This window comes from Zea mays, chromosome 6 (genome assembly GCF_902167145.1).
Source record: "Zea mays cultivar B73 chromosome 6, Zm-B73-REFERENCE-NAM-5.0, whole genome shotgun sequence".
Classification (NCBI taxonomy): domain Eukaryota; kingdom Viridiplantae; phylum Streptophyta; class Magnoliopsida; order Poales; family Poaceae; genus Zea; species Zea mays.
In genome coordinates, this window is record NC_050101.1 from 104,258,911 (window position 1) to 104,330,267 (window position 71,357).

A 71,357-nucleotide genomic window follows, 5' to 3' on the forward strand; every position below is an offset into this window, starting at 1 on the left:
CGAGGGCTAGGTCGCCGGGGAAGAGAAGAGATTGAGCCGTACGCGGAGGGCCGGGAAAGTGGAAAAGGCGCAGTCGGGCGCGGGGAAGTGAAAAGGCGCAATAGTGGAGGGAGGCAGTCGTCGGTTCCGCTGCGTCGGTTCGGCTGTGTGGATCGGTTGGCTCGGACCATGTGCACCTGGGCGCGTAGGTTGGGCCTGGGTGCATTCTCTATATTGAATGCACCCAGGTGTAATATATAAAAACAGTATATATATATATATATACCTTATTTTGTTAATTTTTTTCCTGGGGAGTTTTTTTAGAATCTGACTGTGTTGAGAATTTAGCTGTAGAAATAATCTAAATATCGTGAATATTACGTGTGAGAGAAGATAAAAGTATCCATAGGTCTTAGGATGTAGAAAATGATGGTTTCCTACAATCTCAACGATTCGACCGATTCAGTGTTCACGTTGATTTTGAATAATTTTTTACTAAAGTGATTCTCGTAAAAGCTGCTTGAAAAACTGGGTGTTTGGTAGTTTACAACAGTTTCTGGTGGCCAGAAGCTGAAAAAAGATAAAACAAATGGGGCTATAGTACTGGCGCTAGGCACTTCATGGCAGTACACACTAGGTCTGCGAGACGGGCCTGACGCATATGAAACTTCAGGACTGTTGCGACATGGGAAAAACAATAGGACTCAGGGTACTATATTTAGGTCCCCAGTATTCATGCCCTAAACTAGTTTGATTAAATTTGATGAAATAGAACCTCTGTTGGAGAATGTTTTTCTTTTCTAAGCCCTATAATTTAAAATAGGATCTCTTTTGAGACCTTTTGTTGGAAGGCAACGTATCCATTGCAAACCCAGAAAGCATGCAAACTATGGAAACTACCAATGAGGACTGTCGGACCTTGATCCTGTGGCTGCGGTCACTGCCCCAAGCAAATTTGTGAAAAGACGCCTGCAACCTGAAACTTAGTTTCGATTCGCGTCCTCCGACTCAGGCCATGCGCCCTCCGCCCACCGTCCGACCCTAGCTGATTTGCGCCTCGCCGCCCTTCGTCACCAGTCGACCTACTCGCCGCTCTGCCACCCTCCGTCCATACGAGTCGTCGTCAACCCGCAACGCCCCTCTGTCCGCTGTCCTTGAGCGTGTGCCGACCTCGCAACACAAGCAAGCGAAACAAGTGCTGGATGCTAGTCCTCGCAACTAGTGCTAGATGCTAGTCCTCGCAACACAAGCAAGTGTTGGGTGCTGTTTCAAGTGCTTCTTCGATCCCCGAAGAAGCGAAACGGTGCTGGATGCTGGAGAAGATGTGTTTGGTTGGAGAGTCAATTAAAATAGAGCGGTTTCATTCTAGTTTTTTAGAATGGAGCCGTCCTATTCTCCGTTTGGCAAGCAGAACAGAATCACTCTATTTTTTTATTTGGTTGAAGAGTAAAATAGAGCGGAGCCGCTCCGTTCTTTGTTTGGTTGGAGAGTCGTATACGTGTAGAGGGGAGAAGATGAAGGAGAGCGCTCGCATCCGGCCATTTTGGTGGAGAGGAATCACTTCAACTATTTATGCTAAATTTTGATATGGAGACTCGAGGAGCCGCTCCGCTCCTCTTTTGTTAGAAACCGAACATCCAAAAATTTTGAATGGAGCCGCTCCATTCTCCTCCACTCCTCAACTAAATATAAGTTGTTTCAAATATGGCTGTAATGCAGTACAACTCTATCACATGGGCCACTGAGATCCACACCACTTGAAACCAACACACCCGTGACGACGCCATCTCCCTCCACGGCTATTGCTGACGCTTGGGCGACCACGAATTGGCTAGCCTCTTCCACCATTTTACCCACTTATAAAACAACTAGCTATATGCCCGTGCGTTGCCACGAGGCGAGAGAGCGTGAGAAGCGATGCTTAGGCTACAAATATATATTTTGTTTATTTATAAACACTAAGGTATATGTGTTCTGGTGGTTAACTCTAAATTTCTGGAGCAGAAAGGTGTGGATTAGAGTGCTTGTTTTGCATTATTTTTTACGGACGTTATACATGGAGAGGGTGAAACTGTGGTGCCTATATTAGGTTTTTAATAGAGTAGTATAGATTAAACCTGACACATGAACCTTCTTCTTCAACCTCAGACCAGAACCACCGATAGGGTGGCTCGGTGGACTCGGAGGCGCGGGTCAGTCGAGCCGAGGACGGAGGGCGTCACGTCGCGGATCTGGCGGGTCTGGCGTGCGTCGGCATCGGTCGACCCATGCTAGGGCGTCACGCCTCAGCTGAGCACGGAGGGCGTCGTGGGTCACTGGAGGTCGGAGCGCGGCACGGGTTGGCCCGTGCTGGTGCGCAGCGGCGCAGGTCGGCCGATGATGGAGACGCGACGCGGATCGGCCGGCCTAGCGCAAGGGATGGCGTACACGGCAAGCGACAGGGAGGCGCGGGAGCCCTGAAGCTTTCGAAGGAAGGAACGTCCGACAGGAGGACGTGAATCGAAACTAAGTTTTAGCTGCGGGCGTCTTTTGGCAAATTTGCTTCGGGAAGTGACCACAGCCACAGGATCAAGGTCTGACGGTCCTCGTTTGTAGTTTCCATGGTTTGCACATTTTCTGGGTTTGCAACGAATACGTTGGCTTGTTGCAAATAGATAAAGGTACTATCTAAGTTATTAAAACTTCACCCGTTTTCGGCGCCTCTCCGCGCTCGGCGGGCTGCGTGGCCTACTTCGCGCGACACGTGCACACACTGTGTTGACGTGCGGTGATTCTTTTCTCTGCGTCCGCTCGCATTGCTCGTGATGTCGTAACAGGCATGGGTGCAGTCATGCTCGAGTGATGGCAGAGCCATGACACGGACCCCGCCTCTGCTCCATCGCGGTCACCTCATCCCTCTTCCTTTTTGTGGCCACAACCTTCACGGACACGACGGAAACGCATCAGATGCTCTCTCCCTCCTTGCTCCTGTCGTCCCTTAGATCGAGTCCAGCAAGGGGCCCGACGCGGATGCGGGAAAAAGGGTGGAACCGCGGTGGGGCCCACCAAATGGGGAGAAGTATCCGCGAGCTGGTTCCAGGGGCACCCTGAGCTGCGCTCCGACCGCGGCCCCCCGGGTGGCGCGACAATCTCCCGCGCTCGGGCGGAAGGTTCCACGGCGCGGCGATGAGGGAGGGCGGCGAGGGAGGGTGTGTGCTCTGTCGGCGGCGAAACTCGGCCGGAGAGGTGGGCATTGCAAGCGAAACGGGTTGAGATCGGTTTGGAGGTGGGCGGCATCACAGCCGCCGGCGCGCGGCATGGAGGAAGGACGTCAGAGAAGAGGACCGCCGCGGCACCGCACACCATCGTCGATTGGAGGCAACCTTATGCAGCAACGTCGACAAGATTGGTGGCTTCCCCCAACGGTACCATGTCGCCGTGAGCCCGCATCACCGAGCGCCGCCGTCGAATAGCAATAGAAGGTTGAACCGTTGGCGTCGGGGGTGGGTCCTCGCGCTCGGTCGTTGGCCAGAATGGATGGGGGAGAGCTCCGAGCCTCGCGGATATGTGGGGTGACGGGGGTGGCCGCGGGATTTCGGCGGCCGTATGGGGGGTCTGCTGGACGACGCTACAGTGGCCCCTTGCTGGATAGAAGGTCTGCCGTGAGTTCTTGTAAAACTGCTTGTCAATCTGTGCAGTGAGTTCATCTGTTCCTGAATCTTTGTCTATTACATGTACATGCTTCTTTTTCCTTTCATACATGTACTGATGTACATGGTCTCCGTCGAACTAGCAGCATTGGGGTTACAGCCCAGCCATCGTCTTTTGTTGTCCTGATGGTAGGGACAAGAAACCGGAAGTAGTTTTGTTTTCTTCCCTTTATGACATTTATATATGTATTAACAGAAAGCTATTGTCCTGCAGCACTACCATTCATGAGTATGGCCACTGATAGTCGCCTAGAGGGGGGTGAATAGGGCGAAACTGAAATTTACAAATATAAACACAACTACAAGTCGGGTTAGCGTTAGAAATAAAATCGAGTCCGCGAGAGAGGGTGCAAAACAAATCTCAAGCAAATAAGGAGTGTGACACAAGGATTTGTTTTACCGAGGTTCGGTTCTCGCAAACCTACTCCCCGTTGAGGTGGTCACAAAGACCGGGTCTCTTTCAACCCTTTCCCTCTCTCAAACGGTCCTTCCGACCGAGTGAGCTTCTCTTCTCAAATCAAAGCCGGGAACAAAACTTCCCCGCAAGGGTCACCACACAATTGGTGCCTCTTGCCTTGATTACAATGGAGTTTTGATCACAAGAACAAGTGAGAAAGAAAAGAAGCAATCCAAGCGCAAGAGCTCAAAAGAACACGGCAAATCTCTCTCGCTAATCACTAAAGCCTTGTGTGGAATTGGAGAGGATTTGATCTCTTTGGTGTGTCTAGAATTGAATGCCTAGCTCTTGTAAGTGGTTGAGAAGTGGAAAACTTGGATGCAATGAATGGTGGGTGGTTGGGGTTATTTATAGCCCCAACCACCAAACTAGTCGTTTGGTGGGGCTGACTGTCGTATGGTGCACCGGACAGTCCGGTGTACACCGAACATGTCCGGTGCGCCAGCCACGTCACCAAAGCCATTGGGATTCGACCGTTGGAGCTCTGTCTTCTGGGCCCGCCTGGAAGTCCGGTGGTGCACCGGACATGTACTGTAGAGTGTCCGGTGCGCCACTACACGCGTGCCTGACTTATGCGCGCTCTGGCGCGCATTAATTGCTGTTGCAGGTGACCGTTGGCGCGAAGTAGTCGTTGCTCCGGAGTTACACCGGACAGTCCGGTGTACACCGGACATGTCCGGTGAATTATAGCGGAGCAGCCCACGCGGATTCCCGAAGCTGGCGAGTTCCTGAGGCGCCGTTCCTTGGAACACCGGACACTGTCCGGTGTACACCGGACAGTCCGGTGAATTATAGCGAAGTGTCTCTGGAAATTCCCGAAGGCGACGAGTTTGAGTTGGAGTCCTCTGGTGCACCGGACACTGTCCGGTGGCGCACCGGACACTGTCCGGTGTACACCGGACAGTCCGGTGCCCCAGACCAGAGGTGCCTTCGGTTGTCCCTTTGCTCCTTTGTTGATCCCAATACTTGAACTTTTTATTGGCTAAGAGTGAACCTTTGGCACCTGTATAACTTATACACTAGAGCAAACTAGTTAGTCCAATTATTTGTGTTGGGCAATTCAACCACCAAAATTATTTAGGAACTAGGTGTAAGCCTAATTCCCTTTCAATCTCCCCCTTTTTGGTGATTGATGCCAACACAAACCAAAGCAAGTATGGAAGTACATAATTGAACTAGCTTGCATAATGTAAGTGCAAAGGTTGCTTGGAATTGGGCCAATATAAATACTTACAAGATATGCATGGATTGTTTCTTTATTTTTAACATTTTGGACCACGCTTGCGCCACATGTTTTGTTTTTGCAAATTCTTTTGTAAATCCTTTTCAAAGTTCTTTTGCAAATAGTCAAAGGTAAATGAATGAGATTTTATGAAGCATTTTCAAGATTTGAAATTTTCTCCCCCTGTTTCAAATGTTTTTCCTTTGACTAAACAAAACTCCCCCTAAATGAGATCCTCCTCTTAGTGTTCAAGAGGGTTTTGATATATCATTTTTGAAATGCTATTTTCTCCTCCTTTTGAACACAATAAGATACCAATTTGAAAATACTCTTTGAAAAACTAATTTTTTGAAATTGGTGGTGGTGCGGTCCTTTTGTCCTTTTGCTTTGGGCTTATACTCTCTCCCCCTTTGGCATGAATCGCCAAAAACGGAATCATTAGAGCCCTTTGAATTACTTTCTCCCTCTTTGGTCAAAAAATAAATGAGTCAAGATTATACCAAAGACGAAGTCCTTTTGCTTGGTGCTCATGCTTTCTCCCCCAAGAATGGAGAGTTGCTTGGAGTGACGGCGAATGATGAGTTACGGAGTGGAAGCCTTTGTCTTCGCCGAAGACTTCTAATTCCCTTTCAATACACCTATGACTTGGTTTGAAATGGACTTGAAAACACATTAGTCATAGCATATGAAAAGAGACATGATCAAAGGTATACAAATGAGCTATGTGTGCAAATCAACAAAAGAAGTTCCTAGAATCAAGAATATTTAGCTCATGCCTAAGTTTGTTAAAAGTTTGTTCATCAAGAGGCTTGGTAAAGATATCAGCTAATTGATCTTTAGTGTTAATATATGAAATCTCGATATCTCCCTTTTGTTGGTGATCTCTCAAAAAGTGATACCGAATGGCTATGTGTTTAGTGCGGCTATGCTCGACGAAATTATCCGCCATCTTGATTGCACTCTCATTATCACATAGCAAAGGGACTTTGGTTAATTTGTAACCGTAGTCCCGCAGGGTTTGCCTCATCCAAAGCAATTGCGCGCAACAATGGCCTGCGGCAATGTACTCGGCTTCGGCGGTGGAAAGAGCGACCGAATTTTGCTTCTTTGAAGCCCAAGACACCAAGGATCTTCCCAAGAACTGGCAAGTCCCCGATGTGCTCTTCCTATTGATTTTACACCCCACCCAATCGGCATCCGAATAACCAATAAAATCAAAAGTGGATCCCCTAGGGTACCAGAGCCCAAACTTAGGAGTGAAAGCCAAATATCTCAAGATTCGTTTCACGGCCGTAAGGTGAGCTTCCTTAGGGTCGGCTTGGAATCTTGCACACATGCATACGGAAAGCATAATGTCTGGTCGAGATGCACATAAATAGAGTAGTGAACCTATCATCGACCGGTATACCTTTTGATCCACGGACTTACCTCCCGTGTCGAGGTCGAGATGCCCATTAGTTCCCATGGGTGTCTTGATGGGCTTGGCATCCTTCATCCCAAACTTGTTTAGAATGTCTTGAGTGTACTTCGTTTGGCTAATGAAGGTGCCCTCTTTGAGTTGCTTCACTTGAAATCCCAGGAAGTACTTCAACTCCCCCATCATAGACATCTCGAACTTTTGTGTCATGATCCTACTAAATTCTTCACATGTAGACTCGTTAGTAGACCCAAATATAATATCATCAACATAAATTTGGCATGCGAACAAGTCATTTTCAAGAGTTTTAGTAAATAAAGTAGGATCGGCCTTTTCGACTTTGAATCCATTAGTGATAAGAAAATCCCTAAGGCATTCATACCATGCTCTTGGGGCTTGCTTGAGCCCATAAAGCGCCTTAGAGAGTTTATAGACATGGTTAGGGTACTCACTATCTTCAAAGCCGGGAGGTTGCTCAACATAGACCTCTTCCTTGATTGGTCCATTGAGGAAGGCACTTTTCACGTCCATTTGATAAAGCTTAAATCCATGGTAAGTAGCATAGGCCAATAATATACGAATTGACTCAAGCCTAGCTACGGGTGCATAGGTTTCACCGAAATCCAAACCTTCGACTTGGGAGTATCCCTTGGCCACAAGTCGAGCTTTGTTCCTTGTCACCACACCATGCTCATTTTGCTTGTTGCGGAAGACCCATTTGGTTCCTACAACATTTTGATTAGGACGTGGAACTAAATGCCATACCTCATTCCTAGTGAAGTTGTTGAGCTCCTCTTGCATCGCCACCACCCAATCCGAATCTTGGAGTGCTTCCTCTACCTTGTGTGGCTCAATAGAGGAAACAAAAGAGTAATGCTCACAAAAATGTGCAACACGAGATCTAGTAGTTACCCCCTTATGAATGTCGCCGAGGATGGTGTCGACGGGGTGATCTCGTTGGATTGCTTGGTGGACTCTTGGGTGTGGCGGCCTTTGCTCTTCATCCTCCTTGTCTTGATCATTTGTATCCCCCCCTTGATCATTGCTGTCATCTTGAGGTGGCTCATTTGCTTGATCTTCTCCTTCATCATTTTGAGCCTCATCCTCATTTTGAGTTAGTGGAGATGCTTGCGTGGAGGAGGATGGTTGATCTTGTGCATTTGGAGGCTCTTCGGATTCCTTAGGACACACATCCCCAATGGACATGTTCCTTAGCGCGATGCACGGAGCCTCTTCAATACCTATCTCATCAAGATCAACTTGCTCTACTTGAGAGCCGTTAGTCTCATCAAACACAACGTCACAAGAAACTTCAACTTGCCCAGAGGACTTGTTAAAGACTCTATATGCCCTTGTGTTTGAATCATATCCTAGTAAAAAGCCTTCTACAGTCTTAGGAGCAAATTTAGATTTTCTACCTCTTTTAACAAGAATAAAGCATTTGCTACCAAAGACTCTAAAATTTGAAATGTTGGCTTTTTACCGGTTAGGAGTTCATATGATGTCTTCTTGAGGATTCGGTGAAGATATAACCGGTTGATGGCGTAGCAAGCGGTGTTGACCGCCTCGGCCCAAAACCGATCCGAAGTCTTGTACTCATCAAGCATGGTTCTTGCCATATCCAATAGAGTTCTATTCTTCCTTTCCACTACACCATTTTGTTGCGGGGTGTAGGGAGAAGAGAACTCATGCTTGATGCCCTCCTCCTCAAGGAAGCCTTCAATTTGTGAGTTCTTGAACTCCGTCCCGTTGTCGCTTCTTATTTTCTTGATCCTTAAGCCGAACTCATTTTGAGCCCGTCTCAAGAATCCTTTTAAGGTCTCTTGGGTTTGAGATTTTTCCTGCAAAAAGAATACCCAAGTGAAGCGAGAATAATCATCCACTATCACAAGACAATACTTACTCCCGCCGATGCTTATGTAAGCAATCGGGCCGAATAGATCCATGTGGAGTAGCTCAAGCGGCCTGTCGGTCGACATGATGTTCTTGTGTGGATGATGGGCACCAACTTGCTTCCCTGCTTGACATGCGCTACAAACCCTATCTTTCTCAAAATGAACATTGGTTAGTCCTAAAATGTGCTCTCCCTTTAGAAGCTTATGAAGATTCTTCATCCCAACATGGGCTAGTCGGCGGTGCCAGAGCCAACCCATGTTAGTCTTAGCAATTAAGCAAGTGTCGAGTTCAGCTCTATCAAAATCTACCAAGTATAGCTGACCCTCTAACACTCCCTTAAATGCTATTGAATCATCACTTCTTCTAAAGACAGTGACACCTATATCAGTGAAAAGACAGTTGTAACCCATTTTGCATAATTGAGATACAGAAAGCAAATTGTAATCTAATGAATCTACAAGAAAAACATTGGAGATAGAATGGTCAGGAGATATAGCAATTTTACCCAATCCTTTGACCAAACCTTGGTTTCCATCCCCAAATGTGATCGCTCGTTGGGGATCTTGGTTTTTCTCATAGGAGGAGAACATTTTCTTCTCCCCTGTTATGTGGTTTGTGCACCCGCTGTCGATGATCCAACTTGAGCCCCCAGATGCATAAACCTACAAAACAAGTTTAGTTCTTGACTTTAGGTACCCAAATGGTTTTGGGTCCTTTGGCATTAGACACAAGAACTTTGGGTACCCAAACACAAGTCTTTGACCCCTTGTGCTTGCCCCCAACATATTTGGCAACTACTTTGCCGGATTTGTTAGTTAAAACATAAGATGCATCAAAAGTTTTGAATGAAAAGTTATGTTCATTTGATGCACTAGGAGTTTTCTTCTTAGGCAACTTAGCACGGGTTGGTTGCCTAGAGCTAGATGTCTCACTCTTATACATAAAAACATGGTTAGAACCAGAGTGAGACTTCCTAGAATGAATTCTCCTAATTTTGTCCTCGGGATAACCAGCAGGGTATAAAATGTAACCCTCGTTATCTTGAGGCATGGGAGCCTTGCCCTTTACAAAATTAGACAATCTTTTAGGAGGGGCGTTAAGTTTGACATTGTCTCCCCTTTGGAAGCCAATGCCATCCTTGATGCCAGGGCGTCTCCCACTATAGAGCATACTTCTAGCAAATTTAATTTTTTCATTTTCTAAGTTATGCTCGGCAATTTTAGCATCTAGTTTTGCTATATGATCATTTTGTTGTTTAATTAGAGTCATGTGATCATGAATAGCATTAACATCAATATCTCTACATCTAGTGCAAATAGAAGTGTGCTCAACAGTAGATGTAGAGGGTTTGCAAGATTTTAATTCTACAACCTTAGCATGCAATATATCATTCTTAGTTCTAAGGTCGGAAATAGTAGCATTGCAAACATCAAAATCTTTAGCCTTAGTAATTAATTTTTCATTTTCATTCTTAAGGCTAACAAGAGAAATGTTCAATTATTCAATCCTAGCAAGCAAATCATCATTATCATCTCTAGGATTGGAAGTTGAAACATTACAAGCATGAGAATCAACCTTAGCTAATAAACTGGAATTCTCATTTCTAAGGTTGTCTATAGTCTCATGGCAAGTGCTTAGCTCACTAGACAATTTTTCACATTTTTCTACTTCTATAGCATAAGCATTTTTAACCTTAACATGCTTCTTATTTTCTTTAATAAGGAAGTCCTCTTGGGTGTCCAAGAGATCATCCTTTTCATGAATGGCACTAATCAATTCATTAAGTTTCTCTTTTTGTTGCATGTTGAGGTTGGCAAAAAGAGTGCGCAAGTTATCTTCCTCATCACTAACATTTTCATCACTAGAGGATTCATATCTAGTGGAGGATTTAGATTTAACCTTCTTGTTTTTTCCGTCCTTTGCCATGAGGCACTTGTGGCCGACGTTGGGGAAGAGAAGTCCCTTCGTGACGGCGATGTTGGCGGCGTCCTCGTCGTCGGAGGAGTCGCTAGAGCTTTCGTTGGAGTCCCACTCCCGACAAAAATGGGCATCGCCGCCCTTCTTCTTGTAGTACCTCTTCTTCTCCTTTCTTCTCCCCTTCTTGTCATCGCCCCTGTCACTAGAAATAGGACATTTAGCTATAAAGTGACCGGGCTTACCACACTTGTAGCAAACCTTCTTGGAGCGGGGCTTGTAATCCTTCCCCCTCCTTTGCTTGAGGATTTGTCGAAAGCTTTTGATGACAAGCGCCATCTCCTCGTTGTCAAGCTTTGAGGCGTCGATTGGTTGTCTACTTGGTGTAGACTCCTCCTTCTTTTCCTCCGTCGCCTTAAATGCGACCGGTTGTGCCGTGGATGTGGAGGGATCATCTAGCTCGTTGATCTTCTTCGAGCCCTTGATCATATACTCAAAGCTCACAAAATTCCCAATTACTTCCTCGGGAGTCATTAGTGTATATCTTGGGTTGCCACGAATTAATTGAACTTGAGTAGGGTTAAGGAAAATAAGAGATCTTAGAATAACCTTAACCACCTCGTGGTCATCCCACTTTTTGCTCCCGAGGTTGCGCACTAGGTTCACCAAGGTTTTGAGCCGGTTGTACATGTCTTGTGGCTCCTCCCCTTGGCGAAGACGGAAGCGACCGAGCTCCCCCTCGATCGTTTCCCGCTTGGTGATCTTGGTGAGTTCATCACCCTCGTGTGCGGTCTTGAGTAAGTCCCAAATCTCCTTTGCACTCTTTAACCCTTGCACCTTGTTATATTCCTCTCTACTTAGAGAGGCAAGGAGTATGGTTGTGGCTTGGGAGTTGAAGTGCTCGATTTGGGCCACTTCATCCTCATCATAGTCTTCATCCCCTACGGATGGTACCTGTGCACCAAACTCAACAACATCCCATATACTTTTGTGGAGTGAGGTTAGATGAAATCGCATTAAATCACTCCACCTAGCGTAATCTTCACCATCAAATGTTGGTGGTTTGCCTAATGGGACGAAAAGTAAAGGTGTATGTTTAGAAATGCGAGGGTAGCGTAGGGGAATCTTACTATACTTCTTGCGCTCTTGGCGCTTAGAAGTGACGGACGCCGCGTCGGAGCCGGAGGTGGATGCCGATGAAGAATCGGTCTCGTAGTAGACCACCTTCCTCATCCTCTTTTTCTTGTCCCCACTTCGATGCGGCTTGTGGGAAGAGGATTTCTCCTTCTTCTCTTTGTGGTGTGAAGAAGATCTTTTCTCCTTCCCTTTGGAGGAGTCCTTCTTCTTCTCCTTCCCTTTGGAGGAGTCTTTCTTCTCCTTTCTCTTGGTGCGGGACTCTTCAGATGAAGTGCTCCCGTGGCTTGTAGTGGGATTTTCGCCGGTCTCCATCTCCTTCTTGGCGTGATCTCCCGACATCACTTCGAGCGGTTAGGCTCTAATGAAGCACCGGGCTTTTATACCAATTGATAGTCGCCTAGAGGGGGGTGAATAGGGCGAAACTGAAATTTACAAATATAAACACAACTACAAGCCGGGTTAGCGTTAGAAATAAAATCGAGTCCGCGAGAGAGGGTGCAAAACAAATCTCAAGCAAATAAGGAGTGTGACACAAGGATTTGTTTTACCGAGGTTCGGTTCTCGCAAACCTACTCCCCGTTGAGGTGGTCACAAAGACCGGGTCTCTTTCAACCCTTTCCCTCTCTCAAACGGTCCTTCCGACCGAGTGAGCTTCTCTTCTCAAATCAAAGCCGGGAACAAAACTTCCCCGCAAGGGTCACCACACAATTGGTGCCTCTTGCCTTGATTACAATGGAGTTTTGATCACAAGAACAAGTGAGAAAGAAAAGAAGCAATCCAAGCGCAAGAGCTCAAAAGAACACGGCAAATCAATCTCGCAAATCACTAAAGCCTTGTGTGGAATTGGAGAGGATTTGATCTCTTTGGTGTGTCTAGAATTGAATGCCTAGCTCTTGTAAGTGGTTGAGAAGTGGAAAACTTGGATGCAATGAATGGTGGGTGGTTGGGGTTATTTATAGCCCCAACCACCAAACTAGTCGTTTGGTGGGGCTGACTGTCGTATGGTGCACCGGACAGTCCGGTGTACACCGGACATGTCCGGTGCGCCAGCCACGTCACCAAAGCCGTTGGGATTCGACCGTTGGAGCTCTGTCTTCTGGGCCCGCCTGGAAGTCCGGTGGCGCACCGGACATGTACTGTAGAGTGTCCGGTGCGCCACTACGCGCGTGCCTGACTTATGCGCGCTCTGGCGCGCATTAATTGCTGTTGCAGGTGACCGTTGGCGCGAAGTAGCCGTTGCTCCGGAGTTACACCGGACAGTCCGGTGTACACCGGACATGTCCGGTGAATTATAGCGGAGCAGCCCACGCGGATTCCCGAAGATGGCGAGTTCTTGAGGCGTCGTTCCTTGGAACACCGGACTGTCCGGTGAATTATAGCGGAGTGCCTCTGGAAATTCCTGAAGGCGACGAGTTTGAGTTGGAGTCCTCTGGTGCACCGGACACTGTCCGGTGGCGCACCGAACAGTCCGGTGCCCCAGACCAGAGGTGCCTTCGGTTGTCCCTTTGCTCCTTTGTTGATCCCAATACTTGAACTTTTTATTGGCTAAGAGTGAACCTTTGGCACCTGTATAACTTATACACTAGAGCAAACTAGTTAGTCCAATTATTTGTGTTGGGCAATTCAACCACCAAAATTATTTAGGAACTAGGTGTAAGCCTAATTCCCTTTCAGCCACCACACCGGAGGAATTCTTCATCAAGGATCTCATGGAGCAGCCACCATTGTCCCCACCTGTCTTCCTTGAACTCCCCCACAAGCCCAATGCCAGCAATGAGGACCGACATCATGTCCCTAACAATGACATGACGCTCCCTTACATCTCACGCATGCTCATGGAGGACGATGACGATGAGCTTGGTGATCACCCTGCGCTACTCCAGGTGCAGCAGTCCTTCGCTAAGATCCTCCCCTCCCCTTGTTGGCACTAACACAAACAACAGCGAGGGGCCAAATGATTTCTTGCATGAAGCTAATAATTTTTTAATTGTTTAGACAGCAATATTTTCAAACCATGATTCATTAGCTGGAATTTTCAGACTTTCAGTGCAGTAAAGAATGCAAATTGGTTCATAGAATCTAACTGAAGCCTGATGCCCCTGTAACTCCGTTTTCAAAAGAAAAAATGTACTCTAAAAAGATATGATAGTCTTTGTTTTGAAACAGATGCGATTGGAAGAAAAGTGCCTCCTATGCTGCATCTAAAAGAAAAGGGGAAAAAGAAATTCAGTTCCCGCATCAGTAAATTCTGTACTGGAAAAATAATATAGCGTACTCTGTCAGTTGGTGTTTGCTAGGGAAGATGGTCTCCTGGAGCCCTTAGATCTACATGAAGCACTGACATGTTCTCTATGCTATTTGTTTGAGAAAATTGATGAACTTATGTCACAATTTTATTAGAGTAATTTAAATGGACAGCTAAAAAATTTAGGAACTTCTGTGCAGAATCATGCATCATGAAAAATGGGAAATTTATGAAGTAATTATATCCAAGCTAACTAACAAATAAAATAGAAAGTACCCAATGTTCCATCGCTGGCACACTTTACATAGAAACTCATACTGAATCTACATCTATGATGGAGCAGCTGAACAATGGGTTCAGATCATCACATATACCTTTTCACCTACAAAACTGACAGAATAGAATCAAGGAAGCATCAGTAACAAAATACAAGAACCTCAGGGCTCAAACTTTGATTATTTCATATGTAGAGAATGAAAACAAATAAAAAAACTCACCGTTTTTCGTTACCAGATATGAATGAGGTATAGGAACTGGCCATGAACAATGAGAGCCAAATACACAATTCTAACTAAGTGATGAGAGTACCGGAAGGCATTGAAGCCAACCAGTTTGTCAAATGGTTTTGGAAGCTTCACTAGGCTACGACATAATCTCTGTGTTGCTAAAGTGAAAGCATTGATCATATATATAACCATAATTACACAAGTGATGCCTTCCACTCCTTTGCCCAATGTAATTATGTTGGCTTTATTTCACTAAAGTAATGGCTCAGAGGAGCATACTTCTCATTTGATGAATTTATAAGCCGTGGAAAATCACACAAAAGGTGGTTCCCTACATGGAGGATTATACCAACAATGATTGTTTGGAACTGCAAAAAAAATAGGACACAAAATTTGTCTCGCCCTTCCATTTTCTTTGACCATAAAGATTGTCTACACGCTTAGCAATAAAGAATGTCTACACGCTCAGCTATTTCACGTGTTAATTCCAAACGTTGTGTTTGATCTTCACCAACAGGAACCAGATTGGATCGGATGATAAAATTAGAATTAAGCAATTAGTGCATATGTGTGAACCTCATGCAGTGTAAACTGAGCACGCAGTAGATCAAACAGAGATCCGCAATGGACCATTAGACCAAAATTATTAAAATACAAGAAATATATTGCAAGATAATTTATCTGTACCTTTGATTCAATAATCCACCAAATGTGAAAGCCAAACTGTAGCATGTAGCCCTAGGGACACCGTCCTCAGCAACATCAGGAAGATGAGGCTAGACGTGTTCATCCAAAGCGTTGTGAACCAGTCTTATGGTTCCTCCTTCCTGTCACGGTTTCGGGAGATACTCTTCTACTGCACGTCGATGTTCGACATGTTGGACGCAACCTTGCCGAGGGAGAGCGAATCTCGACTGGTGTTCGAGAAACTCGTTCTGGGATGCTATGCGTTCTATGGCATCTCCTGTGAGGGCAGCGACCTTGTGCTGCGCCCTAAGAAGTATAGACAGTGGCAGGCAAGAAACGAACGAGCAGGCCTCTTCTGGATGGCTACAAAGACGAGGTCATGAAGCATTACCACAAAGATTTCTTGGTTTGCCAGGATGGCCAATGGCTTCTGCAAGGATGGATGGGGCGGGTCCTCACTGCCCACACGACATGGGTTGCGAACGGAGACGCCTCTTCTGGATGAAGCCGAAGCTCTCTATTTAGACCAAAGACCCCCCCTCCCTCCCCCTTTGAAGATATGTTTGCTGGAAGCAAAATAAGTCCCGCATATGTTTGCTGGATATGAGCTTATAAGAAAGTTTTGCTACCATATCAAGGAAAGAGACACTGGAAGCAAAGATGAAGCGAAAGAAGATATTTTTCTTCCTTCTGCTAATGAAATGATACACAACTCTCCTGCGTGTTCGAGAAAAATTTAGATCATTTGCTATTTGTGATAAATAATTATTCCTAAAAAATAAACTTATGAAATTGAAAAATATCTTCACCCGATCTTTCTACCTGCGTCTGTAAAAGTTAAAATTTAAGATTGCTATGCTGAAGTTTCAAGAACAAAATTGATATGTTTTTGAATCAACTGGAATTTAATTTTGTGCGCTCTGTTTGTACATATGCATCTACATCGATTGGTGTGACTGATTAGAACAACATATATTGTATGCTCATTAATTATCGCGATAGTCTCATGCACATCTAAAGTATTTTATTACTATTGCTCCAATCTGCCAAAACTCGAGAACAATTTATATAAAAGGTATATAGCAATTTACTCAAGAATTCTATTGTCTCGTCGCGCCACTTATTCTAGTAACATCTAGGTTGTGTTTGGTTTGACTTTTGGCTTTGGCTTTTGCCCCACTAAAAGCCAAAAGCCAACTAAAGGACTGGATCCAGGAAGCAGCTTTTTCTAAAAGCCGACTTTCTTGTAGTGCAAATCTGAAAGCACCCTTGGACCTACTTTAAGTGGATTTTCGGATGGAACTATGAAAACATATATCGAAGAATTTTTAACGACTTTTAGTGGTTTCCACCAAACGGATTTTAGCTTTTTAACAGCTTACAGCCTACAACAGCTTTTTCCACAGCTCACAGCCCACAGCAACTTTTTTCACAGCCACAGCCCAACCAAACAGACCCCTAAGCTAGAGGTGGGCGGTAGCTAATGTTCTGAATAACCCCTCGTACATATTTCATTATTACGGAAATACCCCTGAGATAAACCGGCGGACACAGCCTGCGGTTTGCCGGTTTCCGTCCAAAACGGACGTGTGAGTGTGGGACACGCAGCCGATTCTGGACCGACTAGTCGGCTAGCTGGCTACTGACTTTTTTACGGAAAAGCCCTTGAGTAAATGCTATATCTACCGACGCTCCCCACTCCTCTTCCCAAATCCCAACGATCCCCCAACCTTCGCGACGCGCACACCAGCTCGCCGTCGGACGCAAGCGCTCACAGGCTGCTGCTGCTCCGTCTCCCGGGCGCCAACTCTGACTCCGTACGCGTTACGTGAAGGCATCCATGGCACGCGTGCTCTGCTCCCGGTCAGCGGTCCTGGCGCGCCGCCTCGGGGCCCAGCCCCAGCCCCAGCCCGGCGTGGTTCTGAGCCGCCGGCACAACCACACTCGCCGGCGCGCGGTGAAGGTTCTTGAAGAGGACGCCGCGGGGCCTTCTTCACCTGCGACGGACGCCTCCGAGCAGTCCCGGCGGTTGGAGGAGGCGATCGACAGCGCCATGGCGCGGATGGCCGAGCCCGACTGGGCGCCCTTCCGGCCCGGGACATCCTACTTCGCTCCGCCCCGGCCCGCCGGCGCGGCCCTGGGGGTTCTCGCGCTTATCGGCCACGCTGGCGGGTTCATGGGCTCCTCGGCAGCGCCGAGGCGGGGACTCTCTGCCGACGAGGCCCGCGCCGTCGCCGCCTCCTCCCGCGGTTACCCGTGCTCGACCTATTTCATCGAAGGTATCTGACTATTTGGGATCTCCATTTCGCTATTCGGATGTGCTCAATTCTGAACTGAAACGCGTGCATAAGAACTTCTAGAAATCAGAACAATTTCGAGACATTTTATCGTTATGCTTTGTTTCTGCAAGGAGAGATTGCGTATAATATGTTGGATGTATTGCATCGAGCCTTTAGGCCTTGTTTGGTTATTTCAATTCGATGTGGATTGAACTGATTGAGTTGTATTTTGACTTGCTATGGATCTAAACCTACTCAATCCATATGGAACAAGTCTTTAGAGAGAATATATAGGAGTACATGACTTGAAGACAAGAAGGCTATCCTAGAGATAAGGAAGATTATCTTAGATACAAGGAATGTTATCTTAGATACAAGAAATGTTATCCAGGATTATAATCAATCCTAAACCAACCATATTAGTAGTTGCCTAATATATTATAACATGCCTAATATACTCTAACAGTTTCTATAGCATCTGCCTTACACGGAGTATCGACATATATGCAGGCTGCTTTCCAGATGAAGTGGAGATCCCAAATATGGATGCCAATCAAGTTCAAGAGGAATGAATGGATGAGCTATGTTATTGCACTGGATGAAGGGGGTCTGGAAAAGGTGTCACTTTCATGTCATTTAGTGGTGTCATGAAGTAATGAATTCGTGAGCTACTTGTGGGCAAATCCAGTGCCGAAGGCTCCCCACATGAGTACCTTCTGGAGAAAGGGCTCCCCAGCTGCTGCGAACCCACGACCTCAGACAGCTCCCATCACTGCATCAGGCCTGACCTTCTGAATTTGTGAGCTACTGTATAAAATAAATTTGTCCTGAATTCATGTGATCTTGTAATAAGACTAGTCTTAAATAAAAACTACGATTTCACCGTCTTCTCTATGCTATCCGGCATCTGGAATGTATGATGGTAAACATGCTCTCATATTAGCTGATATGGTGTACAACTCAAAACTGTGTATTATATTAACATTTCAGATCATAATAGTTTCCAAATGTGAGCACTACTGCAGTACAGCGCATCGTTAAGATACAGTATTCAAAGTTTTTGAACTGTACAAGTTGCTCCTCAAAATTGTCAATGTTGTGTATGGTCTGAATTAGTGGGAGCAGTAGACACAAAAAAAAAAACAATTCAGACTAAATTTGAATTGCTTTGCTTTGGTGGATTAGCCATCGTGACGAGGCTACTGAATGGATCACCAAAAGGATTGGATAATCCAGATTGAGAAGGGGCAGAATACTGCGACTGCTGCTGGTATGTTTGAGGCGGCAACATCACCATCTGGTGCTGCTGCTGTATCTGATAATACTGCTGCTGCTGTGCATGGTAATATTGCTGCTGCTCTGCCATCATAGCTAACTGCACATTTGATGGTGGTGCAAAGCTGTTTGACATGGCAAATGGATCATTGTGGTCAAATGGGTTTGCTGCAGTACTTCCAGTGTAGGTCACACTGGCTATTTGCTGCCTCCTTGCCTCGTCTTCGTAAAGACTGTCTAGCAATAGCTTGTCAAATCCCCCAGCCTGTTGAGCAAATGCAAGTAATTTAGCTCTGATTGCTTTTACTAAAATTCTGTTATAACTTATGGCAACATCTTTTACAGATAATAATCTATGTGAAATTCATATGATCATATTTTCTCTAGAGATAGTAAAAGTCTACATACCAATTGATTGTCCACTTGTTGATTTGTGTGGTTACTTGGTGCAGTAACCAGTGCCAATTCCCATCCAGCCTTGTCAAGGGCAAATAAGTCTTGAGAAGTTGGCATCTTGTTTTCATTACCTGCATTTAAGAGACAATTACTACATAGTGCACAAGGTCTAACACATGATCTTCCTTAAGTAAGTATTCTCTGCACAAAATAGCACCAATGTAAAATTGCTGCTAGTGCTGTAGTGCAGTATGCTATTGAACAGTGCATGGATACTATAAACATTGAACCTGGTGCCACAATAGCAAGAGCCAGTGCATTGCTTGTTTCAAGGTCTGCAATCATGGGGTTTACTTCTTCATCCAAGTTCTGCAATTCATCATATATTTGTAAAACATGAGGCTTCAGAAGCAGACACTGAGCTAAAGTATAGAATGTTCTTGAAACATAGAGGAAATACTAATAGATTCCCAGTAGTCGCCCGTGGCTGAGGTTCCACTGCTTCTTCCAAAGGATCAACAGATGGTTGTGGCTCCGCTTCAGGCTCTGCAGGTTCATACTTTTCATCTTCCACTGGTTTCTCGGCTCCCTGTGGAGATGCTGCTTCATTATCACTAGGTTGATTCTCTTCATAGTTTTCCTGGTTTAGCAAACATCACTAATTAATCAGAGCTATTCTCTTATGTGCTTTGGCCTTTTGAAGTTCCACAGACGCTGGACACACTCACCAAACTCTTGCTCTCAGTATCGGCACGGGGTGCTTCTCTGATATACTCTTCCATTGTCACAAGAAATGAAGGAGGCGGCTGCATAGTGGTGATTAGTAGCCGATCAACACAGTGAATGACTATTAGTACAGTACAGTGTGCAGAGGACAAAATTTAAGTCGTTCCAATTTCCAAATAGGATTCAAACGACTGACATTTTTACACTTAACTTTGGTATAGTCAGTGATGTAGTATTATCTTTCCTGAAGATTTATCTATTAAAATCAGTAACGAATGTCGGGACATGCCTGCCTCAGAGTGGGAAATTGGAAAGTCCTGGCCAGCTCAAGAAGTTTGCAGTGGTCATAGAAGTTAGAGAGTTTTTCTGCCTGTGAAATTGATGGCACACACCATGAGATTCCAAGAACAAGATAGTTCATCCAAATGTATACTCTTCAACCCAGTTCATGGTTTAAATCTCTTAGTTGCTATATACCTGCTGACCAGCTCGTTTATAGATTTCAAGGGCCTTGATTGCATCATACTTCGGCATCTCAAAATACTGCATCACATGAGATAAAACATAAGGAATTATGATCCGTATGTTCAGATTAGGGGCATGTATCTAAAAAAAAGCATCTCAGCAAGAACTGGAAGCTACCATGTCAACAAGGTTAATGATGCCATCATTGATTGAGCAGTATATCTTGAAACTTTCCTTCAAAACCTATGGCACACAAGACCTCTGTAAGACTTGAGGATATAAGGGAACACACACACTACATTGCGCCAAAAAAAATTATTTGCCAGAACAAGCTTCAGACTTACAAGAGCCAGCGCATATTGTACGAGGTAGTTTGTGCAGGCTGCACCTTCAGGCTGCAAAATGACAATGGAAAAAAAATGAAATGGTGTATCGGTGGTAGTGTTTCTTATTCCATGAACCGGGCTTAACACAATTTTATTTTCTCTAAAAAAAAGATCAGACCTGGCAGTAAATAAGCCTGAGAAGCAGCTTCTGCAACGCTGGCAACTGGACCAGAAGTTCCGCGAGCGGCAGGGATCTTGTTCTGCTGTGCGCCTGGAATTTTGCCAAGATTCAGAGCAGCAATTCACTGGAGTAAAATTTAAACGACGCCAAGACCCCGCAAGACTCCATTTCTAGTACTACCTACCTTGCCAGAAGCATGGGGTAACTTGAGCAGCCGATCTAGTTCGACGTCGTACTTGAGGATCCTGAAGCACTCGAGCCGCTCGTCCAGGTAGAGCGCGTACGTGCGAACCCAGGCGGAGCAGTCCCAAGCTGCATTGCATGCAAAAGCGAGGCGAGCAGAGAACCTGTTTGTTCAGGCATTGAAAGTACGTAGAACAAAACATACACAGGGACGGACGCCATTTTTGCACCCATGCTCGGAAAATGCATGAAGAATGGGCACCTAATGGGCTGGAGTCGTCCTTGAACTGCGGGATCTGCAGAACGTTTCCTCTATACGAATACGTGAGGAAATCCTCCTTGAATGTGCCGTCGCCTTCTCTGAGCAGCCTGTGTATCACTATCAACGTTTTCAGTGCAACCTGTAACCAAGAAATGTCTGCCCTTGACATCACAAATTGTAACAAACTAGGAGTTCTCGGAATCAGAGGGAACCAGAAAGGAAACAGCTAGTGGTGTGAGCGAGTGGATCAAGGATCGTCATGCATTCATGAACAAACAAATTCGTGGAGCAAGAAGCAGGACCCACTATCCAGCTCTTGGTCTTGGACAGCCTCCTAGCCAGCGTGCATATCGAATAGGCGACGTCGGCTTGCGGCCGGTGCGCCGACGTCGCGAAGAGTATCCCTGCACGAAGCAGAGGAAGCCGACCATCATCAACGCCGTCGCCGTCGCCGGCTAGCTGCTGCGAATGCGCTCTATGTAGGAGCCTAGCACTCACTCCTAAAGTGGCGCTCCTTGGGCGGGCACTCCACGTGGTTCGTCGCCTTCACAATGGCGATGTCCAGATCCTGCAGGGAATTAATTCATGCATCAGAAAATTAGACGCCTTCGCCGTGGGCAATTGGCCATGGCGGGACGCAGAGCAGTCGGGACTCGGGAGGGAAGATGGCAGTCGAACGCCATAGGGGCATGGCCGCATGGGAGCCCGGACGGCGCGGCGGGTGAATGGAATGGATGGATGGGCACCGATCGATCGGACATCGGAAGGCAAGGCGTCGTCGCCGTCGTCACCTTGTACTCGCTGTTGAAGTTGGCGAGGCCGACCTTGGTGGAGTCCTTGAGCGCGCCGTAGGCCTTGCGCCACGTCCCGGAACCCATGCCAGCCGGCCGTGCCGTGCGTGCCCCCCGCCGTCCTCCCCAGCGTCGCCACGGGCCACGCGATCACCGTTCGCCGAGCGGCGAACCAGCCAGCTGGGCACCTCCCCCAAGTTTAGCGCGCGGCGGATGGACGGACGGGCGGACGGACGGGGAGGCGAAGGGAAGGCCGAAGTGGGGACGGGAGAGGCACGGGCTCGCGTCGTTTTGGTAGGCCTGGTGGCGTACGGTCGCTTTCGGTTTCGGCTTGATCGGGTCTCCCGCGCAGGTCGCGCGCGTGGGCGCCGCGGGACTCTCTCACAGTCTCACCTAAATTTGATGTCTTGATCAGAGTATGCTGTGTAGTGCTGGAAAAAAGCTCAAGCTCGACGAGCTGATTCGGGCTCACAGCAGCTCGGCTCGGCTCGGACCAGCTCGACGCTCAGAACGAGTCCGAGCCGAGCCTGTTTTTGTGGCTCGTGAAAAGAGCGAGCCAGCTCGGCTCGACTCGGTGCAGCTCGCGAGCTGGCTCGTGGCTTGATCCAACAACAATTTGTTACATAAAATCTTAATTAGGATATAATATTAGTACTGAGTAGACAATAATTTATGTTATTTGAGATTACTATAAAAAATAATCTATTTTATATTATATTATTGATATATCTATTTTACTAATTTAAAATATGTTATTTAAAATATTTTTAATATTTTATATTATAATTTAGAGAGCAGATTTATATTTATGGTTAGGCTCGTTGGCTCGGCGAGCCGGCTCGCGAGCCCGGAGCGAGCCGAGTCAAGCCGCTTTTCCGAGCTCGCCAGATGGACGAGCCGAGCCGAGCTCGACTCGGCTCATTTCCACCCCTAATGCTATGTAGTTAAAGGCTTAGAGCATCTCCATTAGTTTTCTAAGAGCTCTCTAAACTTATGTCAGGTTTTTAAGCTGGCTTTTATGTATGAGAGACTAGATTCTTGGTTTTTAAAAAACCAACAATCCAATTTTTATAAACGGGAGCATAAACTAATATGTTTGGAACCATCTTAATTTCTATAAACCAGTTTCTTAAAAACTGGGCGTTTCTAAACAGGTTCTTAGATGTTTGAATACACTAGAGCTAATAGTTATCTGCTAAAATTAGTTGACGACGTCCAAACAATACATCTAATACTTCATCTATTAGTTATTTTTAGTAAATTAGTTAATGGTGAGCTAGTTATTTTTTAGCTAGCTAATTCTACTATCAATTTTTAGGCAACTAACTATTAAATTTGGTGCATTCAAACGCCTCCTTAGATTTAGAAACTTGCTAAATATATATTGGGAACAAAAACAATCCTAGCCTTCAACAGTTCCTAATTTTTAGGTTGTTAAATATTTTCAAATTACGCTAACCCAGCTTTTCTAGTTATTACTTGCAGTTTAAATTTGGTTTCATCTGTATGATAAAGTTCAATCATCATTCGATATGAATTACGATCGATCATTTTTCTCTAAATTTTTGATGGATCATCTTCAAACTTGTCAAAACGGGGTTCATTCTTTTCACAACTCAAATTATCCCAAGTACATTACTTATACATGAGCGTGAACTCGATGACAGATAAATGAAATTATGGTGTGATTGACACACAAAATATGTTATTGGAATACCAAATAGCTTCCCAAATCTAGGGACTAAATAGGGATATTTAGAATGCTGGTATACTTCGTGACCTCGTTTAAGAAATTGTTGGAGCATGTTTTTGGTTAATAACACCTTAAATAGATTTTAGGGACTTTTTTGGAACAAGTGAAGATGCTCTTACATATTTAGTTGTGGAGTTTAGTCGCAGGCCCGTGCGAGAGGGGGTGCAAACTGTTCGACGGAACAGGGCCCCCAATTCTGACAGGGCCTCTAAAATTGTGTCACTCCTTAATTCACTGAGCCAGTTTGAAGCGTGTATAGGCACTGTCCTTATGTATTACCGTATAGTACTTAGTATACCATGCTACAGCTCGACGCAGCCACAACAGTGACGGTGCAGGTGCCGCACTGCGGCTGCGGGTGCCGCAACTCTGTACCCTATATGGTCGTATACGTACATCGCTACATCTACTGCTGTGCATTGTGACTAAACAGTTGAAACAAGTAAAATAGTAAACTACGGTACAACACACAAACTGCAAATGATCCCATGGCTGCTGCACGAGTGCACGTCCATGCAAGGTATTTTTTATTTTTTTAATTTATTTATATATTCCTTCGGCTTTTATAGTTTATATTGTGAATTGATAATTTCTTTCCTTCAGTATTAGCTAAATGTGGAAATGTCAGAGAAGATTAATATGAATATATTAGTAAAAAAAATTTAATTTTAAGAACCACTAGAAGAATATGTTGTTCAAGTAAAAATTAAGGTTAAATACATATGGTTTCTGATATTTTTTATTGCTAGATACCTATGTAATAAATTAAAAGTTTTATATTGCTATGTTTTTCGAACAGGGCCTCGGATTTTACTGGCACGGCCCTGTTTAGTCGGATGAAATAGCCCCGTTCCAATGTTATTGTTTGAGAGCTAGATAGTGTTTGGTTGTAGAGCCTAATTGGGTAGAGTGGCTCCAAGCCAATTTTGGTGTTTGGAAGAGGGAATAGCCCCATTTCATTTTGCGAAAATGGTATTTTGTAGGGAGTAGTGGTATTCCATATATCAGGGCAGTATTTTCTTTTTGGAGCTGCTCTGTTTTAGACCCCAATTAACTAAGGGGTGTTTGGTTCATTTAGTCGGAAATTAACTTTAGTCCCTAAAATTTCTATTTGAGGTCATATTGTTTAGCAATTTAGGGGCTAAAAGTAACTGAACATTAGTCATTAAAATTTAGGAGATAGAAACCAAACATCACCTAATAAAAGATAGAATAAAATCATTATGTTTTCTCTTGCTTCTGGACCAAGCATTACCTAAGTTATGCTCTGCATCATCTTCTTTTTTATTTTAGTTATTATTGGGAGGGGACATGATATATTTCACGTGTGCAAAGTGTGAACTGTTTTAGTTTATAATGTTTAGTTCTTTTAGTTACTCTACTGAACTTTAGGTACTAAACGTTAGTCCTTATAAATACTATTTAAAAGATCTATTTATGTCACCATGTTTGTTATTTTAGAGACTAGAATTAACTACTAAAGTTTAGAAGGTGAGAACCAAACACGCCAACTTCAAACTGATGTCCACTATGAAAGAGGGTGAAATATAATGTCAGTTGCTAGGTATTTCATTTGTGTCTGGCATATTATGGTTAGTGGTTGGATATGGTGTGTTTGAATTTCGAGTTTTGCGTCTGGCCAACCACGAATAACCGAACAGAAAATATAGACATGGTTTTCACGAGCGAGAGGGCGCATCGCGTCTTGTTCAATTATTTTTAATCCATATAGATTGAAGAGATTGATACGGATTAAAAAAAATTAACTTACTAGAAATTAAAACCCTCTCAATCTATATAAATTATAGTAAAACCGAACATCGCCCGAAGGTCACACGGACGGTTGCGTCGTAATGACGGGACTCCTAGCTCACTGGCCATTGAACCACGACTATCTTACTCGAGCTAGCATCAACTTCACATTGTGATTCAGCTTTTTTTTGTAAAAGAAATCAAACTATAGCATTGTGATCCATTCTTCGGTCATCATAATTCAAGCAGCGGAGGTGACAAAACTGTAAACACACACACAAACACGGCCACACGCCCACCACCCCAGTTTACACCTCATGATACAACCCAGACCTTTCTGTTTCCATCTCACCGAGTTGTAGTTCTCCAGCAGCATCGAGTATTTTCTTCTCCTCCTCCTTTTTTTGCTTTTGCTATGGCTTTTGTTTTTAAAATGCCTTTTCTTTCTCTTATTTACACACGACACTGAAACTCGTATAACGTATGCCGGTTGACTGGAAGGAGCATTTTTATGTGTCAAGATGTCATGCGTAGACACGGATTTCATATCTACTGGCTCTCACTTCATCCGAGGCATCCGAGGAAAATTGGTACACGGTATCGACACCCATCTGTGGACAGCACTGGTGCAGGACAGCAAGAGTACCCTATTTCAAAAAAAAAAAAAAAGAGATAGAATGCTTCTCATCTAGGCTGTAGACAAAACCTGCTACAAAAAGATAGCAAAAGACTTCGCAGGAGTGGGATAGAAAAAACAAGAAAGGATGGGTGCGCACGTTTTTCAGCGTTTCTGATTGCTGTCACCTAGACGATTCTTCAGCTACAAAGATTTAAAAAAAGGTCAATTAAACTGGTTTGTGCTTGGACTAATCTTGTCATTTAAGCATATCAGTGTTAACCATAAAGTATAGGCATGTCTGGATGAGAGATATACATAAAAAAATATTTTTTGTCAAATGGTACTACTTAAAGAGAAAATTTAGACAGATCCATTAAAAAAACTTTCAAACTTCATGTGTAAACAAATATTTCTAGATTCGAATTTTGATTTTGTTACATGGCACCAATAAAGAGAAAGTTTAGACATACAAAAAATCCTAACTTCACTGGTGTAAAAAAATCTGGATTGACTAGCTAGATTTATGTGATACTAATGCCTGTGATAAGAAACAGCTTTCTATACTATATTTTTGAAGTTTTACCAACCAATAGTCACAGTCCTCATATATTGTGAGGTATCACAAAAAAAACTCCCTCCATCCCAAAATAAAATTTGTTTTACCTTTTTAGTTGATTCATACAATAATTAATGTATTTGTTTTACATGTGTCTAGATTCATCATCATCTATTTAAACCTAGGCATAAAAATCAAGAGCTAAAACTAATATTTTGGGACAGAGTGAGTAACATTTTCATAAATAGGAAGCGTTCAATTTTATTAGAGAAAGCACATCTCATCGGTTTATCTGGTCAAAAATACGAAGAAACTGTAGTTAGTTCCCTTTGTCATGTTCAAATGTTGGGCCAAGGCGGTAGCTTGCATATGATGCAAAGAAAGTGCCAATCGTAACTACTTCCAAGATCACAATGAATATACCTTATTTATGTACTTCAGTTGCTCGTGAACTTTAACGGTCTCCAATTCCTACGAAGGAAAGATAATCGAGAAATCAGTTTCTAAAAAAAGTAGTTTTAATTACTTGGGATGTTTGAATCCACTAGAGCTAATAATTAGCTGTTAAAATTAGCTAAAGATATCCAAACAACCTAGCTAATAATTCATGTATTAGCTACTTTTAGTAGATTAGCTAGCTATTTGTTAGCTAACTAATTCCACTAGCAATTTTTAGCCAACTATCTAAGTGCATTCAAACACCACCTTAATATGGTACAAACAATACAAGGTAGCGCCGTAGCGATGATGATGTTATCACTTATTGCATAGACTCGAGTTATTTTAATTTTTCAAATAGGTGTTGTGAAAATAAAATTGCACTTGCACATGAATAAAACGTCCAAAGATCAAAAGAAAGGAAACCCACAGTGAAAATAATAATATACACATAACCAACTACACAAGGTACCATCAATAATGAATAGCTGCCCTAATCCTAATGCAGTTTGATGATCACATAGGACAAGCAGCTCCTTCTCACAAGGCCACATAAAAAATACAACCAAATCAAAGGAAAGTATTAACAGAATACCTGTGGAACAGCACAATCAGCATGGATAGGATCCCAAACAACTGAGCACGAACAGTCCCAGTCACTTGATTGAACAACAAACAATGGTGCCCTGCAAAAGATCCATGCAGTGAAAAAAGGCATATAGAAATATTGATCCTACATGTTAACCCAAACACATAGAGATAAAAAAAACAGTAATTTGGAATGGAATATATACCTCCGCCATTTGCCACAAACAACTCCTGTGTCTAGAACTTCCCGGCACTGGATCCAGTTACCGATACTGGTTTTCTTATCCTCGAACTGTTCTAAGCATTCAAAATACAAAAGAGGGTCAGGATGGGTGCCTGATCATAAGCATTAAAGAATTTTTTTTGTTGATTATCATTTATCAGGCTCAAAGTGGACTGGGACATACACTCAGCATTGTCGTTTTACTACGATCAAGTTCAGTGGGCTCAGCAAACTCATCTTCTCTACTGCATAAAGAATGTGGTATTAACATTAGAGACTATTTGATAATATTAAAGTTGAGAAGACACCGCTATTGTGGTGATTTTGCTTCCAGTTATGATACCAACAACCAGGGTTCAAGCCCCCCTCTAAAAAAAAGAAACTCCCAGAGTTATGTTGCTTTCAACGTGTTCCTGGGCAGTCCAGCCGACGCCCAGCAGTCCCTTTTCATGACCCTGTGTTGAGATCCTTTTCTTCAGGCAAAACCACAGCGAAGGTCTGTCCCCCGGGGTTTGTTTTTTTCAATACCAAGTTGCAACAAAGAATATGCATGTAAACATGATGGATACAGGATCATCCTTGTAAAAAAATGGTATCCTGCAAATACAGGAAGGAAATCCTCCATCCCATTTCCAGTGCCAGTCCTGGTCGTCCCATCTGTTACTGTTTTTTCCCATAAACATGGAAACAACCAAAGTGATAAACGGTATAGGACAGTAGGAGATTTATCCCATCTATTAAACCAGGCAAATTTAGTCCTCTAGCTGGTTCTGAAGGTGGTTTTCTATATATTAAAAATAATTAAAAATGGCTTAATCTCTAAAAAATCATAACTAATTTACTTTAAATCGGAAAAATATAAAACAACAACAACAAAGCCTTTTTGTCCCAAGCACGTTGGAGTAGGCTAGAGATGAAACCCCGTATGAAAATCTCAGAGCTCAACCCCCAAAGAAAAGAAAAGGGAAACAAAGGCAAAGGAGAACCGAAAAACGACGAAACGGAGAAACACATAAAAAGAGATAAAACCCACAAGAACCAGCAAGATCTAAATGGGCACAAAAAAAGTCAAACGATTAAGGAGGAAAAGCGGAACTATAAATCAGGGTTCTGGCACGTGAATTGCACACTTTAGGTCCTATCCACGGCGAGCTCTTTATCAATATTCCACTCCTTCAGGTCCCTCTTCACAGCCTCTGTCCACGTCAAGGTTGGTCGACCTCTACCTCTCTTTACATTCTCGGGACGCCTAATTATTCCGATATGCACTGGTGCCTCTTCATGTCTTCGTTGGATATGTCCAAACCATCTCAAACGATGTTGCATAAGCTTCTCCTCAATTGGCGCCACTCCTACTCTCTCTCGTATATCATCATTCCGGACTCGATCTCTCCTTGTGTGGCCACATATCCAGCGCAACATACGCATCTCTGCCACACATAGTTGTTGGACATGTCGTCTTTTAGTGGGCCAACATTCTGCTCCATACAACATAGCCGGCCAGATTGCTGTCCTGTAGAATTTGCCTTTTAGTTTGTGTGGCACCCGGGGGTCGCATAAGACACTCGTCGCTTGCCGCCACTTCAACCATCCAGCTTTAATTCTATGACTGACATCCTCATCGATGTCTCCATCCTTCTGAAGCATTGATCCTAAGTAACGAAAAGTGTCTTTCTTGGGTACCACTTGCCCATCAAGACTAACATCGCCATCCTCATACCCCATGGCACTGAAATCACACTTCATATACTCCGTTTTAGACCTACTAAGCCTAAAACATTTTGCTTCCAGCGTCTGCCTCCACAATTCCAACTTTTGCGAAACACCACTCCTACTCTCCTCAATAAGTACCACATCATCGGCAAAAAGCATACACCACGGTATATCTCCTTGTATGTCCCTTGTGACCTCATCTATCACCAAAGCGGAAAAATATAAAACAATTGCCAATTTTGTTTCTATAATAAAAAACTACCTATTGGTGATCTATTTAGACTTGTTCTACTCCGATTGTTTTATTTCTCATATTCATGCCCATTATTTATTTATTTTTTTGAACGAAGTGGCAGGAGCTCTGCCTTTCAATTAAGAGAGAGGGAAAAAAAGTTAGAGTACATAGGGTCAGCGACACTCAGGCCTTAGGATCGGGCACCTAAGAAGAAACACGACAGGCAACCCTAGTACAAGCCAAGGCGGCTGGACGCACTTTTATAGAGCAAGACACACTCTCACTCTCCCTGCGATCTGGAGCGGTGACAGCGAGCAATGCTCAAAGATTCTGCGGTTGCACTCCTTCCAAAGGTTCCACATAGTGTAGATGACCAGGCCATTGAACTCCCTTTTGCGATCTTGTGGAAAGAGTCTCCGTCTTCTCCCACCACTCGCTAATGCTAGAGATGTTGCTCAAATCCACATGTTGCGGCAGGGAAAAGCTTCCCCAAGCAAGAACTGTGTTCCAGACCTCATGAGCGAAGGGGCAGGTTAGGCATAGATGGAGTCCTGATTCTATAGGTCCATTGCATAGGGCGCAAGATGGTTGGTGCGGCCATCCACGACGTGCTAGGTTGTCTGCCGTGAGGAGTTTATTTTGGATGAGCACCCAAGCGAAGAATTTACATTTGTTCTCTATTCTAGCCCGCCAAATGAGGCTGATCTTGTGCTTGATGTAGGAACCCAAGAATTGGGCTCTGTAGGCTGAGCTGGAGGAGTAGAGACCGTGTTGTGTCTATTTCCAGACTAAAGTGTCCTCTACATCCGGCTGCAAGCTCACCTATCGGATCCTAGTCCAGAGGTAGACAAATTCCTCAATTTGCGTGGTGGTTGTGATTTTCCCTCGCAGAGACTGAATCCAAGCACTGTTAGTCAGTTCTTGGGCCACAGATTTATTCTTCCTTCTGACCAGCTTGAAGAGGTGAGGTGCCAGGTTGCGTGGAGCCTCCCCATCCAGCTAGCTATGGTGCCAGAACTTTGCTTTGATGCCGTTACCAATCACCACAGTGGTGGACGCCTGAAACAGCAGGCGATCTAGCTTGTTGCAAGGGACCTGGAGCCCCTCCCAAGGTTTTGAGGTGTCTGTCCATTCTTGCCAAAGCCAACGGAGCCGGAGGGCATGACTGAATTTCTCAAGATCGAGCACCCCTAGACCCCCTAGGTCCTTTGGTCTAGCCACCGTTTGCCAATTAACAAGGCAATGCCCCCCGTGCATGTTATCCTCACCTTTCCATAGGAAAGAACACCGAATCTTATCAATTTGCTTTCTAGCCCATTTCACAAGGGGGAATATGGTTAGGTGGTAGATCAGCATGGAGGAGAGCACTAAAGATACTAGGGTGAGGCGTCCTGCGCGGTTAAGTAGTCGACATTTCCATCCGGCAAGTCGCTGTCCGATCTTCTCCACTAGTGGTTGGACATGAATTTTTTGGAGCGGGCGGGTGTGGAGTTGAAGGCCGAGGTATTGGCAAGGGAAGGTTTTGCAGCATCGCGGGAACGGCTGGAGGATGTTGGACGAATCCACATTTTCACAACAGATGGGGTGGATGGAGCTTTTCTCAAAATTTGTTGTTAGACCCGTGGCAGCTCCGAACGCATTGAGGATCTGTTTGGCCGCTTGCAGGTCATTACAGGTTGGATTGATGAAGATAGCTGCATCGTCAGCATAGAGCGAGGTTCTGAGCTTAGCTGTAGCAAGAGGGAGAGGTGTCAGGACGCATGCTCTGAAGCAAGGTCTAAAATCCTTTGCAGTGGGTCAAAGGCAAGGAAGAACAGCATGGGAGAGAGGGGGTCTCCTTGTCTCACCCCACGCATGTGGTCGAAGCTGTCTCCTTGAACACCATTTATTAGGGCCCTAGAACTCGCCGTGCTAAAAAGGATGGTAATCCATTCACGCCAACGGTGTCCAAATCCGCGAGCTTGTAGATATTCTAAAAGGTAGCTCCAATTTATCGTGTCGAACGCTTTCTAGATGTCCAGCTTTATGAATAACGCCGATGTTTTGGTCTTTTAGAATTGCCTGACAATATTTTGCACGTATAGGAAGTTATCCTGGATGCTTCTCTTTCGAATGAAGGCACTTTGACACTTTGAGACAAGACCGTCTAGGTGGGGCACAAGCCTGTTGGCCAATAATTTTGAGGAAATTTTGGCAACACTATGTATGAGGCTGATGGGGCGGAAGTCGCTCACCCGCAAAGCATCCTTTTTGGGGGGATGAGAACAATATTGCCTGCATTCAGTAGTTTGAAGCCTTGCCCATTTAAGTTGTGGAGCTGATTAAACGCTGCTGTTAAATCGTCCTTAATGATGTCCCAGCATGCCCTGTAGAAGGTACCTGTGAACCCGTCCGGGCCTGACGCCTTGTCGCGAGGCATTGAGAGTATAGTCTCTTTGATTTCTTCCTGGGAGAAAGGAGCTTCCAGGGAGGAAAGATCAATGTGGTGGTAGCCTAGCGAATTCCAGTCGAACGTCCTTGCTCTAGGGGCCGTTGTGCCCAAATGCTGCTTGAAGTGGTCAGTGATGACCTTTTATTTATTTGAATTATCATTTTGTGGTGTATCATACATGAAGATCGACCAAGAGGATCTAACACTTAGTAACCGGGAACTGGGAACGTGGTCACGTTCCTCGTTCCGGGAACGTTCGTTCCGTTCCGAGAACGTGGGAACAATCTCGTTCCCGTAGTGTTAAAACCTAGTTTTAGTAGCGTACCATGTACCACGTTCCCGTTCCTCGATCCGAGAACCTAGTTACTAAGATCTAACATACTATGTATGAGTATTCCCTCTGTAACAGTGCATTATAACTCATAAAACTTGTACTGAAATATATGGCATTCTATATGGTGCCCATGAAGGGCAGGCCTCGTGCAGTGGTGAGAGCTATCTCATTGAGTCAGTCACCAGGTTGTGGGTTCGAAGAAGCCTTTCCGCATTTGCGAGGGAAACGTTTGTCTCGATTTATCCCTTCCCTAGGTCTCATGTGGAAGCCCCAGCACTAAATCTACCCTATATGGTGCACATGCTCAGATTTGGTAAAGTTTGTTACACATAATTTGGTAATAAACACCTTAATTGAGTTTAATCCATGGGTGCATATGTCATTTGAGTATTCCCTTAAGTTGTCTTAAATTTTTTGAAATGCATAATATTACAGGACCGAGGAAGTACATAGAATTATAGAAAGGTGTAGAAGATGACACCAACATCACAAATATCATGCTCCACCACATGTATAGATCGTATTTAGGCATTGCATGGCTAGTGTTTTACTTTATGTTGATTTTCTAACTCAATTATAAGTTTCAAAAAAAAGATGTTGCCTAAACACCATACGAATATACAATCAACATAAAGTAGGGTAGAAGATGACAAGCGTGACTAATAGCAATGAAACACTATTAAAAAAACTCGTCCGGAGAGGGAATGACCGTCCTCCTGGTATTATATTAAGAAGAGACTAAAACAATGGTCCCAACCGAGAAAATCTTCGAACCCCAGCCTCCATCACTAACAGACCGACGTCAACCGTCTACTCTACAGCAACCCAACCGGAGGGTGGCACACAGGACATCATAACCCGAGAGCAGATGGGGCACAACGATGGGATTTTTTTAACCAAGCCGAAAAAATCATCCCCGAGAGGAATCGAATCCGAGACTTGGAGGTGCTACTTGGAAGCTTATAACCACTAGACTAGAGGCCCTTTCGCAGCAATGAAACACTATGAATAAACAAGATCCAAATAATTCCAAGTAGAGTACTAACCGATAATATTTTTAGAAAAATATTCGGTGATAGTTTCTGATTTAAGATAAATTAGCTATGATTTCTATGATTTTCATAAAACAGATAACCACCTTTGAAACAAGCTAGGTACCAAATTTCAACAATTGGAGGGCATACCTGGTTTATAATTCAAGGTTGAAAATAGGACTGTCATGTAAGATGAAGGTTAAAAGCGGACTTTAACCAAAAATAAATCACGATTTTTTATGAAAAGAAATCGTTAGTTAAGTAGAAGATGCCTCTCCTATCGCATTAATTGCATTAACATGAAAACTTAAAGTAACTTTATCAAGAGTAAGCGAGCATACCTAGAAATAGGACCAGACCATTTTGGAACTTCTGCTTGAAACTTAGTACCAATCCGAACCCCACTTTCATATGATTCAGAATCCAGTAACATATCTCGAATAGGACCAAGACCTCGGCGGGGTCTTTGAATGCCCTTGGATGATTCAACTTTGGGATTTGCAAACTTTCCACGTTGTCTCTTAGGTTTCTTTCTTTTACATGCCAAACAATACCACTCTTCCTCTGGTATTTTCTTGACATGTGGATTGCAACACAATAAATGAAATGCTCCTTCACAACAATCACAAATTAACATTTTGGATGGATCTTCCATCAGACCGCATTTTGTGCATTCAAATAAAGGATTGTTTAGATTATCATCACGGTCTATAGTACTTGATGTTCTGCTTAGTTCTGAGTCTTTGGCGGAACATATTTTCCTTTTGAGGATGGAGATGCAAAGGTCCCTCGCTGATATTAACTCTGTTAATGGTTTTGGAGTATTTGTATCAGGCAATGAACACTCCCAAGCTTCTTTAATACTCTGACTGATATAAGATGGTGCACTTGATGAGGATGATGGCTGACCAGTATTAACATTAGAATGTGATCCTGCTAAAAATTCTGTAGTTGAACTAACCATACATGATTGACCATCCATGTTGCGCTCTGGAGATGAGACATATCCAGTGGTTGTGAAGTTTGCCGTGCTACTATCTTTCATATTTCCATTTGTCAGAAGGTGATCATATTCCTCATCCATCTTCATTCGTTTATTAAAATAGAAACCATATTCTGAAGCAGGAATTGAACAAATACTGTCGGCAGACATCAAACTCGAGTTTAAGGACGAATCAACAATTTTAATTACAGATGATCTGAATTCCTTCTTCCAGCATAGGAGAGGCTCTATATAGCTTTCATCTGAACTTCTACTAGATTTTACAGCCATGCCTTCAGTTGAGTAGAGCTGTGACCGTTCCTACCAAAAACTGAACTATGACAGCTCCCAACAAAAATCACAGGCACAATAGATAGCTTGCTTTGGCCAAGGGTAGATATCAGATAACTATTAACTGAAGCAGGTACACTGCTGTATAATTAAGAAAAAAATTTAATCAACACTTTAAAACAAGCAGTAGCCAAAGATATATATGACTTAGAGAGGATTTGTATGTAAGATCTAAGACAAACAAATCATAAACAATTTATCCAAAAGGTTTAGAACATGATAGTATGATGCTTGGAGTCTGACATTCATTAACTGTGTCACGAAGTGCCATCTAAATATGGTCTCTGATATATCAAATCGGACCCCAATTGAGGTACAATAGGTGTTCAGTACCCATAGGGCACGCCTATGAGGCTGTTTAAATCTGTAACTGAAATAGAAGAGGAAAATATGCACACACTGTTCATTTCCCCTCGATCCCCTCCAATCCCTAACGGGGAATGAGTGTATCCAACCTAGCCCTAAAGACATGGGTGTATTTATACAACCAATATTGTATGCAAAAAAATGACATGTATATACACTTGTAGAAAGATCATATCCGAATATGAATAGGTTAAGCTAGGCTTGGGGTTAGAGATGGCAATAGGGACTCGATCACTAATTCCCCGCGGTTAAATCCCCTATTAAAGGACGAGGATAAGAGTTAATTTAGTTTCCACATGATTGAAACGGGAAAATTTTAGTCCCTATCGGGTTCACGGGGACGGGGATGAGAAACCATCCTCCATCCCCGTTCGTGCTTACTCCCTCCGCGAACTTCTCCAGATCTAAATATGTTAAAATTATAACAAAACCTCAATACATATCTATTATGAAATAGCAAACTAAACTCAAAGTAGAGATCTCTTAGAATTTTAAATCTTGTTTGTTCAATTTATATTAATTTTATATAATTAATTTAAATTTGACACTAAATATTGCATATTCTAACCGAGATTTATTCACCCAAATAAATTCTCCAACACGGACATGAGAAAAAGCTCTCCTTGTAGGGACGTGGATAGAGAATTTTTTTCCCGGAGCTTGTTTCGGAGAGTTGTGGATTGTTTGAAGGGGCTAGAATCGTTCACTATTTAATTTTAAACAGTGAAGGATTTTAGGCCCCTCAATCCCCTTCATTACTTTGGCTCCCAAACAAACCCCATGGAGCCATTCCTCGACGAAGAATTTCTCGCAGCCATCCCTACTTGAGGTCTCGGTTTCGCACAGCAGGAAGGAGAGAAAGGGTGAGCACACCTGATGGGTGCTTCGACACCGGCGAAGGACGCGGAAAATGGCTGGAAGGGACGCCGATCTGGGCACCTGGCGTTGGGCGGTTGTTGCAAACGGAGAGGGTGAGAGAGGAGGTTGGACGCTGATGGTTGCTGCGGAAAGGAGACGACGGGTGAAGAACGGCACAAGAAGGTGCTGAGAAATGGTTTCCGTATCAATTTGGCCACTTCAAATAAAAATATGCCCGGCAGAACCATTTCCTAAACCATGTTCGGCGGTTGTAATATTTGGATTCAGATTTATCATTATCTATCATTTTTAATTCAAATTCAGCTATAAATACAAAATAGTCAGATACTAATATAGAACAGATATCTTACCTTTGCATCCGAAATTAAATATATACTTTAATGTTAATACATTTTTGTGTGTTAAGTATGCGTATAATTTGATTTCAAAAATCATAATATTTGGCATTATAAAATTATATATCACTTAGTGGATTGATTGAGTCTAGTTTAATTTATTAAGCACATATATATTCTTCACATTCAACTTAAAATTATTATACGTGTATGGCAAGATTTACATCTTGCATGGTTGGTTGCACAAGCGAGAAAGATTTATCTTATCGGATTTTTACATGAGAGGTGAAAGAGAAAAGTAGATCTACGTCCGCTTGACGATGAGGAAAGTAAAGGCAGTTAGTTGGGTGTGTGAGAGATAATGTATCTTATTATTAGGTGTGGGGAAATATGTGAGTGGGTTGTTAGGCGAGATGTGGCGAAGAAAAAACAAATCGACACACAATATGAGATATAAGGCTCATCTTATCGAGTTGTTAGGTAAGATATATAGGGTTGTTAGATATGTGGTGAAGAAAAACAAATCTACATATTTCGTGCGTGAAACATGACGGTAGAAACTTCTTGATTTCAAAGAAACACTTGTAAAATTACAGGAGTAGAGAAGAGATGTTCGACTTCCAGTGAAAAAAATGTTAATACCTCTGCCCTAGCGGTAGTAGCAAAGCTAGAGCAAATATAAAGGAGGTGCACCTTTCTTGTGGATGTATAAGAATAAAATATAGATGATATATATATATGGTGAAAAATTGAACACTATAACTAACTTTTAGAATTTTAGGGGTGCACTTGTACCTACCGGCTACATAGTAGCTTCGCCCCTGCCCAGCGGTGGCCTAGCCTTCTTCGCCGGTTGTATTGGATAGAAGCAAATATAATACGTAGAAGCAAACAAGCAGCGTAGCGTAGCGTAGCGTGTACATGGTGAAGGCACATGTATAGAGAATCGTAGTGTAATTTCGTCCGAGATGTCTCTAAATAATCCTGGATACGCCACTGCTCCTGTCTCTGCACTTTATTATTCCACGGTATCATTTACGCTTCAAATTAGGCTCGAGCGTTGACGAAAATCCCACCAATTCCCATGCAAAGCCCTGCAGCTTCCTTCTTCCTCCTGCATGTGATGATCATCTATGACAGGATGGGGCACCTCTTCCCGGTGTTTGGCCTCCACGCTGCCATCGGGCTCCACCTCCACATGTTTGTTACTTTGTTCTCACTGCCACCGCTGACTCCTCCCTGAACTCGTCCTCACAGAGTCACTGAGTCACATCCATCGCGACTCCTCCCGCTCTCGTCCTTACCGCCGCTGGCGGCTCTCCTTCATCCTTCGCATTACCGGTGGGCTCGTCCTCCTTATGCTCGCCTTCCGTGCCGCCGGTGGACTCGTGCTCCCCGCACTCGTCCGCCAACGTCTTCTTTCTTCCCACAGACCACAGTCCGCATCGCCGACCATCCTCCACACTACTCTCTAACTTCGCCCCTTCCTCGAGTGGCAGTGAGGCATACGAGGAGGGCAGTGACCTACGTTTCCTGTTTAGAGATGTCAACAGGGACTCGATACCCACTAACCCGTGGGAAATTCTATTATTAGGGTATTGATATGGGACAAAAAATATTTCTATAGATATGGATATGGGATAAAATCTTCATTTATTGGGCAAATGGGTATGGGTTTAGAAAGTAATAATCCGAACCCGATTACCCACGGGTATTTCATACGTGTACACTTGTCCTGATTGTATGAATAATTTGAAGCCAAGCCGACCACCAAGTCCAGCACGACAGCGCACCAGACCCCAGGTTTTAGCCTAATAAAGCAACACGGTAAGGCAACTAGCAGACTAGCAAAAAAACAAAACCATAAAATAACCAGCCATACACTACGCCCTGCCTAGTCGGCCAGCCGTCGCATGCCTGGACAGATGCACCGGCACTGCACACTGGCGACTTCACCGGCGACGAGGAGCACCGCTGACTGCTGGAAGCCTAGGACGACGGTGACGACCATGGATTCTCAGGCATCAATGAACTCTGATGGTGATCAAGGAAGGTGTGCACACACCATTTCTCCATTTCTTCTATTGGTCCTGAAGTACTGATTTCTTTTCTGATGGATGGATGAATGGATCATGGTTCATGTATGAGTGCTTGCCGATGTGGCGATGTATGAAATCTGGATAGTTTGTGCTAGCTGTTAGTACCTAGTTATCCCTTAATTGGGGGATGTGGACCCATTGGGGACCCGAAACCCGAATAGGGATGGGTATGAGATGAGTTTTGCACCCATGATGGGTATGGGGATGGGCATGGGGATAGATCAATCATAACAGGGATAGGTCTGGGATGCTATAACCCGATAGAGAATTCCCCATTGACATCTCTATTCTTGTTAGATCAACGCATCTAACTTTTCTGTCTAACCTTAGTTCTTCGATACGAGCGACTAAGAGCATCTCCAATAGTTATGTAAATTTAGCATCCTAAATTATAGATTTAACAAATTGCTAAATCACTTTAAAGAGTAGAAAAATGTGTGTGCTCCAATAGTTCTCTATTTATTGGTTGCTAATCTTTAAAATTATCCATGTCAACAAAAAAAATGAGCATGCTTTCTATTTTTAATTGAGATATCATATCAACACCCTTCCATAATGTCTCGAAAGATCGAAGTTGTCGATAGAAAACCAGAAGGTCGCGGCGACGGCATGAAGACAACACATGGCATTGGAGATAGATTTGTGGTCAATGGGACGGTGAGACGACACAAAACGGTGGCTGAAATATAGTTTTCGCGACGGATTTAGAACCAACATTGATTTAGGGAGTCCAACGAGGTTTGTAAATGTAGGGATGAAATTGGGTTTTATAGAGAGTTTGTAAATTTAAGGACCTGCTTTGCATAACTGTTGGAGAAAAGTTTTATCCGAAACCTTCTTAAATTCATATTAGGGGAGTTTTTTTACATAACTATTGGAGATGCTCTAAGGTTAGACATAAAAGTGCAATCGAAGGAGTCTCAAACGATCGGAGGAAAACCAAAGAAACCCGAAAGTGTGATCCAAGGAGTCCCAAACGATACAATTTTTTAATACCGGTATGCTAGTTCTAGAAGAAAACATTGGAAAAATAGAATATTTAATCTTGATTTAATCCAAAAATATAGCACTAGATCTAAATAAGAACATCATGTTAATTAAGATTAAAATTTGATCTAGCAAAACCATGTCCAAATGTCTAAACGAATTAGACAAAACAATATAAAAGATATGACGAGAGAGATGATTGTACGCTTGTTCCTTCTTTATGATAATAGGTAAAGAAGATGACAATGCAAGACGCCCACACAATAGAGGAGGCAGACGAGCCGCCGATGAGGTTGAAGTGATGAGTAAGTGATCGAGCAGTTATGTAGAGCGCTTCCCAAAAATTTTATTCACTCTCACCCGTCGTAGGTTCACTGAGGAAAGAGTTCTAGACGCTGGTGCATGTCAGGAGGAGACGAGGTTAGATGTGTTGGTTGTTGGTGTATTATATGGTAGCATCTATAGGGTAGGTATTTATAGAAGAATATGATGTTCGATTCCATAAAAATTGGTAACTAATAAAGACTCAGATAATGACAATATCAAATAAGGATCAACTGATCTGATCAGTAAGGCATTGTTCGTTTGTGCTGGATTATATTTGGAATCGTTCCAGCTAATCAAAGTTTATATAAATTAGAGAAACAATCCAGTTAGGAATCGTTCCGATCCACCAATCTGTAACAACCGCACGGTGCCATAGTGATAAGTTATCACATAAGAATTTCAAAATAAATTTATCAGATAAAGATTCTAGAATAAACTATAAAACAAAAAAGCAAAAGGAGACCACAAACACGCAAAACTTAAACACTGAATCGACGAACCATTCACTCACATAGAAGCGAGCAATGGGCTACGAGCCTACTAGCCTAGGATAGCCTAGGATGCTTATTGTGAGTTTCGTCACCAATACAACGATCGTGTACTGATAAGTAAAAAAACAAATATATCACAACCATGCAAATTGTCGATGGCCAAACATATAACCATTAGGGGCAAATAAAGTGGATCTCAAATATGGAGAAAACGCGTTTAATGAATGAAGAAGATGTATGGTATAGCGAATTCGTACCTGAAGATTAGATCTAAATCGATGTAAGTTTAGATTAGATCTAGATCGGACGAATTTCTTCCCCGCGACATCAGAGAGATGTCTCTCGAACCTCTAGGTATAACGGATCGTAGTGCTCCCATCAATACGCCCTCTTCCTCTCGTATTTATAGATAATTTTTAGAGGTAATTTTTCGCTTAAGTCCAACAATGAAACAAAACTATACTTAGGTTTCCATATATATTTATAAAAATAAATGGATATATACCCAAATATGGTAAATACACAAATGACTTTTTGCACGATAAGGCATATATAACATTGTAATCTTTTGATTCCAAATATCTCTACTACTAATTAAGTGAGTAGTGTAGGCGTCCAACACCGCATGGCGCACGGTTCTGCCATATCGCGCCGCGGACCCTCCTCCCTTCTGCTCCCCGCCATCACCGCCGATCCGCCCTCGCCCCCCATCCCCCGCCAATCTCGCCGTCTGCGCCCTCTCGTCCGTGCCCCACATGCTCCGTCCTCGCCCCCATCCCCCGCCAATCTCGCCGTCGGCGCGCCGCTCGCCATCCCCGCAGGCCATCATTGCGTGCGCGCCCATGCCCCGCCTCCGTAGCCCCTGTCATCGGCGCCAGATCCGCATTCGCCTCCGCCTCAGATCCCTACGGCGCGATGCGAGGGAACGGCCCATGCCCCACGCCCCGCCCCGTCCACACGAACGCCCCTGCGTGCCCCCGCCTTCCCCCGACCGCGATTGCAGCAGTAACGTGCCCCCATCCTCTCCCCGCGTGCACCGCACCCATTCCCGACCGCGATTCCAAGCTCGGTGTTGACTACCATTGATGGCGCCCAGCCTGCCCTCGCCCTCGCCCCTGCCTCGGTGTCCCCCTCCGTGCCATCCTCGCCCACACGCCTCAGCGCAGGTCTTCGACCACCGCTACTTCTTCCCCCCACACCCAGTCTTTGGATCTGTGCGCGGACAGGAAGGGCATGTGGGTGTCGCCGCCACCGCCGTTCTAGGGATGGCAGGGCGGGTAGAGGCGACAAGCAAGGTCAGCTGTGTCGGCAAGGAGCGCCTCGTGGTTCCCTGCACGAACTCGCTGGAGTCACGCTCGACAGCCTGGGCCAAGTTCATGTCGATGTGGGTAGAGTACTTACTTTGTGTTGTATTCTCCACGTTTGTGCCCTTGCCGAGACAGCCGCCACGAAGACTGCCCCGGCAAGCACTGCGGCTCCTGCGTGGGCCTCATTGAGATTATGTTGCCTTTGTGTTTACCTGCAGGTAATTTGTAATCTGCAAACTGCATTTGCTGATCGACCTGAAGTGCTGATAATGGTTGTTGCACTGTCTGAGAGTTTTGAGTCATTGTATAAGACAGAGGTTCGTTATTTCTGTCTGTCCCTGTAGGATCTTGCATTTTATGTTCATAAGAACCTTTCATTATGGTATTGTTAATGTGTCTTAAAGCTTAGTTTTGCACTAGGAGTCCAGCCTCTGCTATGCCCTCAAGGTGGCCCTCTTCCTCGATAGGTAATTTGCTGTCATGGCTTCACCCCTCTTCTCGTCAATCTGCTCCTTGTGTCCTCTTCTTTGATGAGCTTGACTCAATTGCTTCCCAGGTCTATACACGTCTCACCTTGGCTCTTTATTTATTTGTGGTGTCATGTTTTTTGTCTTACAGATATTAACACATGTTGCAGAGAGGAAGCAGTGTGGGTGATGTTGGAGGTGCGGCTGATAGAGTGCTTAATCAGCTACTGACAGAAATGGATGGCATGAATGCCAAGAAAACAGGTTTGGTGCATGACACTGAACTGCGCTCTTACATTTTTATTCCATCGTTGTGCAATTGTTTGGTAAGCTGCGTAACCATTTAATTATATGCATATATTTTCTATCTAAAAATAAATTATACATTTATTTGGTTAGCTGACACCATCAGCTTTGCATTTTTCATTAGTAGGTTCTGTTGAATGTATTCAAAGAATAGCTTGTAGTAATATAGGGTCTTTCAGTGTTAGTTTCGGATGCCACCTAAAGCTAGGACTAGAGGCATCCTTCTCCAATCCATGAACTGTCAATTGGTCTGCACTGCACCAATGATGAGGTCGAAGCAAATCATGCATGGTAGTTGCTAAGATAAGCGGAGTAGAGTTGGTGCTGATGGCGAACATCTGGGCCCTTTTCTCATCATTAGCGGAGTGGGGGGGGGAATCTTTCATCAGTTGGATCGCACTTGCATTCTTCACAAGTTCGTCAGGTATTTGACAGGACATGGAAAGATCAACTTAATTTTTAGACGTATATAATTCAGGGAACCTTTTAGGCAACTTCACACTCAACGAGGCCGATCCACCGCCAACAGCCCGCCACCACCCGCCTCCACGCCATCTCGTCGTCCCGTCCCTGCCCTCCCCCATGGGCTCGTTCGGCTTCAACGTGCGCTCAAGGAGACCTTCTCCGTGGACGTGTCGGCGGCCGGCGCGCGCCCGCTCCGCGTCCCACTCACCGCACCCTTCACCATCACGGCCTCGCGCCTCGCCGCGCTCTCCAACGTCGCCGTGCGCGTCGAGCTCTGCAGCGGCGCCGTCGGCTGGGGCGAGGCGCCCGTGCTGCCCTCCGTCACCACGACGGGTGCAACCCGCCACATGACGCCATCGCTCGGCATGTTGTGATTCTTTGCTTGTTTTCGCTCCAGATTTCTGGTGAGAAATTTCACTCCAAAGATGGTTCAACTCTTTTTGCAAGTGCCGGTAGAATGCGACAGTGTTAATACAGTTGCCGTGGAAGGGAGGAGATCTCTTTGTCACAATGTTGAGTCCATAATCAAGTCATTGACAAAATCAGCAGGCAGGTATGAAGCTCGGCTGTGGCTCTGTGCCACTGTCTCGTTGGTCCATTCGCTCAGTGACTGTGGCCAGAGGGACCTGTTTCTTGATCTCTTAGAGAGGAAGAATTCCAGGCGTGATGTCGCTGCTCGCTTGCTGCGTATGATTTTCGATAAGAAACCCAGAATGGTTGGGTCTATTCTAGCAAGAAAAGGCCATATACGAGAGGATTTCTTCCGAGGTAATTTTCCTAAGAGCTAAAAACTGATTGTATTTTTATCTGTTACTTAAATACATCTTGTTTTGCTTTACTTATACGCCCAAATAATTGCTTATTTGAAACATGTTTGCAAAAAAACCTGTATAAAATAGGCTCCTAACTCAATAGTCTCAATTTGAACTTGTGCTGTCTGTAAGGACTATTATGTTGTAAATGGCATACCACATATAGCCTATCTCAGTGACTATGTCATGGTAATTTGCTAACATAGTATTATGGAAATGAGTAACACACTGCTGTGTACAAGAAGGAAACTGAAATGGTGTTTCAGTGACAACTACATCATATCTGTCTCTTGGCCTATTTTTAAGTGTATCTAGGTATGGCCTACATCTGTGAGTATGGTGTAGGTGTGTACTCGTGTAGTGCTGGAGCTTGGCATGAAACTTCTGGTCATTATTTACAGATGCCTATCAGCCTATGTTATGCCTGCTTACTTAAGTCTCCAGCAAAATCAGTAATGTCCCGTTTGGATCCTTGGAATTGAATTCCATTCTAATAAGGCCCTGTTTGTTTCGTGGGAATTGAATTTCATTCTAATAATTATAATTTAGACAAAAATAATTAAGTTAATATATTTGTCTATGTAATATATTTGTATATTATCCTAAATTATATGAGAGAGATAGTTATACGCTACATTTATGCAATAGAGAAGCAAGTAGAAGAGTGTGTTATAAGTTGTACATTAGAAAAGTAGCATGTAAATCTATATAATCAATCTCTATCTCTCACCCCATGAATTTGAGATAGGCTTATATATAAACTTTGGAAAGTTTTGGAATGTCACATTCATAGTTATTAAAGCGAGTTAAGTCGAGCACCCCCTTTTTACCTTTTAAGCGAAAAGGCGTAAGGCGAAGCGACGCCTTAACTATATATATAAATATTAAAAATTAGACCAAATATTATATATATTACTAATCTGAAAGTAATATTAAGCAATCTAATACAACTGTAAGGCCTTTTGTCCTGAGCACGTTTCATTGCCCCTTTGTCCTAACTGCTTTAGTAGTCCCTTAGTCAAATAATTAGGTGTGATATTTTATATTTCCTGTTGAATTGTTGCCATGTAACAGGAATGGTTGAGATGCTATTTGGGGTGGCTTTCATCGCTTACAATTTACATGCCCCTATGACTATCTGCAGGAAATCCAAACAGGATAATGCAGTGGTTTGGCCACTTTGCTGTTACTCGGGAATCCACACATAGAAAGGGAGCTAAGGCACTTTCGCAGTTTGCATTTGTAAATCGTGACAGGTGCTGGGAAGAACTTGAGTGGAAAGGCAAGCATGGGCAATCTCCGGCTGTAGTTGCTACCAAGCTTCACTATTTTCGTGATCTTGATGTTCTCGAGACAGTGGAGAATTTCTTAGAGTATGTCCCAGATTTCTGGTCTTCTGATGAGCTTGCTAATTCTATCAAAGATGGTGAAATACTGCAAATCGATGAAGAATATTTTGTAGATCAATTTTTATACTTAATGTATGAGGAGAATTCCAAAGATGCATGGCATGTGGTTGAAGATTTTTTGATGGACGGGCAGTTCTCTTCTCTTTGCCAGCATCTTCTTATCCATCTGGATGAGGAAAGGCTTCTTGGTTTCTTAAATTCTTTAGGCAAGCTCATCAATCCTACTATGCAGTGCAAGGAATTGACATTCCCGTGTTGTTGGCTTGAAGTTCTTTTACCAGGACATTATGATCACATATCTCTTGATGATCTTGTCTTTTTGAACTGTGTCATTGCCAAGGGTAGACAACTTTGGCGGCTCATGAACGATGAAGAACAACACGAAGAATGGGGGCAAATGGAAGAACTTTTGAAGGACGTAAACCATTTGACTGATGCTGATCATTTTGCTCTCATGAAGGAACTTGTGGAGACAGAATTACCTGGTGTGCTTAAGTGGGTAGGCATTCAGTCCTGGATAATTTTCTGTGAATTGTCGAAAGAATGCAAATCAGGAGATTCTTGTGAATCTTTTTTCTCTCATAACAAAATAGAATTTCACAAGGCTGATGATTACTCATTGGTTCGGAATTATGGGTTCTCAATTTCACATATGCCTGATATTGATGTTGACTGGAAGCAGCCATAAAAGGAGAAAGAGGAATAGGAGAAAGCGCCATAGGTACGAGTCTGATGAGGACAAGTTTGATGAACTGCTTGAACTTGGATCATCTGATGGAAAGAATGGTGTTGAGTCACAGCGTGGAAGCTGGCGCCTTTCAACTGATGGTTTCTCTGCTTCTTGGGACATTGTATGTGAGGTAATCCAGCTACTTATTTGATTCATTCTTTTGCTTAATTTTAATTCATGAGAGATGGTTTAAAGGGGCTACCATAATGTGAGCATTTTATCTTCCTTCTTAACATAACTACCTCACATGCCTGATCTATTAATATGTGCATTGTATATGTTTGGTTTTTCTTTGCTTTGTCCACATTCAATTTTTTTTTTAAAAAAAATTCTCATGAAATGAGACAATTAGTGTGGACATAGGATTGTATTTTGTTGGTTCTTGTTCTGATCTCCAGATATATTCTTGAACATCTTTTCCCCCTTGTTAATAATTTCTATTTAGTCATTAATCTGGGACACCTGTAACATTATCAAGTTACTTCTTGTGCTAATGACTTTCTGTATTTTGATTTTTGCATGCTTAATGATATTGGTGTTACTCTAATGACTACAGAAAATAGCATCGAATTTCCTGGGTACTTCTAGATTTGGGTTGATGCGACTTGGTTTGTCTGTATAATTTTGATCTGGCAGGGTGTTTTTGACGATAGAGCTGCCTGACGCCAAGGGTGTGAAGCAGAACTTAAAGCCTAAAGGCCATTTCAACTTGTCAGCTAAGGGCTCAGATGACTCGCCCTGCGAGTTTGATCTCGAGTTGTTTGATGTTGTCTATTTAATACATGTTGAATGAAGCGTTTCAGATTTTGATTGTATTGGCCTTCCTATTTGCAGGAGTACAAAGCAATTGTTGTCCCAAGAACCATATGCTACCAGAACAAGAAAGATGAGAGCAGTTGGTGACCAAGGCTCCTGAAAAAGGACCTGTGTTCTTGAAGGTTGACTAGACAAATGGTAGGATGAGGATGGTGAAGATGTTGGATGTTAGTATTTCACTTTTGGTTGATTATGTTTTTCTTATGCGCTTGACAAATCTAGATATGCAACCAGACATGCTTTATTCTTGTTCCTATTTTGTTTTCCTTATATATTAATTCCTTAACTTGTAATGCACATGATATTTTTCTTATGTATTAATTCCTTAACTTGTAATGCACATGATGTTTTTCTTATGTATTAATTCCTTAACTTTTAAAGCACATGATGAAGGTTGGTTGTCGAGTAAGTTACCTTAAACTTTGGTAAGCTTGCGTACTTTTGCTATGGATCTTTTGAATCAATTACAAGGTAATTCATTTAAAAATCGTAGTAACACATGTGTACCTAAATATCATATATAAAAGTATGTATGGTACTGATGGTTGCAATATAGTGGTGAAACAACTAGATTAAAATAACAAAATTTATGTATGAATAGGATCACAAATGTATTAAGAAACCTTTTCTCGTAGCAGTATCGTGGTATTATGTGTTTCCGTTGCAACGCACGGGCACTCACCTAGTAAGTCATATAGGCATGATACAACACGATGATTATTGATTCCACGATAAAATTATTAAATTATTATTTTAAAATTGTCACACCCGGTTTTAAGGAACAAAGCCAGATGCATCTCATATATGCACCAAAGAAGACAACATATATAATAACATAGTGTATAGAGATAAATGTCACAGTAATCAGAGTATTATTACATAGAGGAAGTCTTATTACAAAATAAAAGGTAAAAATAAAACGAACTAAGAATCGTCGTTGGCGTCAATGTCAACTGAGAAACAACACCTAGATCAGATTAAACTCCTCGCCTTGTGGCTCCTCCTGAACCACATGCTCTTCTCCTGTGGGGGGTGTGAGACAGCAAGAGTGAGCTCACACATGATCATAGCTCAACAAGTTGTGGGGAACCAGTGGACATGAACTCACAAAGGTGGGAGTTCATGTGATGTGTAAGGCTAATCAATGACAGGGGTTAAAGATGAGCATTGCTTTTAAGTAGTTGGTCAAAATTTTATTAGCAGTTACTAAGTGTAAGTAAATACCAAACCTTAAATAAAGTAATAGAACAAAATTAATAATAATCCCATGCAATGCAAATGACAAAATTGAATTTAAGTTCCATAAATTAATCATCAGAGAGTCCTGAGCTGCTCATGACCGTGAGCTCGGCTAGTATACCAGTTTTACCCTCTGCAGAGGTTGTACCCTTTACCCACAAGTCATGTTACCCATCTGCCAAGGGGTCACGACTCCCATACACCTGTACCTAGGAGGCGAGGCAGGACAACACTACGAGGCCTTTACAAAGTTCCACTAGCTTCCGAAAACCCGCTATAGTTTATGGGAAGAGCACTTACAAGAATCCCCCGTCTGACCGCCATCACAGCTAAATCAACCCGAGAACCTCCTTGCATGCAACTCCCTTACTGCTCTTTCCCCTTTCGGGTAAGGTAGTCTTCCACTAGCTTTCCTAATTAGTCAGCCAAGGGCGTTCTATTAAACCCTTGTGGTGGCACGTGTTACTCAAGTTAAGCTCTATGTTCCAATTAACATTAATGATCTTGATATGAACATAAATATAATAACAAAAGAATTGGAACATAGATATAATAAATGATTATTCCAAAACCATGTAAAGCAATAGCAAACTACCCAAGTGATTCAGGGGTAAACAAGGTAATGAGATAAACAATCTAGGGTGACCTATCGGGTCCCATCAAAATTAACCTATGCATGAATAAATGATATTAAAGAACGTTATTGGGTAAAAGTGGTAAAGGGCACAACTTGCCTTCAATGAGCTCCTGCTCAGCTACTTCTATCTGCTGCTCACCAGGATCCTCAGTCACGGGCTCTTCTACTCGCCACAATACAAATAAGCACAGGATATAGGGAAAATTAACATCACACCAAACATATAAACAAAATACATAGTAATATTCTACACATTAAAATAAAATCTTAGGAACAAGAATCATTAATTTTGAGGTTATAGATTTTAAGTTATGAATTTTCAAAGGTTTTATGTGCTTAAAATAGGATTAAGTGGGAAATTAATTTTATTACTGTTGTCATGACAAAACAGAGACTCTAAGTGTTAGAGAATAAAATTACAAAATTTTAGAAAGTGGAATGGATTAATTTGGAGCAAGTATGAATTTTCTATAAATTTATCAATTTCTAGTAGTTATTTTCATATTAAAAATCCATTTTCTAATTCCTTTATTCAAATTAAATGGGTTCTGGACTGGGCCTCATTTACTGAAAAGTGCAGGGGTCTCGGGGTAAGATTTCTAAGGCACAGGGAACAGTCCAGTGGACCGCGGGTTGATTCACAGATATTCCAGGGGCTCTTTAGCAATTGTGCTGGCCGAAGGGGTCTCTCGTTTTTACAGCCGTCTGATCTACCACAGAGCGCCCAGATCAGATCCGAACCAAAACAAACCGGTACGCAACCAGGATCGCAGGATCTGAGATCGACGGCTACGGTTTTATGATCCACGATCCGCTACTGGCCCTTGGATTACATCTCAACGGTCGGGATTCCAAGCCCCGAAACGGTATCCTAAATCTAATCGGCGTCGTTAGATGCGATTTCAACGGCAAGCGCTCCTTCCCCAACACGCCGAGCACCCGCGCGGTGGCGCGCGCACCCAGCGGCGGCGCAGGCACCGGCGCCGCGCAATTCCGTCACTACAATGCCCTAACTCTAGTGCTGACACCTACAAAATGGAATTGGCACGTCGGCAAACTTCGGAGAAGGGTTCATACCGACAATCGCAAGGTGAACGATCCTGTCCACGGCGCACGACGGAACGGCGGGGCTGGTTGAGCACCTGTAACGCCCTGAATTTGGGGGTAGAATTTTTTCTTCTTTTCTCTCACCAAATTCGGGCGTTACTCTCTTTTCTCTTTCCCCGTTTTGCTCATTCTTCCCAATTTCAAACCAGTATAGTGACAGGTGTTCGTGTCATGTATAAACCAAAACCTAAGTGTCATGGGTGTTGCATCATGCCGAAGCACGTTTCTTGGTCTGATGTTGAGTGTTCGTCTCGTTCCGTTCCGGATTTCGATTTGCGATTTAATTCCGTTTAGTGGTCCGCGCACGTCGTGGGTTTTCGATCCGCGAAGTGGCCTGGCCCAGCCCAGCCCTGCCCGGCCCGGTCCGGCCCGGCCCTGCGTGCCCCTGGCGCCCAACCCCCCCCCCCGCATGCGCCCCCCTCTCCTCCCTCTCTCATTTGGATCTCCCGCGCAACAACCTCTCCTCTCCCTCTTCCACCTCTCTCTCCCCGTGGTGCCCTAGGATTTGGAGACGGCGATCACCGGATTTTGGACCCCGAGGTGAGCTCCCCTCCCCTTCTCCTCTCTCTCCCTCTCCCTCCTCTTCTCTCCCCCGCGCGCGCCCTCTCTCTCCCCCTGCTCGCGCGCCCCTGCCCTCCCCGCTCGCGGCGCGCGGCCCCGCCCGCCCCCTGCTCGCGCGACGGCGCCCCCGCCCTTCCCCAGCCCCGGCGCGGCGACGCCCCCGCCCTCCCCTGGCCCGCGGCGGCGCGGCCCCGCCCCCTGCCCGCGCGGCGGCGCGCGGCCCCCGCCCCCTGCCTGCGCGACGGCGCCCCGGCCCCGCTCCCTGCTTCCCCGGCGCGGCGCGGCCCCCGACCCGGCCCTGCGCGCGGCGGCGCGACCCCGCCCGGCCTCCCCTCGCGGCGGCGCCCGCGGCCCCGCCCTGCTCCCCCCCGCGGCGCGCGACCCCGCCCCGGCCTCCCCGCGGCGGCGCTCGCCCCCGTCCTAGCCCCGTGCGCGGCGGCGCGGCCCCGGCGGCCCCTGCTCGCCCGGTGCGGCCCCGGCGGCTCCCTGCTCGCCCGGCGCGGCCCCCGGAGCGGCGGCGCGGCCCCGGCGTGGCCCCGGCGCGGTCCGGCCCCGGCGCGGCCCCTAGCCGGTTCAACCGCCCCCTGGCCGGTTCAACCGCCCCCCCCGCCCTTCCCCAGCCCCGGCCCGGTCGCCCCGCCCCCGTCCCGGCCTCGCCCGACCGTGTCCCCGCTCGCTCGCGCTCGCGGTGATTATTTGTTAATTAGCGTGCTGCGTCGCGCGCTTCGCCGCGCGACGGATTTGTCTAATTTCAGATTCTATATGTGTGTTGCGTCGTGCGCTTCGTCGCGCGACGATCCATTTTAATTTCAGGTTGTTTAAGGTGTAACGCCGCGTGTGTATTCACGCGACGTTCCACTTTGGACTCAGTTTAGTCGACGTATGCCGTTGTGCGTTTCGTCGCGCGACGCTTAACGTCTCCTCATAACCAAGGCGAAGTGTCTCGTTGCGTGCCCGGTCGCGCGACGAGTCGTTAACTTCTTAATTTGTTTTAGAGTGCTATGTCGCGCGTCTCGCCGCGCGACCATCCTTTTTATTTATCTCCACCTGCTTATAATGATTAGACATGAAACATGACTTTACTTTACGCTAAACATAGTGTCTACATTAAATTTCCTTCCATTAAGCGAGTGGTTAATTTATAATCATGTAACGTGATCGTTTCTCGACTGTCTTTTCCTCTTTCTCTCTTAACCGTACTCGCGAGCCCGCGTGGAACGTCTGTTTACTTATTGCATTCTATTGAATGATGTACTGTTCTTTTGTATTAAATATGTGGATGTATGTATGTTTGTGCTCGCATAGAGAACGATCCGGTCGGAGAACCCGAAGAACCCGCAGGAGAAGCCCCTGAGCAGCAGTCGGTTGGTGGAGGCAAGTGTCCTTTGACCTATCTCTGTCCTATTCATTATTTAATTCACCTCCCGCTTTACATATTTATACTTAAGGTTTGACTAGCTTTTGTTATCCATGTCCTTGTTTACCTATCTGGGTTGGATTATTATTATTTAGCTTTATGCTATTGCTCAACTCTAATTAATGAACATGATGAGATTATCTATGATACGCTGTTTTCCCCTTTCTTATTATGATGTTGTACTTGTGGCTTTAAGGGGGCTCGAGCGATTTCTCGAGTGCCTCTCCGTAAGGACCTGTTCTATGGATGACCGCCTGGGAAAACAGTGCAACCATGAGGGTGGAATGGGGTTCCCTTAGCTGAATAATTAGAGGATCCGGGGTGTAGTTCGCTTCGCCGTCGTGCCGTCAATGGGGCTCGGTGTATGCGGCTCGCTCTGTCAAGGTTGATTTGTCCCTTGGGGAGGAGTGCGGTACATTTAGGAAACCTAACGGGCGGCTACAGCCCCGGGGAATCTTTGTAAAGGCTACGTAGTGAGACCCTGCCTATTCACCTTGGTAGTGTTTAAGGGTTTGATCGGCCCGAGGCAAGAGGGAATCACGGCTTGTGGGTAAAGTGCACAACCTCTGCAGAGTGTTTGAAAACTGATATATCAGCCGTGCTCGCGGTTATGAGCGGCCAAGGGAGCTCCAGTGATTAGTGGTACTTGATCAGAGACATTATGGTACAGGTGGCTATGAGATCGATGGCTTTGGTTATGACTATGGTGCTGGTAAGTGGTACTCTTTCCGTTTGGAAAGGAGTACGTTTGGGTTAATAACGTGGGTTAAATCTAAAACTTGGCTTTCTCTACTAGAAATAATAATCTGACCAACTAAAAGCAACTGCTTGACTTATCCCCACATAAAGCTAGTCCACTACAGCCAAACAGGATACTTGCTGAGTATGTTGATGTGTACTCACCCTTGCTCTACACACCAAACCCCCCCCCCCATCCCCAGGTTGTCAGCATTGCAACCACTGCTTAGGAGAAGATGAAGCTGTGGAAGGAGACTTCCAGGAGTTCCAAGACTACGACGAGTTCTAGGCGTGGGTTAGCGGCAACCCCCAGTTGGCTGCCTGTGAAGGCCGCGTTTATCTGCGTTTCTTTTCCGCACTTTGATTTATTGTAAGGACTATATGGACGTATCAGACGTATGATGTAATCGACTATTATTTTCCTTTTAATACTATTTGAGCACTGTGTGATGATGTCCATGTTATGTAACTGCTGTGTACGTGAATAACTGATCCTGGCACATACATGGTTCGCATTCGGTTTGCCTTCTAAAACCGGGTGTGACATAAGTGGTATCAAAGCCGTGCTGACTGTAGGACCGCTAACCTAGAATAGAATGGTCGTTCTAAGGACTATAGACCTCTGTCCCTGCCTTGACTTTGATATCCCTTCAAAAGTTGGTCATACCGACCAAACCTATGTTCTACTATATATTATACCTTGCTGAAAAATCATGTTTTATTCTAATCCTTCATTTATTTATGATTCATTACTTGCTGGTCATATTGATTCTGTTCTCACCCTTTTGCTTGCGATGTCTTTTGTAGATGGCTCGACTTAGAGACACTGCACGAAAGTCCGTCATCCCCTTCTTACCCTCCCGCCTTGCTGAGCGTCCGCTTCGCCGTCCCGTGGCCGGACAGTCCAGCCACTTGGAGAGACTACACCACCGCCTGCATGAGGAGCAGGAACGTCGACGACAGGAGCAGCAGGGCTCTTCCTTCTCGCTCCAACAGGAGATAGAGTCCGTGAGGAGCTGCTCCCCCGTGCTTCCCCTGGAGGCGCCCCCTGCACCACCACTGGGCGCCCCAGCCTCTGGAGTAGCTGCTGGAGGAGACCCAGACGACGGAGGTGGCGACGACAGCTCGAGTCACGACACCGACTTCCCTGCTGACCATGAGCTGGAAGGATGGGTTGCTCGGCCCATCACTCGCGACGCTGCTCGCGGGTGTCACTTCCACGATGCGCTCGACACCCTGCTACGTCGGGCACCTAACCGGCGTACTTGGTCCATCGAGTATCGCTGTGTGGTCTACCAGCATAGTCGCGGGGTCTACCCGGACCGCTGGGAGGCAACCTGCTTGGTGCGCCGTTCGGAGAACAGTCTCCAGGGTGCTGAGGTCTGCTCAGAGCACTATTCTATCTCTGAGCGGGACTCAGCTGAGGCAGCCATGCAAGATGCTGCACGGCGTGCGCTTTCGCACTACTGCTCGGTTCTCGGTGGGGTAGCTGACGGTCTTGACCTGAAGTATTACCCCCGCCGTCCATCTGGCAGCACAGGAGGCGTGATTGTTTCACCTGCTGGTGAGGACAATCCTAGGTTGAGCAGCACAGTCAACCTAGCCGCCGTGCTAAACACGGAGCTGGACCATGCACTAGACGAGCTGAGTAGGGCTCGTGCTGAGATCGCCCTGCTGCGGGCTGAGCGCGCGGAACGTCGTCACCTGGACGATGGTTCCCCCGCTCCCGTTGGGACTCAGCACCCGTACCGCTCACCTCGGCGTGGACACCAGTCTTATGGCAGCCCCGACTGCAAGACCAAGATAAATCTAGAACCATAGCTCGTTAGAGTTGGATCTTGTAATTAATACGATATATATATATATATACATAGAAGCTTCAGTCTTAGCGTTAGTCTCGGTCTTAGTTAGTCTTAGTTAGACAGGGTAGTTTGCTATATCCTGTGCATTTATGTTTGTCATGATGAACTATGTTTGGTTTGGATCTTTGTAATGATTGTCACCAGAGTGTGGGTATCCCCTGCATTTTGGTTTACCTATTATGTTAATGAAGTTAGTTATATAGTTGGGAAACCTTTTGTTCCACTTTCCTTCTATCTAAGAGGTTGTGTGGTCTGTGTTGGAGATCAGTGAAGATGCTCATCTATTCAGTGCTGTTGAAGAATTCTATACTCTTTTCTTATGCTGCAAGATTTGCCAGATCAGTTCTGATGTGTGGTTGCATTCTGCAGATGTCAGAGAATAGGCACAGAGGAGGAAGGCGTGCTCAGCAGGAGCGAGCCGCTCAACAGGAGGAGGTGCCTCAGCAGCAGCACCTGCCACCCCCGCCCCCGATGTCCATCGAGCAGATGTTTCTGATGCAGACTCAGGCAGTTCAAGCCATCGGTCAGACTCTGGCCGCCATTCAGCAGCAGCAGCAGCAGCAGCAGGCACCACCTCAGCCTCAGCCTTAGATGCCCAGAGACAAGCGTGCTGAATTCATGAGAGGTCATCCACCAACGTTCGCTCATTCTTCTGACCCCATGGATGCTGAAGACTGGCTGTGCACTGTGGAGCGTGAGTTGCATACCGCTCAGTGCGATGACAGGGAGAAAGTCCTGTACGATCCCCGTCTGTTGAGAGGAGCAGCCCAGTCATGGTGGGAGTCTTACCTCGCCACCCATGCCCACCCTGACGCCATCACCTGGGAAGAGTTCAGAGGTAGCTTTCGTCAGTACCATGTTCCTGCAGGTCTGATGACAGTGAAGAAGGAGGAGTTCCTGGCCCTCAAGCAAGGGCCATTGTCTGTCAGTAAGTACCGAGACAGGTTTCTGCAATTGTCTCGCTATGCTCCTGAAGATGTCAACACTGACGCCAAGCGACAGTACCGTTTCCTGAGAGGCTTGGTTGACCCTCTGCAGTATCAACTGATGAATCACACCTTCTCGACATTCCAGCACCTGATTGACAGAGAAATCATGACAGAGAGGAAGCGTAAGGAGATGGAGGATCGTAAGCGCAAGATCAGTGGACCCCAGCCTGGAAGCAGCAGCCGTCCTTGTTTCTCAAGCAATCAATGTCAGCAGTTCAGGCAGAACCAGCGTCCACCTCAGCAGCATCAGCAGTTCCAAAGGCAGTATCCTCAGCATCAGTATCAGAATCGTCAGAACAATCAGTCAGGAGGAGGTCAGTTTCAGAGGCAGAATCAGCAGACACCTCGTCTTCCTGCCCCAGCAAGCTAGCAGAACAGTCAGGCAGCACCAACTTAGGTTGGAAACAGGGCATGTTTCCACTGTGGAGAGCAAGGCCACTGGGTGATGCAATGTCCGAAGAAGGCAGCCCAGCAGCAGTCAGGCCCCAATGCCCCGGCAAAGCAGAATGTGCCTCAGCCTGGAGCAGGCAACCGCTCTCAGCCACGTTACAATCATGGAAGGCTGAATCACTTGGAGGCTGAAGCAGTTCAGGAGACCCCCGGCATGATAGTAGGTATGTTCCCAGTTGACTCCCATATTGCAGAAGTGTTATTTGATATTGGAGCAACGCATTCTTTCATTACTGCATCATGGGTAGAAGCACATAATCTTCCAATTACTACCATGTCAACCCCCATTCAAATTGACTCAGTCGGTGGTAGAATTCGAGCCGATAGCATTTGTTTGAAGGTAAGTGTGGAAATAAGGGGGATAGCGTTTCCCGCTAACCTTATAGTAATGGGTACTCAGGGAATAGATGTCATCCTAGGGATGAATTGGCTAGATAAGTATCAGGCAGTTATCAGTTGTGATAAGAGGACAATCAAGTTAATGTCCCCACTTGGAGAGGAAGTGGTGACGGAGTTAGTCCCGCCTGAGCCAAAGAAAGGAAGTTGTTATCAGATAGTTGTTGATAACAGTGAAGCAGACCCAATTGAGAGTATCAGGGTTGTGTCCGAGTTCCCAGATGTGTTTCCAAAGGACTTACCGGGTATGCCACCAGAGCGGAAAGTTGAGTTTGCTATAGAGCTTCTTCCTGGAACTGCCCCTATCTTTAAGAGAGCTTACAGAATATCGGGACCAGAGTTGGTTGAGCTTAAGAGGCAGATCGATGAGCTGTCAGAGAAAGGTTAAATTCGGCCAAGCACCTCGCCTTGGGCCGCTCCTGTCTTGTTCGTGGAAAAGAAAGATGGCACCAAAAGGATGTGTATCGATTATCGAGCTTTGAATGAAGTCACGATCAAGAACAAGTACCCTTTGCCCAGAATAGAAGATCTGTTCGACCAGTTGAGAGGAGCCAGTGTGTTCTCCAAGATTGATCTGAGGTCAGGTTATCATCAGCTCAGGATCCGACCTTCGGACATCCCGAAGACGGCATTCATTACCAAGTATGGTTTGTATGAGTTCACAGTGATGTCTTTTGGTTTGACCAATGCGCCAGCGTTCTTTATGAACTTGATGAATAGTGTGTTCATGGAGTATCTCGATAAGTTTGTGGTGGTATTCATTGATGACATTCTGGTTTATTCTCAAAGCGAAGAAGAGCACACAGATCATTTGAAGATGGTGTTGCAGAGATTGCGAGAGCACCAGTTGTATGCAAAGTTGAGCAAGTGTGAATTCTGGATCAATGAAGTCCTGTTCTTGGGTCACATAATCAACAAAGAAGGATTGGCTGTAGATCCGAAGAAAGTGGCAGACATTCTGAACTGGAAAGCGCCAACAGATGCTCGAGGAATCAAGAGTTTCATTGGAATGGCCGGATATTATCGGCGATTCATTGAAGGGTTTTCGAAGATTGCAAAACCAATGACAGCGTTGCTAGGCAACAAAGTTGAGTTCAAGTGGACCGAGAAATGTCAAGAGGCTTTTGAAGCGCTGAAAGAGAAGTTGACTACAACGCCTGTCCTAGTCTTGCCTGATGTGCACAAGTCCTTCTCTGTGTACTGTGATGCTTGTTACACCGGTTTGTTGTGTGTGTTGATGCAAGAGGGAAGAGTTGTGGCTTACTCGTCCCGACAGCTGAAGGTTCATGAGAAGAACTACCCAATCCATGATCTAGAGTTGGCAGCAGTGGTTCACGCACTGAAGACATGGAGGCACTATCTGTATGGACAGAAATGCGATGTTTACACAGATCACAAGAGTCTGAAGTACATATTCACTCAGTCAGAGTTGAACATGAGGCAACGAAGGTGGTTAGAGTTGATCAAAGATTATGAGTTGGAGATTCATTACCATCCAGGCAAAGCAAACGTAGTGGCAGATGCTTTGAGCAGAAAGAGTCAAGTCAATCTGATGGTTGCTCGTCCGATGCCTTATGAGTTGGCCAAGGAGTTCGACAGGTTGAGTCTCGGATTTCTGAACAATTCGCGAGGAGTCACAGTTGAGTTGGAACCTACCTTAGAGCGTGAAATCAAAGAAGCGCAGAAGAATGATGAGAAGATCAGTGAGATCCGGCGACTGATTCTAGATGGCAGAGGCAAAGATTTTCGAGAAGATGCAGAAGGCGTGATATGGTTCAAAGACCGCTTATGTGTTCCCAATGTCCAGTCCATTCGGGAGTTGATCCTCAAGGAAGCTCATGAGACAGCCTATTCGATTCACCCTGGCAGTGAGAAGATGTATCAGGATCTGAAGAAGAAATTCTGGTGGTACAGAATGAAGAGGGAAATCGCAGAGCATGTGGCTATGTGCGATAGTTGTCGAAGAATTCAGGCAGAGCACCAGAGACCAGCTGGATTGTTGCAACCGTTGCAGATCCCTCAGTGGAAATGGGACGAAATCGGTATGGATTTCATAGTCGGATTGCCTCGCACTCGAGCCGGCTACGATTCCATTTGGGTAGTAGTGGACCGCTTGACCAAGTCAGCCCACTTCATACCTGTCAAGACCAACTACAGCAGTGCAGTATTGGCAGAGTTGTATATGTCTCGGATCGTTTGTCTTCATGGTGTGCCAAAGAAGATAGTGTCAGACAGAGGAACACAGTTCACCTCCCATTTCTGGCAGCAGTTGCATGAAGCCTTGGGCACGCATCTGAATTTCAGTTCAGCATATCATCCGCAGACAGATGGCCAGACCGAAAGAACCAATCAAATTGTTGAAGACATGTTGAGAGCTTGTGTGTTGCAAGATCAGTCCGGATGGGACAAGCGATTGCCTTATGCAGAGTTCTCCTATAACAATAGCTACCAGGCCAGTTTGAAGATGTCACCATTTCAGGCGCTCTATGGAAGGAGTTGCAGAACTCCGTTGCAATGGGATCAGCCTGGAGAGAAGCAAGTGTTTGGGCCAGACATTCTGCTTGAAGCCGAAGAGAACATCAAGATGGTCCGAGAGAATCTGAAGATAGCGCAATCAAGACAGCGAAGCTATGCAGACACAAGAAGAAGAGAGCTGAGTTTCGAAGTCGGAGACTTTGTCTATCTAAAAGTGTCACCGATCAGAGGAGTCAGAAGGTTCGGAGTGAAAGGCAAGCTAGCACCCCGCTACATTGGTCCGTATCAGATTCTTGCAAGACGAGGAGAAGTGGCCTATCAGCTCAGTTTGCCAGAGAATTTGTCAGCTGTGCACGATGTCTTTCATGTGTCTCAGTTGAAGAAGTGCTTGCGTGTGCCAGAAGAGCAGTTGCCAGTGGAAGGTCTTGAAGTCCAAGAGGACTTGACCTACGTTGAGAAGCCAGTGCAAATCCTTGAGGTTGCAGACAGAGTCACCCGAAGGAAGACCATCAGAATGTGCAAAGTCAGATGGGATCACCACTCTGAGGAAGAAGCAACCTGGGAGCGTGAAGATGATCTGTTGACTAAATACCCTGAGCTCTTTGCTAGCCAACCCTGAATCTCGAGGGCGAGATTCTTTTAAGGGGGATAGGTTTGTAACGCCCTGAATTTGGGGGTAGAATTTTTTCTTCTTTTCTCTCACCAAATTCGGGCGTTACTCTCTTTTCTCTTTCCCCGTTTTGCTCATTCTTCCCAATTTCAAACCAGTATAGTGACAGGTGTTCGTGTCATGTATAAACCAAAACCTAAGTGTCATGGGTGTTGCATCATGCCGAAGCACGTTTCTTGGTCTGATGTTGAGTGTTCGTCTCGTTCCGTTCCGGATTTCGATTTGCGATTTAATTCCGTTTAGTGGTCCGCGCGCGTCGTGGGTTTTCGATCCACGAAGTGGCTCGGCCCAGCCCAGCCCTGCCCTGCCCGGCCCGGTCCGGTCCGGCCCTGCGCGCCCCTGGCGCCCAACCCCCCCATGCGCCCCCCTCTCCTCCCTCTCTCATTTGGATCTCCCGCACAACAACCTCTCCTCTCCCTCTTCCACCTCTCTCTCCCCGTGGTGCCCTAGGATTTGCAGACGGCGATCACCGGATTTTGGACCCCGAGGTGAGCTCCCCTCCCCTTCTCCTCTCTCTCTCCCTCTCCCTCCTCTTCTCTCCCCCGCGCGCGCCCTCTCTCTCCCCCTGCTCGCGCGCGCCCCTGCCCTCCCCGCTCGCGGCGGCGCGCGGCCCCGCCCGCCCCCTGCTCGCGCGACGGCGCCCCCGCCCTTCCCCAGCCCCGGCGCGGCGACGCCCCCACCCTCCCCTGGCCCGCGGTGGCGCGCGGCCCCCGCCCCCCTGCCTGCGCGGCGGCGCCCCGGCCCCGCTCCCTGCTTCCTCGGCGCGGCGCGGCCCCCCGACCCGGCCCTACGCGCGGCGGCGCGGCCCCGCCCGGCCTCCCCTCGTGGCGGCGCCCGCGGCCCCGCCCTGCTCCCCCCCGCGGCGCGCGACCCCGCCCCGGCCTCCCCGCGGCGGCGCTCGCCCCCGTCCCAGCCCCGTGCGCGGCGGCGCGGCCCCGGCGGCCCATGCTGGCCCCGGCGACTCCCTGCTCGCCCGGCGCGGCCCCCGGAGCGGCGGCGCGGCCCCGGCGTGGCCCCGGCGCGGTCCGGCCCCGGCGTGGCCCCTGGCCGGTTCAACCGCCCCCTGGCCGGTTCAACCGCCCCCCGCCCTTCCCCAGCCCCGGCCCGGTCGCCCCGCCCCCGTCCCGGCCTCGCCCGACCATGTCCCCGCTCGCTCGCGCTCGCGGTGATTATTTGTTAATTAGCGTGCTGCGTCGCGCGCTTCGCCGCGCGACGGATTTGTCTAATTTCAGATTCTATCTGTGTGTTGTGTCGTGCGCTTCGTCGCGCGACGATCCATTTTAATTTCAGGTTGTTTAAGGTGTAACGCCGCGTGTGTATTCACGCGACGTTCCACTTTGGACTTAGTTTAGTCGACGTATGCCGTCGTGCGTTTCGTCGCGCGACGCTTAACGTCTCCTCATAACCAAGGCGAAGTGTCTCGTTGCGTGCCCGGTCGCGCGACGAGTCGTTAACTTCTTAATTTGTTTTAGAGTGCTATGTCGCGCGTCTCGCTGTGCGACCATCCTTTTTATTTATCTCCACCTGCTTATAATGATTAGACATGAAACATGACTTTACTTTACGCTAAACATAGTGTCTACATTAAATTTCCTTCCATTAAGCGAGTGATTAATTTATAATCATGTAACGTGATCGTTTCTCGACTGTCTTTTCCTCTTTCTCTCTTAACCGTACTCGCGAGCCCGCGTGGAACGTCTGTTTACTTATTGCATTCTATTGAATGGTGTACTGTTCTTTTGTATTAAATATGTGGATGTATGTATGTTTGCACTCGCATAGAGAACGATCCGGTCGGAGAACCCGAAGAACCCGCAGGAGAAGCCCCTGAGCAGCAGTCGGTTGGTGGAGGCAAGTGTCCTTTGACCTATCTCTGTCCTATTCATTATTTAATTCACCTCCCGCTTTACATATTTATACCTAAGGTTTGACTAGCTTTTGTTATCCATGTCCTTGTTTACCTATCTGGGTTGGATTATTATTATTTAGCTTTATGCTATTGCTCAACTCTAATTAATGAACATGATGAGATTATCTATGATACGATGTTTTCCCCTTTCTTATTATGATGTTGTACTTGTGGCTTTAAGGGGGCTCGAGCGGTTTCTCGAGTGCCTCTCCGTAAGGACCTGTTCTATGGATGACCGCCCGGGAAAACAGTGCAACCATGAGGGTGGAATGGGGTGCCCTTAGCTGAATAATTAGAGGATCCGGGGTGTAGTTCGCTTCGCCGTCGTGCCGTCAATGGGGCTCGGTGTATGCGGCTCGCTCTGCCAAGGTTGATTTGTCCCTTGGGGAGGAGTGCGGTACATTTAGGAAACCTAACGGGCGGCTACAGCCCCGGGGAATCTTTGTAAAGGCTACGTAGTGAGACCCTGCCTATTCACCTTGGTAGTGTTTAAGGGTTTGATCGGCCCGAGGCAAGAGGGAATCACGGCTTGTGGGTAAAGTGCACAACCTCTACAGAGTGTTTGAAAACTGATATATCAGCCGTGCTCGCGGTTATGAGCGGCCAAGGGAGCTCCAGTGATTAGTGGTACTTGATCAGAGACATTATGGTACAGGTGGCTATGAGATCGATGGCTTTGGTTATGACTATGGTGCTGGTAAGTGGTACTCTTTCCATTTGGAAAGGAGTACGTTTGGGTTAATAACGTGGGTTAAATCTAAAACTTGGCTTTCTCTACTAGAAATAATAATCTGACCAACTAAAAGCAACTGCTTGACTTATCCCCACATAAAGCTAGTCCACTACAGCCAAACAGGATACTTGCTGAGTATGTTGATGTGTACTCACCCTTGCTCTACACACCAACCCCCCCATCCCCAGGTTGTCAGCATTGCAACCACTGCTCAGGAGAAGATGAAGCTGTGGAAGGAGACTTCCAGGAGTTCCAAGACTACGACGAGTTCTAGGCGTGGGTTAGCGGCAACCCCCAGTTGGCTGCCTGTGAAGGCCGCGTTTATCTGCGTTTCTTTTCCGCACTTTGATTTATTGTAAGGACTATATGGACGTCTCAGACGTATGATGTAATCGACTATTATTTTCCTTTTAATACTATTTGAGCACTGTGTGATGATGTCCATGTTATGTAACTGCTGTGTACGTGAATAACTGATCCTGACACGTACATGGTTCGCATTCGGTTTGCCTTCTAAAACCGGGTGTGACAGCACCGGTGAGCGATTGCCGGCGGTGCTTCTCCTTCCAATGCTTGCAAATCACGCGCCCGTGTTCTGGGTACACCGGTGATGGCCCCGACCCCACCTACGGCTCCAGAGGCGGTCGCCCACGGTGAGGCACGGCGCAGCTGCGAATCGCCCAAGCACAGAGACACCGACGGAGGAACTGATGGCTGACGGAGCTCCCAGGAACCACGACACAGCTCCTTAATGCCCCACGGATGCCCGAGCGACCACGATTCTCGTGCTCGTCGGCGGCGGATACTCTCTTTTCCTCACTGGTCGACGATGGCGGCTCTAGAAGCTAGGTGTTAGTGCGAACTCAATGGGGCAATGGAACGGAGGAGAGGTTAGGGCGTCTGGGATTTTATCCCCCGGCGTGGTCAAGGGCCGAGCGCGCAAGAATCGTCGGCGTCGTGCCCGCCATGCGGAGCGGTTGCAGCAGCTGACACACGGGTCCAATTTGCCAGTGACTTGGGTGCGCGCGCACGGAGGCTGGTTCACGGACCCTAGTGGTCAGGTGCGCGCGTAGATGATTATGCGAGCGCCTGTGTGACCGACCCGCAGGGCCCACTGGTCGGCGCGCCTTAGCCAGGGAAGACGCCGCGCTGTGTGAATTGGAGTTGGGCCAAAAAGGCCTGAAGTTGGCCCAGCTGCACGTTTTCCTTTTTGTATTCTTTTTGTCTTCTTTTCTATTTTAAATTCCAAATTTGAATTATAATTCTTTCATGAGTTTCATCTTTGAGTCAATTGTACACATTCACATACTATATTTTACTATTATTTATATATCTTTTCATACTTATTTTTACTCACATAGTATTTGTTTTCTCCTCTTTTCTACATCTTAGAATTTCTTTTATATTCAGGTTCCACTTTGGGCTTTACTATACTTCTTGTCATTTTATGTTGCCACATAATGCACATCAAATAAAACCTCAGCATGATGCACAATTTAATGGTATACCTTTTTATTATTTATTTGTTTTTGGATATGGTGTTCACACGTGATAATAAGTAGATTCAACACACACACATAGAATATAGGAAATAACTTTTCTCCTCTTTTATTATCTATTACAAATTGGGTATTACAAATCCTACCCTCCTTAAAAATAATCTCGTCCTCGAGATTTAGGAAGAACGAGGGAAAAGATGGGGAAAATCTATGCGAAGCTCTTCTTCTCTTTCCTAGGTCGCTTCATCTTCTCCGTGGTGATTCCATTGTACTTTGCACATCTTTATCACCTTATTTCTTGTAACTCTAGTTAAAGTGTCAAGAATCTTGATCGGATACTCCGTGTAAGTCAAATCACCCTGAACACTGAGCTCTTCCATTGGTAACTGTTCCTCAGGGACACAGAGACACTTCTTCAGTTGAGATACGTGGAACACATTATGCACATCAGATAGACTAGTAGGTAGCTCGAGTTGGTATGTCATCTCCCCAACTCACCTAAAGATCAGGAATGGTCCAATATAGCGAGGGGACAATTTGCCCTTGACTTTGAATCTCCTCATTCCACGAAGTGGTGACACCTTGAGGTACACATAATCTCCTTCCTCAAATTCCAGTGGCCTCCTTCTATTATCAGCATAGCTCTTTTGCCTAGTTTGAGCTACCCTCAAATTTTCTCGAATTATACGGACTTGTTCTTCTGCTTCTTGAATCAGTTCAGGCCCAAAGAACTGTCTTTCTCCAGTCTGATCCCAATATAGAGGAGTCCTGCACTTCCATATAAAGCTTCAAAAGGAATCTTCAGACTGGCCTGGTAACTATTATTATAAGAGAACTCAGCATATGGTAGACTTTTATCCCAACTTCCTCCATGCTGAAGTGCACAAGCTCTCAACATATCTTCCAAAACTTGATTAGTCCTTTCAGTCTGTCCATCTGTCTGAGGGTGATAAGCCGTACTAAAATTCAACTTTGTACTCATATTCTCATGAAAGCTTCTCCAAAATCTTGAGGTAAATTGTGAACCTCGATCAGATACGATCTTCTTTGGTACTCCATGTAAACACACAATCCGAGCCATATACAACTCTGCTAGCTGAGAACCTTTATAAGTAGTCTTGACAGGAATAAAGTGAGCCACTTTAGTCAATCTATCCACAATCACCCATATAGCATCATATCCTTTCTGGGTGCGAGGCAATCCAGTAATGAAATCCATACCAATCTCTTCCCACTTCCACTCGGGTATCTTCAGTGGGTGCAACAGTCCAGCTGGCCTCTGGTGTTCAGCCTTAACTCTTTGACATACATCGCACATAGCCACATGTGCAGCTACATCTCTCTTCAGTCCATACCACCAATATTTTTGCTTCAAATCCTGATACATCTTGGTACTACCAGGATGAATAGAATAATCCGAGTCATGGGTCTCCTTTAAAATAGTCTCTCGAAGGCTTTCAATATCAGGAACACACATCCTGTCCTTGAACCATACGGTGCCTTGCTCATCTTCCATGAATTCTGGACCTCGACCTTCAGTAATCAGATCCTTAATCTCTTGTATTTTAGCATCACCAATTTGTCCCTTGTGGATCTCTTGCTCCAAAGTAGGTTCCACATCAATAGTAACTCCTTCAATGTGAGCAACTACCCTAGGTTAAGTCTCCTGAAATCTTCAATAATCTCATCGGGTAGCTGGGCAACAATAGCTGAATGAACATGCTCCTTGCGACTCAAGGCATCTGCAACCAAATTTGCCTTGCTCGGGTGATAGTGAATCTCCAAATCATAATCCTTAATAAGTTCCAACCAACGGTGTTGCCTAAGGTTGAGATCCTTCTGAGTGAATATATACTTCAAACTCTTATGATCCGTGTATACTTGGCACTTGGTTCCCATGATATAATGTCTCCATATCTTAAGCGCATGCACAACGACTGCCAATTCTAAGTCATGAGTGGGGTAGTTCAATTCATGTTTCCGTAACTGTCGAGAAGCATAGGCAATCACATGTCCCTCTTGCATGAGCACACACCCCAAGCCTTGGCCACATGCATCATAGTAGATATCAAATCCTTTTTGTAGATCTGGCATTACCAACACTGGTGGTGACATCAATCTCTTCTTCAATTGATCAAAGCTGCCTTGGCACTTCCCATCCCACTTAAATTCTCTGCCCTTCTCCAAAAGCGAAGTCATAGGTTTAGCGATTTTTGAAAATCCTTCAATAAATCTCCGATAATATCCTGCAAGTCCCAAGAAACTCCGAATCTCCGTAACCGTAGTGGGTACTCTCCACTCCATTATCTCCTTAACCTTAGCAGGATCCACTGATATTCCTCCATTAGAAATAATATGACCAAGAAATGGCACCTCGCCAATCCAAAACTCGCACTTGCTAAACTTGGCATATAGCTGGTTATCTCGTAGCTTCTGTAGCACCAATCTCAGATGTTCCTCATGATCACTATCACTCTTGGAGTAGATAAGAATATCGTCGATGAATACCACGATGAATCTGTCCAAATACTCCATAAACACCTTGTTCATCAAATTCATAAAATAAGCTGGTGCATTGGTTAATCCAAACGACATAACAGTGAACTCATACAATCCATATCGAGTCGAGAAAGCTGTCTTGGGAATAATCGATGGTCTAATACTCATCTGATGGTAACCCGATCGGAGATCAATCTTCGAGAATACCCTAGCACCTCTCATCTGATCAAATAAATCCTCAATACAGGGTAACAGATACTTGTTCTTCACCATAACATCATTGAGAGATCTATAATCCACACACATTCTTTGTGATCCATCCTTCTTCTGTACAAATAGAACCGGTGCTCCTCAAGGTGAGGAACTCGGATGAATGTACCCAGCCTCTTGTAACTCAGTTAACTGCTTCTTCAGCTCCTTTAACTCTTCTATAGACATCCTGTATGGATGTTTGGAAATAGGGGCAGTTCCAGGTAAGATATCAATAATAAACTCAACTTCTCTATCAGGTGGCATCCCTGGTAACTCCTCTGGAAAGACATCCGAAAAATCTCTAACCACACGGATGTTGTCACCAATAAACTCCTCAGGTATAAAGAACATTGCACGTTTGGATGAGGTGGTTACTGCAATATTAACTTGAAATCTTTCTCCTTTAGGGGTAGTGAGTTCTACGATACCTCTACCACATGCTATAATGGCCTTTGCCTTTCTTAACCATGACATACCAAGGATCAGATCTATACTGCTTGCCTCTAATATTATAGCAGTAGCTCCAAATTCTCTTCCCATAATTGTTAATGTCAATCTACGTGTCATTTGATTTGCCTCAACAGGCCCTTTAGGTGTAATTACTATCATTGGTTTTCTCATATTTAGCAGTGGTATCTCATTTGTGTTGGCATATCGAGCAGACATGAATGAATGTGTAGCACCAGAATCAAATAATATAGTTGCAGGAATTGCATTAACATAAAACATACCAAGTACAATGTTGGCACCATCAGGAGTAGCATCAACGCTGACTTGATTAACCTTGGCAATAGAATATCCCTTGCCAGAACCTGGAGTTTGCTGCCTATTCTGAACTGGAGTAGTAGCCATCCTCTATGGGCAGACATTTGCATAGTGTCCAGTCTTCCCACACTTGAAACACATGGTGCCTGCACTCTGTCCTGAGAACTTCGTCGGGGTGCTAGTGGGGGTAGTTTGACGAGGAGGTGGAGTCCTCTATGGTGATTGCTGAACTGGGCGCTGGCCTCCGCTAGTGCGAACTGGTGTACCCTAGGGTGAACTGTAGCGAGTACGAACACTGATGCTTCCTTGTCCTTGAGATATAGCTTTCCTCTTCAAATCTCCTAGCTTAACACGCTTGTGTTCAATAGCTAGGGCCTTATCAAGCAGCCTCTAAAATGGCGGGAATGTATGTGCTACCAGAGCATACTGTAGAGGTCCATTAAGTCCTTCAATAAATTGCTCCTGCTTCCTCTCATCTTCAGCAACCTCATATGGAGCATATCTGGATAGCTGGATAAACTTGTCGAGGTACTCGCTGACTGACATACTTCCTTGCTTCAGCGATAGAAATTCCTTCTTCTTAATCTTCATTAATCTAGCAGGTATATGATAATTCCTGAACTGTGTCCTGAACTCTGCCCAAGTAATAGTATCAGCAGCATCATGGGCAGCAGTATATGAATCCCACCAATCAGCAGCAGGACCTATCAGACATCCAAAAGCATATAAAACCTTCTCTCGGCCAGTGCATTGTGCAATATTCAACATCTTTTCCATAGATTTCAGCCAATCATCCGCGTCCAGTGGATCAGGAGAGCTTGCAAATGTAGGTGGCTTTTGACTCATGAACTCCCTATGCTTATCTCGGGGTGGAACTGGTGGTGGTGGTGGAGGCAGTGGTACTTATTGCTGTTGCTGTTGTTGTTGCATTTGCTGTTGCAGCTGCTGTTGCGCACTCCTTTCCTGGCGTATCTCCTCTCGCTCCTGGCGCAACTCCTGCGTATCTCTTCTCTTTCCTGCCGCATTTCCTGGCGTTCTTGCTGCATCTGAGCACACATATCTGCCATAGTGTCCGCCATTTGTTGCATCATCCTCATCTGAGCTGCAATCAGTGGGTCAACTCCGCCTAGTGGAGGATTAGGAGGATTCATCTCTGCTAGCTGTGGCTGGGGTCATCTATATATCCACCGAGTGTGTTGATTGGGAGGCAAATCAATTCCACCACCCCGTCTGGTATTGACCATCTAAGTTAGATACATATGGTAAGAGAATAGTAGACAAGGCAAGTATTTACAAATCAGTTTACTTTGGGGATTTATTAGCTAAGCAGATTAATGTTTTACCTACCATAGCTACTTCATTACCTTATGGTGGTACATGCTAAGATGTCCATATATAATATTTCAATCAATCAAAGAAGCAAATCAGACATTTATTATCAGAACAATCAAACAACATTTTTAAATAAAGAAAATAGTTTTAATTTCATCTTAGGTTCCCTATCTCTTAAGAAGATCATAATGGTAGGATTCCAAGGTGTGAAATCCATCTTGACTTAGAGTAGAAAGGATAAGATTAATCAGAGTAGAATAGCAAAAGGTGAGACAAGATCAAGATGAGATGAGTATAGAATGAATCAGAGTAAGGTAAGTAGGAAAGGGTTTTGTCCATTTCTATCTAGGTTTCGTCCTACAGTCAACATTTCCTCTGATACCACTTCTGTCACACCTGGTTTTAAGGAACAAAGCTGGGTGCATCTCATACATGCGCCAAAGAAGACAACATATATAATAACAAAGTGTATAGATATAAATGTCACAGTAATCAGAGTATTATTACATAGCGGAAGTCTTATTACAAAATAAAAGGTAAAAATAAAATGAACTAAGGATCGTCGTTGGCGCCAATGTCAACTGAGAAACGCCACCTAGATCAGATCAAACTCCTCGCCTTGTGGCTCCTCCTGAACCACCTGCTCTTCTCCTATGGGGGGTGTGAGACAGCAAGGGTGAGCTCACACATGATCATAGCTCAACAAGTTGTGGGGAACCAGTGGACATGAACTCACAAAGGTGGGAGTTCATGTGATGTGTAAGGCTAATCAATGACAGGGGTTAAAGCTGAGCATTGCTTTTAAGTAGTTGGTCAAAATTTTATTAGCAGTTACTAAGTGTAAGTAAATACCAAACCTTAAATAAAGTAATAGAACAAAATTAATAATAATCCCATGCAATGCAAATGACAAAATTGAATTTAAGTTCCATAAATTAATCATCAGAGAGTCCTGAGCTGCTCATGACCGTGAGCTCGGCTAGTATACCAGTTTTACACTCTGCAGAGGTTGTACCCTTTACCCACAAGTCATGTTACCCATCTGCCAAGGGGTCGCGACTCCCATACACCTCTACCTAGGAGGCGAGGCAGGGCAACACTACGAGGCCTTTACAAAGTTCCACTAGCTTCCGAAAACCCGCTACAGTTTATGGGAAGAGCACCTGCAAGAATCCCCCGTCTGACCGCCATCGCAGCTAAATCAACCCTAGAACCTCCTTGCATGCAACTTCCCTACTGCCCTTTCCCCTTTCGGGTAAGGTAGTCTTCCACTAGCTTTCCTAATTACTCAGCCAAGGGCGTCCCATTAAACCCTTGTGGTGGCACGTGTTACTCAAGTTAAGCTCTATGTTCCAATTAACATTAATGATCTTGACATGAACATAAATATAATAACAAAAGAATTGGAACATAGATATAATAAATGATTATCCCAAAACCATGTAAAGCAATAGCAAACTACCCAAGTGATTCAGGGGTAAACAAGGTAATGAGATAAACAATCTAGGGTGACCTATCGGGTCCCATCAAAATTAACCTATGCATGAATAAATGAGATTAAAGAACGTTATTGGGTAAAAAGTGGTCAAGGGCACAACTTGCCTTCAATGAGCTCCTGCTCAGCTACTTCTATCTGCTGCTCACCAGGATCCTCAGTCACAGGCTCTTCTACTCACCACAATACAAACAAGCACAGGATATAGGGAAAATTAACATCACACCAAACATATAAACAAAATACATAGTAATATTCTACACATTAAAATAAAATCCTACGAACAAGAATCATTAATTTTGGGGTTATAGATTTTAAGTTATGAATTTTCAAAGGTTTTATGTGCTTAAAACAGGATTAAGTGGGAAATTAATTTTATTACTGTTGTCATGACAAAATAGAGATTCTAAGTGTTAGAGAATAAAATTAGAAAATTTTAGAAAGTGGAATGGATTAATTTGGAGCAAGTATGAATTTTCTATAAATTTATCAAGTTCTAGTAGTTATTTTCATATTAAAAATCCATTTTCTAATTCCTTTATTCAAATTAAATAGGTTCTGGGCTAGGCCTCATTTACTGAAAAGTGCAGGGGTCTCGGGGTAAGATTTCTAAGGCACAGGGAACAGTCCAGTGGACCGCGGGTTGATTCACAGATATTCCAGGGGCTCTTTAGCAATTGTGCTGGCCGAAGGGGTCTCTCGTTTTTACAGCCGTCCGATCTACCACAGAGCGCCCAGATCAGATCCGAACCAAAACGAACCGGTACGCAACCAGGATCGTAGGATCTGAGATCGACGACTACGATTTTATGATCCACGATCCGCTACTGGCCCTTGGATTACATCTCAACGGTCGGGATTCCAAGCCCCGAAACGGTATCCTAAATCTAATAGGCGCCGTTAGATGCGATTTCAACGGCAAGTGCTCCTTCCCCAACACGCTGAGCACCCGTGCGGCGGCGCGCGCACCCAGCGGCGGCGCAGGCACCGGCGCCGTGCAATTCCGTCACTACAGTGCCCTAACTCTAGTGCTGACACCTACAAAATGGAATTGGCATGTCGGTGAACTTCGGAGAAGGGTTCATACCGACAATCGCAGGGTGAACGATCCTGTCCACGGCGCACGGCGGAACGGCGGGGCTGGTTGAGCACCATGAGCGATTGTCGGCGGTGCTTCTCCTTCCGATCCTTGCAAATCACGCGCCCGTGTTCTGGGTACACCGGTGATGGCCCCGACCCCACCTACGGCTCCAGAGGCGGTCGACCACGGTGAGGCACGACACAGCTACAAATCGCCCGACCCGGCGAGCAATTGCCCAAGCACAGTGACACCGACGGAGGAACTGATGGCTGACGGAGCTCCCAGGAACCGCGACACAGCTCCTTAATGCCCCACGGATGCCCGAGCGACCACGATTCTCGTGCTCGTCGGCGGCGGATACTCTCTTTTCCTCACTGGTCGACGATGGCGGCTCTAGAAGCTAGGTGTTAGTG

The 71,357-nt window shown here is 45.3% G+C and overlaps 3 protein-coding genes and 1 pseudogene across 14 annotated transcripts; 2 read left to right on the top strand and 2 right to left on the bottom strand.

Moving 5' to 3' along the window:
- The first annotated feature begins 16,858 nt into the window (after positions 1-16,858).
- LOC100192574 (uncharacterized) lies at positions 16,859-18,316 on the top strand. Its single transcript, NM_001165645.2, has 2 exons — positions 16,859-17,428; positions 17,939-18,316. Exons 1-2 carry the CDS (start codon positions 16,990-16,992, stop codon positions 17,998-18,000), a joined length of 501 nt encoding a protein of 166 aa, NP_001159117.2. The 5' UTR covers positions 16,859-16,989; the 3' UTR covers positions 18,001-18,316.
- A 247-nt stretch (positions 18,317-18,563) lies between these two features.
- Positions 18,564-22,296, bottom strand: LOC100284669 (clathrin assembly protein). Its single transcript, NM_001157564.2, has 15 exons — positions 22,034-22,296; positions 21,741-21,810; positions 21,549-21,646; positions 21,243-21,381; positions 20,982-21,109; positions 20,795-20,887; positions 20,635-20,685; positions 20,468-20,533; positions 20,303-20,368; positions 20,115-20,195; positions 19,828-19,905; positions 19,560-19,739; positions 19,390-19,468; positions 19,112-19,230; positions 18,564-18,968 (listed from the first exon to the last, which is right to left on the bottom strand). Exons 1-15 carry the CDS (start codon positions 22,118-22,120, stop codon positions 18,576-18,578), a joined length of 1,728 nt encoding a protein of 575 aa, NP_001151036.2. The 5' UTR covers positions 22,121-22,296; the 3' UTR covers positions 18,564-18,575.
- A 3,406-nt stretch (positions 22,297-25,702) lies between these two features.
- Positions 25,703-36,487, bottom strand: LOC100383647 (uncharacterized). Of its 12 annotated transcripts, none has more exons than XM_008649912.4 (8): positions 36,282-36,487; positions 34,051-35,123; positions 28,147-28,207; positions 27,946-28,031; positions 27,747-27,837; positions 27,137-27,184; positions 26,315-26,358; positions 25,703-26,185 (listed from the first exon to the last, which is right to left on the bottom strand). In XM_008649912.4, exons 2-7 carry the CDS (start codon positions 34,980-34,982, stop codon positions 26,320-26,322), a joined length of 1,257 nt encoding a protein of 418 aa, XP_008648134.1. In that variant the 5' UTR covers positions 34,983-35,123; positions 36,282-36,487; the 3' UTR covers positions 25,703-26,185; positions 26,315-26,319. The 12 variants fall into 12 exon arrangements, with proteins under 12 accessions (XP_008648134.1, XP_035815633.1, XP_020394688.1 ...); XM_035959740.1 differs by having other exon boundaries at positions 28,147-28,204; positions 34,051-35,120; positions 36,282-36,468; XM_020539099.2 differs by having other exon boundaries at positions 34,051-35,120; positions 36,282-36,468.
- Positions 36,488-43,496: 7,009 nt separating this feature from the next.
- On the top strand, positions 43,497-46,925 carry LOC103631250 (uncharacterized; annotated as a pseudogene).
- The last annotated feature ends 24,432 nt before the right edge of the window (positions 46,926-71,357 follow it).

Coding starts and splice junctions, on each gene's coding strand:
- LOC100192574 (NM_001165645.2), top strand. CDS start 16,990: ATGGCACGCGTGCTCTGCTCCCGGTCAGCGGTCCTGGCGCGCCGCCTC. Junction 17,429..17,938: donor CTCGACCTATTTCATCGAAG/GTATCTGACTAT, acceptor ACATATATGCAG/GCTGCTTTCCAGATGAAGTG.
- LOC100284669 (NM_001157564.2), bottom strand. CDS start 22,120: ATGGGTTCCGGGACGTGGCGCAAGGCCTACGGCGCGCTCAAGGACTCC. Junction 20,888..20,981: donor TACCCCATGCTTCTGGCAAG/GTAGGTAGTACT, acceptor GCAAAATTCCAG/GCGCACAGCAGAACAAGATC. Junction 19,740..19,827: donor ATACTGAGAGCAAGAGTTTG/GTGAGTGTGTCC, acceptor TTGCTAAACCAG/GAAAACTATGAAGAGAATCA.
- LOC100383647 (XM_008649909.4), bottom strand. CDS start 34,982: ATGGCTGTAAAATCTAGTAGAAGTTCAGATGAAAGCTATATAGAGCCT. Junction 27,838..27,945: donor GTTTGTGGCAAATGGCGGAG/GTATATATTCCA, acceptor GATCTTTTGCAG/GGCACCATTGTTTGTTGTTC. Junction 27,185..27,746: donor CTGATTGTGCTGTTCCACAG/GTATTCTGTTAA, acceptor TTTCCTTCGTAG/GAATTGGAGACCGTTAAAGT.